At 42.6% G+C, this 72089-nt stretch overlaps 1 protein-coding gene, 7 non-coding genes and 1 pseudogene across 8 annotated transcripts; 7 read left to right on the top strand and 2 right to left on the bottom strand.

Moving 5' to 3' along the window:
• Positions 1–18999: 18999 nt before the first annotated feature.
• Positions 19000–29225, bottom strand: LOC134328458 (late histone H2B.L4-like). Its single transcript, XM_063009552.1, has 3 exons — positions 29203–29225; positions 24108–24425; positions 19000–19184 (listed from the first exon to the last, which is right to left on the bottom strand). Exons 1-3 carry the CDS (start codon positions 29223–29225, stop codon positions 19088–19090), a joined length of 438 nt encoding a protein of 145 aa, XP_062865622.1. The 3' UTR covers positions 19000–19087.
• Positions 29226–36647: 7422 nt separating this feature from the next.
• LOC134329708 (U1 spliceosomal RNA) lies at positions 36648–36810 on the top strand. Its single transcript, XR_010014932.1, has one exon. It is a non-coding gene; the product is annotated as a U1 spliceosomal RNA (small nuclear RNA).
• A 3898-nt stretch (positions 36811–40708) lies between these two features.
• trnac-gca (transfer RNA cysteine (anticodon GCA)) lies at positions 40709–40780 on the bottom strand. The gene has a single exon. It is a non-coding gene; the product is annotated as a tRNA-Cys (tRNA).
• Positions 40781–41366: 586 nt separating this feature from the next.
• trnac-gca (transfer RNA cysteine (anticodon GCA)) lies at positions 41367–41438 on the top strand. The gene has a single exon. It is a non-coding gene; the product is annotated as a tRNA-Cys (tRNA).
• A 1754-nt stretch (positions 41439–43192) lies between these two features.
• Positions 43193–43264, top strand: trnac-gca (transfer RNA cysteine (anticodon GCA)). Its single transcript has one exon. It is a non-coding gene; the product is annotated as a tRNA-Cys (tRNA).
• A 145-nt stretch (positions 43265–43409) lies between these two features.
• On the top strand, positions 43410–43481 carry trnac-gca (transfer RNA cysteine (anticodon GCA)). Its single transcript has one exon. It is a non-coding gene; the product is annotated as a tRNA-Cys (tRNA).
• A 150-nt stretch (positions 43482–43631) lies between these two features.
• Positions 43632–43703, top strand: trnac-gca (transfer RNA cysteine (anticodon GCA)). Its single transcript has one exon. It is a non-coding gene; the product is annotated as a tRNA-Cys (tRNA).
• Positions 43704–43833: 130 nt separating this feature from the next.
• Positions 43834–43905, top strand: trnac-gca (transfer RNA cysteine (anticodon GCA)). The gene has a single exon. It is a non-coding gene; the product is annotated as a tRNA-Cys (tRNA).
• A 23611-nt stretch (positions 43906–67516) lies between these two features.
• LOC134329636 (5S ribosomal RNA) lies at positions 67517–67625 on the top strand (annotated as a pseudogene).
• Positions 67626–72089: the final 4464 nt, after the last annotated feature.

The raw sequence follows: 72089 nt of genomic DNA, 5'->3' as shown, positions 1-72089 counted from the left end.
AGTGGTTATAGGTTATTATGATTTATCTTTGACTTGAATGTACAGCCCAAATCAGAAAAAGTTGGGGCAGTATAGAAAATGCAAATAAAAAAAGCATTGCATTTTCTCTTATTCCATTGCAGATATGAACCCAAGATAATTCATGTTTTGTCTGGTCAACTTTATTTCAACATGCATTTCAGGCCTACAACCATGGGCGGATCTACCGGGGTGGCATAGGGTGGCACATGCCACCCTAAAAGAAAGCCTTGCCACCCCTGCTGCCACCCCAGTTGGCAGCAACGAATTAAAAGAAAAGTTATGGCCAATTTGACATTTACGAGCGCGAATCTCCAATGTCCGACTGCAGTGAACGCAGCACAAGATAACGTCAGAGAGGCGCAGCGCGTCAAAGCGGCGCGAAACGTCAGATTGGCGCGAAAGAAACGTCAGATTGGCGCGAAGCGAGGGAGCCAGGAGTCGCGAGGAAAGGAGACACGGGAGGAAAAAGGTAAAAACTGAGTAACTATCTATCAAGAAATTAAATTATAATGAAAGCGCAGTGCTAGTATAGTTGCGATGCTGATTTTGAGATGTTAAAAATCAGGTTGAAGAACGTTATTTCGCTAACTATACACAGACATCCCAAGTTGCAAAAACTAATTTCAGGGAGGTACCCCCGGACCACGACCCTGACCCCCCAAGCCCAAAACAAAAACAGCTAAAAAACTTTTCGCACACACCAAAGGATATGGGTGATAACAGAACTTTTAGGAGCTGCTAACTGAGCTACTAAGTTAACTGTTCATGTCACAAACACATTAATGTGTACTACATAGTGCACTAGATAGTGTGAAAGATTGTAAATCAGATAACGGATTTATGTTCCCTACATAGTGCACTAGACAGTATATTAGACAATTGATTTATGTTCCCTACACAGTGCACTAGACAGTATATTAGACAATTGATTTATGTTCCCTACATAGTGCACTAGACAGTATATTAGACAATTGATTTATGTTCCCTACATAGTGCACTAGACAGTATATTAGACAATTGATTTATGTTCCCTACACAGTGCACTAGACAGTATATTAGACAATTGATTTATGTTCCCTACATAGTGCACTAGACAGTATATTAGACAATTTATTTATGTTCCCTACATAGTGCACTAGACAGTATATTAGACAATTGATTTATGTTCCCTACACAGTGCACTAGACAGTATATTAGACAATTGATTTATGTTCCCTACACAGTGCACTAGACAGTATATTAGACAATTGATTTATGTTCCCTACACAGTGCACTAGACAGTATATTAGACAATTGATTTATGTTCCCTACACAGTGCACTAGACAGTATATTAGACAATTGATTTATGTTCCCTACACAGTGCACTAGACAGTATATTAGACAATTGATTTATGTTCCCTACATAGTGCACTAGACAGTATATTAGACAATTGATTTATGTTCCCTACATAGTGCACTAGACAGTATATTAGACAATTGATTTATGTTCCCTACACAGTGCACTAGACAGTATATTAGACAATTGATTTATGTTCCCTACATAGTGCACTAGACAGTATATTAGACAATTGATTTATGTTTCCTACATAGTGCACTAGACAGTATATTAGACAATTGATTTATGTTCCCTACATAGTGCACTAGACAGTATATTAGACAATTGATTTATGTTCCCTACACAGTGCACTAGACAGTATATTAGACAATTGATTTATGTTCCCTACATAGTGCACTAGATTGTATATCAGATAACAGATTTAATACGCGATGGGAAAAAAGGTCTGTGTCGCCTGCATGCATGTGTGTGTGTGTGTGTGTGTGTGTGTTGCTCTTGGCCGCTCGTTCTAGATTCCGGGAGATTTTATCTGACTTGGGGGCATCAGGGAGCCGCTATGTATATGCGGGAGACTCCCGAAACTTTCGGGAGATTTGGGATGTCTGTAAACATGTAATGTTAGCTAGGTCTGACGTTAGTTCTGTGTAAAGTAGGCTATAAAAGCTAATATTGATTCAACGTCTGTCAAGGAAAACATTGTAAAGTTACTTTGAATCTTACAGAAATGAAGAGGAAGGGTAGCATACATAGCTTTTTCTCACCAAAGAGAGAGGCGACAGAAATAGAAAATGAACAACTGAGCAAGGTAAACAGTGAAGATGAGGTGGAAGGAGAGAGAGAAGAGAAGGATGAGGTGGAAGGAGAGAGAGGAGGGCAACAGAAACGTGACAGAGATAGAATAGGCCAAGGCAACCAGGGACAGGAGGAGGTAGGAGAACACCATAGCGGTGAAGATATGGAGGAGGGAGAAAGCGAGAGACAAGATAACACACAGGGCTCAGACAGTGAAAGGGAAAGGAGAGTGCCTGAGCCATCACCAACGATCTCCAGTCGAGCTGGTCCACATGGTATGGAAAGTGTTGCTGCATAGTTTACTAAGTTACATATGAATAAGAACAACAAATGACAAAAACGGACATTTTGCTGTAAGGTGTATTTAAGAGACATTGCTTAGACTTCTTCAAATAAATATAAATATTCATGTTTGCTTAAATATTAATAATTGGGGAAACTTGTAAGTGTGAAAGTGTGATGAGATGGGGACAGAGTTTTAATATTTTGTGTACAATGTATTTTAGATCTATTGCTAAGGTTAAATTCCAAAATTACACAAATAAACCTAAAAATACTCTCCAGGCTAAAATGTTAGTGTGTGCTAACACAGTCTGATGGTTATAACTAATCAATGACAGTTCCAAATTGATTATGTTTTTACTAGTTGTTATATTGTATTATTAGTTCAGATGTAATGCAGTTTGAATCTTTCCTCCCCTCCATCTTCTAGACGTATCCAAGTCCAGGTGTGAGGTGCCAGTGCAGCCAATGCGAGAGAGTTTCCCTAAGACCCTCCAGGGAGGAGCCAGGAGAAGCTTCCGCAGCGACTGGTACAAATCTCATCCCTGTTTAGAATACTCGCAATCCAAAGATGCAGCTTACTGTTTTGCTTGTAGGCATTTTTCCCTCCCCGATGCTCCAAGGACTGTTTTCACCTCATTCGAGGGTTATCGTAACTGGAAAAAGGCTACAATGAAAGACAGTGGTTTCTGTTCTCATGCCAGATCTGAAGGCCATGTAAATGCAATGTTTGCATGGACAGAGAACAAGAAAATTATTGGATGGAAATATCTCAATGTTTGGACTAATGGATGAGCAAAAAAAGAAGCAGGTGGCTGAAAATCAATACTACATTAAAACATTAGCTGAAATTTTAGTTCTAACAGCCACAGAAAACATAGCACAGCGGGGTCCAGGGAGTCTCTCGACTCAGAAAAAAAGGGTGTTTTTCTGTCTATGTTAGACTTGCTGGGTAACCATAACCCCATCATTAAAAAAAGACTTGAACAACAAGTTAAAAATGCAAAATACACCAGTAAAACAATACAGAATTAAATACTTGAGTGCTTGGCTGCATTGGTCAAAGAGGAAATCATCCAGGAAGTTAAAACGAGCTAGCAGTTTTCAGTTATTGTTGATGAAACTAAAGATGTTAAGAAAAAAGAGCAAATATAATTTGTTCTGAGATATTTTTACAACGGTGTGGTTCATGAGAGCTTTCTGGAGTTTGAAGTGGCAGAACACCTGGATGCTGCCAGCTTAAGTGACAAGATTATATGCTTCCTTGAGAATCATGGGCTGGAGTACAAGAAAAACCTTGTAGGCCAGGGCTATGATGGCGCGGCAGTGATGCGCGGGGCACATGCAGGTGTTCAAGCAAAAAGAAAAGAAGTAGCCAAACATGCCTTCTATGTTCACTGTAGTGCACACTGCTTGAACTTAGTTATAGTAGACGCTGTAAAAAGTGTGGCAGATGCAGGAAACTTCTTCTCATTATTGGAACGACTGTATGTATTCATGTCTGGGTCTTATGTACAGTGTATCACAAAAGTGAGTACACCCCTCACATTTCTGCAGATATTTAAGTATATCTTTTCATGGGACAACACTGACAAAATGACACTTTGACACAATGAAAAGTAGTCTGTGTGCAGCTTATATAACAGTGTAAATTTATTCTTCCCTCAAAATAACTCAATATACAGCCATTAATGTCTAAACCACCGGCAACAAAAGTGAGTACACCCCTTAGTGAAAGTTCCTAAAGTGTCAATATTTTGTGTGGCCACCATTATTTCCCAGAACTGCCTTAACTCTCCTGGGCATGGAGTTTACCAGAGCTTCACAGGTTGCCACTGGAATGCTTTTCCACTCCTCCATGACGACATCACGGAGCTGGCGGATATTCGAGACTTTGTGCTCCTCCACCTTCCGCTTGAGGATGCCCCAAAGATGTTCTATTGGGTTTAGGTCTGGAGACATGCTTGGCCAGTCCATCACCTTTACCCTCAGCCTCTTCAATAAAGCAGTGGTCGTCTTAGAGGTGTGTTTGGGGTCATTATCATGCTGGAACACTGCCCTGCGACCTAGTTTCCGGAGGGAGGGGATCATGCTCTGCTTCAGTATTTCACAGTACATATTGGAGTTCATGTGTCCCTCAATGAAATGTAACTCCCCAACACCTGCTGCACTCATGCAGCCCCAGACCATGGCATTCCCACCTCCATGCTTGACTGTAGGCATGACACACTTATCTTTGTACTCCTCACCTGATTGCCGCCACACATGCTTGAGACCATCTGAACCAAACAAATTAATCTTGGTCTCATCAGACCATAGGACATGGTTCCAGTAATCCATGTCCTTTGTTGACATGTCTTCAGCAAACTGTTTGCGGGCTTTCTTGTGTAGAGACCTCAGAAGAGGCTTCCTTCTGGGGTGACAGCCATGCAGACCAATTTGATGTAGTGTGCGGCGTATGGTCTGAGCACTGACAGGCTGACCCCCCACCTTTTCAATCTCTGCAGCAATGCTGACAGCACTCCTGCGCCTATCTTTCAGAGACACCAGTTGGATGTGACGCTGAGCACGTGCACTCAGCTTCTTTGGACGACCAACGCGAGGTCTGTTCTGAGTGGACCCTGCTCTTTTAAAACGCTGGATGATCTTGGCCACTGTGCTGCAGCTCAGTTTCAGGGTGTTGGCAATCTTCTTGTAGCCTTGGCCATCTTCATGTAGCGCAACAATTCGTCTTTTAAGATCCTCAGAGAGTTCTTTGCCATGAGGTGTCATGTTGGAACTTTCAGTGACCAGTATGAGAGAGTGTGAGAGCTGTACTACACACCTGCTCCCTATGCACACCTGAGACCTAGTAAAACTAACAAATCACATGACATTTTGGAGGGAAAAGGACAAGCAGTGCTCAATTTGGACATTGAGGGGTGTAGTCTCTTAGGGGTGTACTCACTTTTGTTGCCGGTGGTTTAGACATTAATGGCTGTATATTGAGTTATTTTGAGGGAAGAATAAATTTACACTGTTATATAAGCTGCACACAGACTACTTTTCATTGTGTCAAAGTGTCATTTTGTCAGTGTTGTCCCATGAAAAGATATACTTAAATATCTGCAGAAATGTGAGGGGTGTACTCACTTTTGTGATACACTGTACATAACAAATGGCTGGAAGTGCAGCGGGAGATGTTTGATGGTGCACCAAGGGAACTCCAACAGCTAAGTGATACATGTTGGGCCTGTAGGCACATAGCATGTCGCAATGTTATGGACAGGTTGCCTGCAATAGTACAGGTGCTTGAAGAGATCGCATCTGAGAACCATCCACAAAGAGCTGTTGAAGCAAGAGGGATATTGGCTCAAATTGATCTGAATTTTGCTGGATCTCTTGTTCTGTTCAAAAAGGTCCTGAGTGACTCCAAATTTTTATCAGACATGCTCCAGTCTAAAACAGTGGACTATGCCAAGGCTGTTGAACTTATTGAAGCACTTAAAGAGACACTGGTCCAGTACCGTAGTCAAACCTCTTTTGAGGAAATGTGGAGTAAAACACTAGATTTATGTCAGCGAAGTAACATTGATACAACTCAGCGAAAACCAAAGAGGCCAAGACAGACAACAAAGGTGCTTCAGGATACTGTCATCCACTCCACCTTGGGACAGCATGTAGTTCCAGATAGCAAACACACCTTTTGTGTCTCTGTGTACTATCCAGTTCTGGATAACATGATTGGAGAAATAGGAAGAAGATTTTCTAACACAAATTGTAAAATTATGCAGGGTGTCCAGGCACTAAATCCGTCAAGTCCAACTTTTTTGAGGGAGGAGGCTGTTCTGTTATTGGCTGAAGCTTATGATTCAAATATTGAGGATCTCAAACACGAGTTACATCAGACAAAAAGAGTACTAGACAGAAAAAAGGGGGAAAAGGAGAGTCCTACCACTTTAATGGAGTTCACTCAGTTTTTGGACCCATACCAGGATGTTTTTTATGAGTTGTTCAGGTTGTGTAAAATAGCAGTTGTTTTACCTGTGAGCAGTGCATCCTGTGAACGAAGTTTTTCATCTCTCAGGCTCATAAAGACTTATTTGCGGTCTACTATGACAGAAAAGAGACTATCAAGTTTGGCTGTACTCAGCATTGAATCAAAACGCACAAAAGCATTAGACCTAGATAAATTTGTTAAGCGTTTTGCTGAGCAACATGGAAATCGCCGCATTCAGCTGTTATAGTGTTGTTGTTATTGTTGTTATTGTTGTTGTTTTTAATGTCTCTTTTGTATATTCAGTATAAATCTGTTCAAGCTACTAAGGGACAAATGGGGAGAATGTGTGTTTCGAGTAAAAAATAAAAGCAATGTCCAGTACCTTGTTTGAGTGCCATGACCCATTTATTTCCACAGTGTATTTATGCTCACCTTAGTACAGCTCAGTCCATAGATCTTCATGGGTAAGTTTTTCTTTGGATAGTTTCTTCTTGTACAAATGCTGGCTGCAACGCTGCCACTCTGACCCTTTTGAAGTGTGTACATACTATTTCTCATCAAACTGTGATTAAATTCAGTATAAATACGTTTGCCATATGTTGCCACCCCTCAAAAATTCTGCCCCCCTCTCGCCACCCCATAAATATTTTTCTAGATCCGCCCCTGTATGTGGGTGTGCACATGTATGCACAGACAGGCACTTACACACCTCTTTGCACGGTACACTTTATAATTTATACTTTGCGTCTGTCTGTCTGTCTGTCTGTCTGTCTGTCTGTCTACCTACCTACCTACCTACCTATCTATCTATCTATCTATCTATCTATCTCTCTATCTATCTATCTATCTATCTATCTCTCTATCTCTCTATCTCTCTATCTATCTATCTATCTATCTATGAAAATACTATGTGCACTAGTAAAAACATATTAATTGTTTGTTGTTGGTATAATCCACGGGAACTAAGATGTAGAACTAAGATAATATTTTTTAAACATTATTTTCTTGGTACCAAGGATTAATAAATCAATTGTTCATCAATTAGATATTTCACTGCCATTATGAAAAAGATAAAAGAAAGAAATAAAGATTCTTTTCATGAGATTCGAACCCCCCACTCCCGCAAACGCGTTACAATGCCTTCAGCAGTTTATCCTCTTGAGCCACAATGGACTGATACAGAGATGGGAATTTAAATTTGTATATAATTCGAATTATTTTACTTATAATAATTATAATATATTAGTATTAATTATTTTTACGCTTATTTCAATAATAATGTCATTTCTATGAATGTTTTTGTTGGTGGTGGTGGCGGTGATATGAATATATTGTTAGGGTGCCTGCGAGGTCTGGTGAACAGACCACCAGTTCCCAGCCTCGCAGGCGTTACAGAACAAAGGGCAGCGTGGCCTCAAATAGGAGGCCAGCTGATTAGGGCGAACGACCTGCAGGTGCGAGCCTCCTATTTAAGGGGGTGTCGCCACACTGCAGGTGTCGCACCTTTTGTTCTCTTTTTTGTCCATGGCTGCATCGCATCAGTCCTTTTCTTTCATAGGGTTAGTTCGGTTCCCCAGGCACTGTATAGTGGTTGGGTGTGTAGGTCGTAAGGCCGAGGTATTTTTAGGGCTTAGATCTCTTTAATAAGAAAAGCTGGTGCGATTCCGTGCAGCCCTCGCGCTGCGGTTTGTTTTGATTTCGCTACTTCCCCCGCTTGCATGGTTAGCAGCGGGCTAATGCTAGCGCATTAGTCATACGACCGCAGTCTTGTTAAGGCGCTGTCAGATTCCCGGGTTCATTGGCGCCGGTTTGGCTGAGTGGTGTAAGCTCAGCACTGGCAGTGGAGCAATCCCGGTTCGAATCCACGTCTCTCTTCTTTATCCCTTTTTCAAATCGGCTTCCTCCCAGCAATCCCGTGCTGGTGACAGTGCCGGTCTGGTTTCTCTAAAAAGCCCGCTTTTATGGGGCTTTGTGTTGCTCACGGATTAATATCCGGAGATCCCCTTCTCATTATACTCCTTATAACCCTAAGGAGCTGTTGTGCTTTCAGCCGCGCCGTAGCGCTGTTGGATAGGCGGTTGGTCCGCGAGTGAGCGACCCGGGTTCGCGCCTCGCGTCCGCCAATTTGTTCCTTTGTGTTTTCTTTTTCTTTTTCAGTTGCCAGTGACGTCGGAGGCTCGATCGGGATTCCCCGATTTGTTTTCTGTTCTCCTTTTCCCTTTTTGTTTTGACGGTATTTTATTATTTATTGTTAAATAAAAAGAAACCTTTTACTCTGCATCTTTAGGTCCGACCTCTCTCTACATAACAGAAAGGTGCGACCATAGATGGACCCAGCAGAGTTTCCTCCCGTGGCTGACGTCCTTCGTCACCAGGGGGTCGCACTGGGGAGACACGAGCTGGCGCTGTCGGAGCTGACACAGCGAGTGATTGAAATCGCCCAGCTGTTGCCGACTCCGGCAGTCGGTTCGAGTAACCCCAGTCACCCTTCCGTCCCTCCAGCGCCTCCTGTAGGAGTCGAAACCTCCATTCCGCCCCCCGAGCGTTTTTCAGGGGAGGCGAAGAAATGTCGAGGCTTCCTCCTACAATGCTCCCTCACGTTCGAGCTACAGCCCTCCCGCTTCCCTTCGGAGCGTTCCAAGGTGGCATTTATTATATCTTTGCTTACCGGCAAGGCTTTGGAATGGGCTACCGCCCTGTGGGAGCAGAACGCCTCAGAGTGTTCTTCGGAGTCTTCTTTTAAGGAGGCTCTGAGGGACACTTTCTTTCATCCCACAGGGGGGAGGGAAGCGGGCCCACGCTTGCTCGAGCTGTCCCAAGGGGGGCGCTCAGTCGCCGATTACGTCATCGAGTTTCGCACGCTGGCGGCTGAGTGCGGTTGGGACGAGGGGGCATTAGTGGCCATTTTCCACCGTGGTCTAGGAGAGAGAATTAAAGATGAGCTGGCCACTCGAGAACTTCCCACTTCTCTCAAGGCCTTCTATCTCCTAGCCACCTCTATCGACACCCGACTCCGACAACGAACCCGGGAGCGAGGGTCTCACCCACCCTATTGTTGGCCCCAAGGCCAGCCCCGGCCCGTGTCGGGAGATCAGGACCCAGAGCCCATGCAGCTGGGATCGACTCGGGGGGTCGCCCCACGACCATCCGACTCCGCCTCGAGGGCCCGATCTCGGTTAAACGAGTAGGCCGCTCTCGTGGCAGGGAGTCGAGGGCGAGCCGTTCCACCATCCCTGAGCAGGGTCTCTTCCTAAGCGCGTCGTTGCGCTGGGAATCTGGGAACACTGACCTCCAAGTCTGTGTCGATTCCGGTGCGGTGGAAAATTCGATCGCCATTTGGTACACGGGTTGGGGATTGACCTTCAACCATTACGAGTCCCCATAACGGTTCACGCCGTGGACGACCGGGCGGTGGCCGGAAGTCCAATCACGCATCAAACGTCTCCTCTCACGATGCGTTTGGGGAGTCATGAGGAGCGGATCACATTTTTAGTGACCCAAGTTCCACAACTCCAAGTGGTACTGGGGCACTCGTGGTTGAAGAGACACAATCCCCAAATTGACTGGCAAACCGGGTCAATCTTTGCCTGGGGAACTCGGTGCCAAGATGCATGCCTGCTGCCAGCAAGCATGTCATCGGCGCCACCATCGCTCGATGCAATGACCCCTGATTTGGCCCGGGTACCCCCCGTGTACCATGACCTACAAGAGGTGTTTAGCAAGTCCCGGGCGCGAGACTTGCCCCCACACAGACCTTTTGATTGTGCGATCAACTTGCTTCCTGGCACTTCTCCTCCTAGGGGGCGCCTCTTCTCCCTGTCGGGACCGGAGAGGATCGCCATGGAGGAGTATGTCAAGGAGGCACTCGATCAGGGGTTCATCCGACCATCGTCCTCCCCAGCTGGGGCAGGATTCTTCTTTGTGGGTAAGAAGGATGGAACCTTGCGCCCCTGTATCGATTATCGAGGTCTGAACGCAATAACGGTTAAGGATCGTTATCCGCTGCCGCTGATGGCCACGGCTTTTGAAGCCCTTCAGCGAGCTTCAATTTTTACGAAGCTCGATTTGCGCAGCGCGTATAACTTGATCCGTATCCGGCGAGGGGATGAATGGAAGACTGCGTTCATTACGCCCACGGGACACTATGAGTATCTAGTGATGCCCTTTGGGTTAATGAATGCCCCCGCGGTTTTCCAACGCTTTATCAATGAGGCTTTGCGGGAAGCCCTTGACCGATACGTCTATGTCTACTTAGACGATATCTTAATTTTTAGCCGGTCCATCGAAGAACACGTGAGGCACGTCCGTCGGGTTCTTCAGCTTTTGCTCGACCATCATTTGTTCGTCAAGCTGGAGAAGTCCGTTTTCCATACCCCATCAGTTTCTTTTTTGGGGTTTATAATCTCACAGGGTGCCCTCCGAATGGATCCGGCTAAAACCAAGTCTGTGGAGGACTGGCCAACTCCTTGTTCCGTACGCCTAGTGCAAAGATTTCTGGGTTTTGCTAACTTTTTCAGGCGGTTCATTCGGAACTTCAGTTCGGTCGCCGCTCCTTTGACGGCCCTTACGGGTAAGGGTCCGTTTAAATGGACGGTGCAGGCCCAACAAGCCTTCAATAGGCTTAAGGCTCTCTTAACAACTGCTCCTGTATTGCAGTTGCCCGATCCAGAGGAAGCTTTCATAGTGGAAGTGGACGCCTCTGATGTCGGGGTTGGGGCGGTATTGTCCCAGAGAGTGGGTCCGGAAAAGAAGCTCCACCCATGTGCTTTCTTTTCGCACCGTCTAACTCCTGCCGAGCGTAACTACCCGGTAGGAGATAAGGAGCTTTTGGCCATCAAGCTGGCGCTTGATGAGTGGCGACATTGGCTCGAGGGGGCAAAACATCCCTTCCTTGTTTGGACAGACCACAAGAATTTGTCGTTTATCCAACAGGCGAAGCGGATGAATTCCCGTCAGGCTCGGTGGTCACTTTTTTTTGGTCGGTTTCATTTCACCCTGTCTTATAGACCAGGGTCGAAAAACGTCAAACCTGATGCCTTGTCCAGGCAGTGGGAACCGACCAGACCTGAGACTGAGCCTGATCCTATCATCCCCCAGAGCCAAATTGCTGCCCCGGTAACGTGGGGTATATTTAAGACAGTTCGGGACGCTCAAGCGGTTGAGCCCGACCCAGGTGGAGGTCCACCTGACCGGCTGTTTGTACCATCAACAGTCCGTCGTCAGGTGTTTGAATGGGCTCACGCGTCCTCATTTGCGGCTCACCCAGGAGTTTCTAAGACCCTGGTGTTGTTGCGCCGAAGGTTTTGGTGGCCGGGGATGGAGAGTCAGGTCAAGGACTTTGTCCGTGCCTGCGCTGTCTGTGCAACTAACAAAAGCACAAGAGAGCGTCCTCGTGGACTTCTCCACCCGTTGCCAGTACCTTCAAGACCGTGGTCCCACCTGGCACTGGATTTTGTCACGGGGTTGCCTAAATCCAGGGGATTCACGGTGGTACTGGTGGTTGTTGACCGGTTCACTAAATCTTGCCTTTTCGTTCCGATGCCCAAGCTCCCGTCCGCCATGGCCACCGCACAGGCGGTTCTGCAACATGTGGTGAGAGCACATGGGGTCCCGTCTGACATTGTGTCGGATCGGGGTCCGCAGTTCATTAGCCAGTGCTGGCGAGCCTTTTGCCAACTTCTTGGCGCGACGGCCAGCTTATCCTCGGGATATCACCCCGAGTCCAACGGGCAATCGGAACGGGTAATTCAGGATCTGGGCAAGATGCTTCGGTGCCTCACTGCAGGAAATCCAGCCACTTGGGCGGATAAGTTGATGTGGGCTGAATTTGCCCACAATACCCTGCACCATGCCGCATTGGGTATGTCACCATTTGAGGCACAGTTCGGCTATCCCCCTCCGCTGTTTCCTGAGCAGGAACAAGAGGTTGCGGTGCCGACTGTGCAGCAACACATCCGTCGCTGCCGCGCCACCTGGAGGAAAGCAAGACAGGCCCTTTTGGCCTCTCAGCGCTCCATGAAGCGCAATGCTGACCGTAGGCGGCAGCCGGCTCTAACTTTCCGACCAGGCCAACGTGTCCTCTTATCGACGAGGGATCTCCCCGTCAAAGGTACCACTCACAAGCTGGCACCGAGGTACATTGGTCCGTTCAAGGTAGTTAGACGGATAAACCCGGTGACATATAGGTTGGAGCTGCCTCCCAGGATGAAGGCGCATCCAACCTTCCATGTCTCCCAACTCCGCCCATTCGTGGGCGGGGGAGCTTTACCCCCCCCACAACCTCCCGCCCCTCGTATCATCCAGGGTGCCCCTGCATTTACGGTTCGCCGCCTCCTGGATAGCAGGAAAGTGCAGGGTAGCACCCAATACCTGGTGGATTGGGAAGGTTACGGCCCCGAGGAACGTTCATGGGTACCGGCTCGACGCATCCTGGACCCTGAACTGATCCGTGAGTACCGAAGGAACCGGTCCGCGGAACTTGGGACCTCGGGAGCTGTCCCTAGAGGGGGGGGTCCTGTTAGGGTGCCTGCGAGGTCTGGTGAACAGACCACCAGTTCCCAGCCTCGCAGGCGTTACAGAACAAAGGGCAGCGTGGCCTCAAATAGGAGGCCAGCTGATTAGGGCGAACGACCTGCAGGTGCGAGCCTCCTATTTAAGGGGGTGTCGCCACACTGCAGGTGTCGCACCTTTTGTTCTCTTTTTTGTCCATGGCTGCATCGCATCAGTCCTTTTCTTTCATAGGGTTAGTTCGGTTCCCCAGGCACTGTATAGTGGTTGGGTGTGTAGGTCGTAAGGCCGAGGTATTTTTAGGGCTTAGATCTCTTTAATAAGAAAAGCTGGTGCGATTCCGTGCAGCCCTCGCGCTGCGGTTTGTTTTGATTTCGCTACTTCCCCCGCTTGCATGGTTAGCAGCGGGCTAATGCTAGCGCATTAGTCATACGACCGCAGTCTTGTTAAGGCGCTGTCAGATTCCCGGGTTCATTGGCGCCGGTTTGGCTGAGTGGTGTAAGCTCAGCACTGGCAGTGGAGCAATCCCGGTTCGAATCCACGTCTCTCTTCTTTATCCCTTTTTCAAATCGGCTTCCTCCCAGCAATCCCGTGCTGGTGACAGTGCCGGTCTGGTTTCTCTAAAAAGCCCGCTTTTATGGGGCTTTGTGTTGCTCACGGATTAATATCCGGAGATCCCCTTCTCATTATACTCCTTATAACCCTAAGGAGCTGTTGTGCTTTCAGCCGCGCCGTAGCGCTGTTGGATAGGCGGTTGGTCCGCGAGTGAGCGACCCGGGTTCGCGCCTCGCGTCCGCCAATTTGTTCCTTTGTGTTTTCTTTTTCTTTTTCAGTTGCCAGTGACGTCGGAGGCTCGATCGGGATTCCCCGATTTGTTTTCTGTTCTCCTTTTCCCTTTTTGTTTTGACGGTATTTTATTATTTATTGTTAAATAAAAAGAAACCTTTTACTCTGCATCTTTGGGTCCGACCTCTCTCTACATAACATATATATTATTAGATTAAATAATAGTGACGTTATTTCGGTCACAGCGCTCATATTTTGGTCTAAAATTACAAACTTTGTGAGTTTCTCCACGTTTCTCGCTGTGAAAATCAAAGCGAACACGTCGGGAAACATTGTAGTTCAGACAACGGTGGTTTAAACCAACGTGGTTCGAACTACTGTTGTAATAACATGTTACGACAGTTTCGGGAAACGGTCGTAATTCGGATGTTTGTTAGTTTAACGATGCATCGTACTATGGTAGTTCAATGCTAACCTCCGTGGTTGTTCGGGAAACGCACCCCTGTTTAGTGTGAAGTAAAACACAGCTACCAAGCAGGACTAGATCGTGTCCAAGGTGCTTAACTGTCATGTAGCAGAAATTGAAAAAAAAAAAAATATATAACAATTTAGAATAATAATGATAATAATAAGAAGAATATTTTAATACACTAACATTCATTTCAGTCATTCCTACATATTTGTGCTGTAAGATCTACAGAACATCCCCGTGTCAGCTTTAAGTTCACATATACTGACACATTTCTAAAACAACACATGGCTCCAACATTCACATTCTACTGATCTTTCTAACACTCAGAAAACAGATTCAAGTCTATTTTAGTTATTTATCTGATACATCTCTTTTATAAAGATGCACTTTTTAATGTTTAACTCAGAAATAGCTTTAACACAGCTAACACCGACACATAAAATGTCTTATTTCACTTATTTGGCTTTTATTGATACACAGCTAAGATCACTTTCACATTAATCAAGATGTGTCTGACTTTGAAATATGTTTATGAAACATTATGCTTTAGCAGAATATGACTTATAACGTCCCATTTCTCACAATACAGTGAAATATACAAAAACATTTTTAACACAGATGTCACATATAAAGACTTTATAAATCAGTATTGTTCAGCACAGAAGAATCTGAAAACTTATTTACTCAATTTTATTTATTTTTTTGTTTAATGTATTCATTGTGTATGTAGTTAATCACTCATTCATGACCCTAACACCCAATTTAACATAACATTAATGGCTCTAGCAGTCCAGGTGAGACATATCCACCTATTTTACTTACATTTTTAACTCTCTCTCTCACACACACACCTGCAAAAGCTAGCAACAAACACAAGCGTTGTCCATTTATATATTACACATTCCTAAACACAATTTTACCTTCATGTTTTATTCACCCTACACCTCCTCCTACACCGCTGCAGGTGTTTTAGATGTATTTTTTTAATCCTAATGTGTCTCTAATGCTACTTTCACAAGCACTGACAGGTTTCTAAAGTTATTTGTTTGTTTTATTTCAATTTCACTACAATTTTACTGATTTGACCTAATATGAGTTTATCATACACTGCTCTATTCTCCCACTCTGTCTTATATCCTAGTATGGGTTATTTTTGGGCTACATTGTCATGTCTCTAATGGCTATTTGTCCCACCTAATTGTACAATATAAAAAAATGCAACAAATATGGCGATTATAGTATATTGTATACTTTAGTTCAAGAAAAAAAAACCATCAAATCGATTGTGGACCAATTTACTGAGGAAAAACTACAGTGGCCAAGAAGTGCAAAACAAATTAACATTTTAGAAAACAAATTTACAACAAAAAAAAATTTTTTTTAAGAGCTGAAACACTTTTACCAATACCGAAACAAATTTACAAACGGCCGATCTGACGGAATGGGTAGGTACATACATATACATACTTATATATGTAAGAATGCATAGAAATGGGGCCACTTAATGCTGTTTAATGATAATAGTTGGCCATTACACTGTCAGCTTAAACAAAACTTAAATCCTAACAATAATAACGGGACGATGTTTTAAGTGTATCCAGAGCGGTAGAGAGAACAGAGTGGTGTCACTCCCGTAGAGAACCGTTGTAATGTTTTTTTTTTTACTACTTTTACTGGAGTAATATTTTACCTTGGATATCTCTACTTAAACTCGACTACATTCTGTACCTTCTCCAGCACTTACATTAGACAAAATAAACTTGTGCATATTCATAATGAATTCATTAATGTATTACATGTAGGAATCAAGGTTATAATAGTTTTGGATTTTTCTTTATAGTTTAGTTGTATTTCATTGTGACTTTATTTTCTCTAATTTAGTTAGTTTTAATAAGTTTTTAAAGTGGGTTTAATGCCTAGTTTTAGTTTAGTTTTTATTAGTTCTAGTATTAGTTTTAGTTTTTTTTCATACTTTGGGTCATTTTTCAGGTGCAGGATTCAAAAAGGTCAGAGTAAGTATTGTGTAATAAAAACTCAACAAAAGATACCATTTAAAAATGTTTTTCAAATACTGTTGAACAACCAACTGTCCACAAAAACTGTAACAGTCCACAAGATATCAGCCGTAAGTGCAAAATGTGTATAATACTGCTGCTGAAATGTAGTTGTTGACAGTTACCATCTTTCAGCCAGTTATTTAAAATGAGCTGGTAAAACATGAACTGGTAAAAGTGAGGATCTTTACCTGTCCATAACCCTGCCACTGAAAACAGGCGCTCATAATATGAACCATTTCTAGATGCAACACCAGTGGAGTAACTAGGAGCTCAAGGGCCCCAGTGCAAAAAAAAAAAAAATGTTGAACCTTCAACAAATTGCATATGCTGATAGCTGATCAGAATGAATCAGACCGCATAAGATACCGTACGGTGCCGGCAGCTCACCTAAAACTGCTCAGTGGAAAACATCGATAATAACCCTGGTAGGAATCAATTATTAATAACTCATGAAATAATTAAAAACTCATGAAATAAGAGATGAATTAATGCTATTTCATGAACCTGCACTATAATGTTTCTGGTACGTTAGTGTGTTTATGAATCTGTTCATTCAGTGCAGACAAACCTTATGAATCGAGCCACATGGCTTAGTGTTTAGCCAAAAGGATTATTATTATTAATCCTCAGGAAAGTGAAGAAAGATTAGTTCATGCAAAAAAAAAAAAAATAATAAATAAACTCTTTAATCTCTGTACTGTATATTGTCTCTACTACTTAATGATATCACATTATGTAATGTATGCTAATATAATGTACTGTGTGCTGTACGGTGGCCGAGAAGTGCAAAACAAATTTACATTTCAGAAAACAAAATTACAAAAAAACAAAAACAAATTTACAACAAAAGCAAAAACAAATTTACAAGTGTTTGGGTACCCAGTGTTTGTAAATTTGTTTTGGCATATGTAAAAGTGTTTCAGCACTTGTAAATTTATTTTCGGCATATGTAATTTTGTTTTCTAAAATGTATATTTGTTTTGCACTTCCCGGCCGCACATTTCTGACGGAAAAGGCAGGGACAATAAACCGGAAGTGCGTGTTGCTTACCTGCTGTCAATCAAACTGTTTCTCAGCGATAAAGTGAACGGAGTTTGTGATGGTGACGATAAACTGTTGTGCCTGTCTCTTTATTAATAATTCCAGTTCCACACGGTTATATTAACTTTATAACTTTATCTTTATTAACTCCCGCTACACTCATTTACTCATGCACGTAACATACACCGGTGCGAAGCCAACTAGCGGTAAACCACACACACACTGTTTCTCATGCAGGTATATCAAAATAAGAGTCCCATTCAAAGTATATAACCAAATATTACATCTCCCTTCAACAATTTAAGTGTTGCGATAACACATAAAAAAAATATATATATATATAAACAACATATGAACATACTCAGAAGAATATTGCAACAGTAGTGAACTGCACATCTGAACATAAATAGCAGATTATTTATTATTATTTTTCATAAGTCAAGAATCTGCCTTGGTTTAATGACACGTCCACATCTTGTTCTGAGCTGGGGCTCAGCAGGATCTGGTTCACATTCTTGAGTGTGTTGAGGTAGTTGTACTGTTGATGTGTCTTCTCCAGGGGTTGTGTTGTTCCTGTTGACCTCGGGCTGCTGCAAGGTGGATGTAGATGGGTTGTCTTGAGCTATGAGAAGGTGTCGCCTATTCCGCCTGAAGGTTTGTCCATCGCTGGTTTTGATATGGTAGCTGCGTGGGGTCTCTGCTGGTCGTGTGACTATGGCTGGTTGCCATCGACCATCTACCTGCTGGAAACGTATTGGTGCTCCAAGTGGCAGTGTTGATAAAGGTCTGGCAGCTTTGTTGTAGTGTTGCCTTTGGCGACGCTGACATTCTTTTCTTTTGGCTTGTACAGTTTTCTGAGAGATTGTCTGAGGTCGGAGCTGTTTTGTTGTTGTGGGCAGGATGGAGCGCAGCCTACGACTCATAAGAATTTGGGCTGGTGATTTCAGTCCGTCTACAGGAGTGTTCCTATATTCTAATAGACTGAGATAGGGATCTTTTCCATCCTCTTTGGCCTTCGTGAGAATTCGCTTTACAGTCTGGACAGTCTTTTCAGCTAAACCGTTGCTCTGGGGATAACGTGGGCTTGAAGTGACGTGCTGAAAACCCCAGATCTCTGCAAACTGACGAAATTCTCTGGAATTGTAACATGGCCCATTGTCACTTACAACTTTTTCTGGAATGCCGTGTCTGGCAAATGTGCCTTTCATCTTATGAATGACAGCAGCTGTAGTGATGTTGTGCAGGCGTTCAATTTCAAAGTACCGGCTCAGGTAGTCACATATGATGATGTAGTTCTCTGAGTTCCAAGTGAACAAGTCAGTTGCTACAGTTTGCCATGGGTTCTCAGGGACTGCATGTGAGAGCATTGGTTCTTTCTGATTAGAATTGCGGTGTGTTTGGCATATGTCGCACTTCATTACCGTTTCTTCTATCTGTTGACTCATACCTGGCCAAAACATAATGTCTCTAGCCCTGTGTTTGCTCTTCTCTACACCAAAATGTCCGGTGTGTATGCGTTGTAGCATTTCTTTTCTGAGCTTGTGAGGGATTATTATTTTCTCACCTTTCAGGAGGATTCCATCAGCCTCTGTGATTTCATCACGGTGGTTCCAGTAGTCACTGATGAGTGGGGAACATTTTTTTCTCATTTCTGGCCAACCTGAACGAATGACATGTCTGAGGGAAGACAATTGCTCGTCCTCAGTCGTGGCTATCTTAAGGTCACCTAGCCTGTTTGTACTTACTGGCATTGTGCTGATGACAGTGTGTATTTGAGTCTCCATGTCCTCAGTTAGTGAACTGTCCTCATCATTCATGGATTTCCTTGACAGTGTGTCAGCAACCGGAATGTCTTTTCCTGGTTTGTGGATGAGAGTGATGCTGTATTTCTGCAGCGCGAGCAGCATGCGCTGTAGGCGTGGCGGTGCAAGAGCCAACGGCTTACGAAGTATTGACTCAAGTGGCTTATGATCTGATTCAACAGTTACATGTCGTCCGTATATGTATTCATGGAATCTTTTACATCCATACAGAACAGCATAAAGCTCCTTCTCTATTTGGGCATAGTTTTGCTCAGTACTGTTGAGAAGTTTTGATGCGTATGCAACTGGACGACCTTTTTGCATGATTGTTGCACCCAGACCATGTTTTGATGCATCCACTTGTAGTGTCACTTCCTTTTTTGGGTCAAAGTAGGCTAGCACTGGCCCTGGTTCAGCTGTTATTGTCTCCTTCATCTTTTCAAATGCTCTTTCGTGTGTTGTGTCCCAACTGAACTCTGTGTCTTGTCGGAGGAGGTGTCTGAGTGGTGCGCTCACCTCAGCCAGATTAGGGGCAAACTTAGCAAGATAATTTACCATGCCAAGAATTGTCTCCAGTTCTGCTTCATTTTCTAATGGCGGCATGTCACGGATTGCTTTCACCTTTAGGGGGTCTGGTTCTAGTCCATTAGCTGTGAGCTTGTGTCCGAAGTAGCTGACTTCCTTGACACAGATGCGACACTTGTCTGGGTTGAGTTTCAGACCTCTTTCTCTGGTCCGACAGAGCATAGCTTTTAAGTTGCGGTCATGCTCCTCTTTTGTTTTCCCAAACACAATGATGTCGTCCACTATACCAGCCACACCCTCCAGGCCCTCATATGTTTCATCGATTCTCCTCTGGAATTCATCCTGGGCAGACACGATGCCAAAAGGGAGCCTGAGGAAGCGATATCTACCAAATATGGTGTTGAAGGTAGTGAGTAGGGACGACTCCTCACTGAGCTTAATGGCCCAATAACCAGATCTAGCATCTAATATGCTAAAATACCTTGCTCCAGCCAACTTGTACGTTATGTCGTCAAGCGTTGGGAGGGGGTAATGTGGCCTCATTATTGCTTTGTTCAGGGGTCTTGGGTCCAGGCATACACGGAGCTTGTTTGTTTTTGGTTTTTCACATATTACAAGTGCATTTACCCATTCAGTCGGCTCAGTTACCCTGCATATTATGCCATCTTTTTCCATGTTCTCTAACTCTACTTTAAGACGATCTCTGAGGGCAAAAGGTACTCTCCTTGGGGGACAAACTACTGGTGCTACGCTGGGGTCTATTCTGAAACTGCACTCACCCTGAAATACACCAATTCCTTTAAAAACATCTGAGTACTCACTCAATATGTCGGTTGGCTTGTTCATGGGCTCTTTGTTGCTTGTAGCAGAAATCGCATAGACCACCTTTATGAGTCCAAGGGCTTTGCATGCTTTGTAGCCTAGGATGGGTGGGCTGTTGCAGTCTACAACATAAAACTTCTGTGTTGTTGATCTGTCTTTGTATCTGCTTACAAGGGTGCAGTAACCAATCACTTTCAGTGGATGCCCTCCATAGCCATACAGCTTGTGTTTGTCTTTTTTCAGTGTGCTGGACATTAGCTTATTAAAGTCTTTTGTGGGTATCACGTTTGTTTGTGCACCAGTGTCCAATTTAAATGTCAGTTTTGCATTACCTGGTCCCAGTTCTATGTCTGCATATGCACTGTCCTCGTCCTCCTCTTCTGCTGCTGTAACGGTGTCTACAAACAGCTCAGAGTCAAGATCTTCCTGAGTTTCTTTTACAGAATGCACTTCTTTGTGCCATCTTCTAGGTGGAGTATAGGAATTGGATCTGCATGCTTTTGCAAAATGGTTATATTTTTTGCACTTTAAACACTGCTTCCCCTTTGCTGGACACTCTGTCTGTTTGTTGTGGTGGCCTCCACACCTACCACAGGCTTTATTGGGCACTTTCTGGCTTTCATCTGGTCTGTTGGCTTGTTTAGCAAAGCTATGTTTACCAGTTTTTCGGTGTATTGCATGCACCTCGTGGCTGTCACTAGCCATGGCTTTTAGCTGGAGCTGAGCTAGCTCGTAGGAACGGCCTATGTCGATAGCTTTATCTAGTGTTAGGTCGGGTCCTTGGCTCAGTAGCTTTTCTCTGACTTTGGGAGAGTTTGTGGCAAAAACAATACGGTCCCGGACCATTTCATCACTGTTAGCATAATCACAGTCTTTAACGAGTAGTTTCAGCTCTGTGACAAAATGCTCGAATGACTCACCGCTCCCCTGTATCTTCTCGTGGAACTTGTATCTGGCAAAGATAGGGTTAGCTTTTGGCGTGAGGTATGCTGTGAAGCCATCATAGTATGTTTTTAGCCGTTTAGCATCATCCTCTGTCACGGTCCATGTGTTGCTTATGTCCCGTCCTTTGTCCCCAATCCACAGCAGGAGAAAACTGCATTTCTGTTCCTCTGTTTTTTGGTTGAGCGGTCCTGAAAACATGAGCTCTGCATGTTGTTTAAAACGGCGCCATGCGTCGGGCAGGTTGGACGATTGCCAGTCCATCTGTGGGGTCGGAACACCGAAAGCCTCCATCTTTTTCTTTCTTTAACAGATTAAGCCTTTTAATGTTCTTTATGTGGGTCCGCGGGTTACTCTGACACCATGTTGTGCCTGTCTCTTTATTAATAATTCCAGTTCCACACGGTTATATTAACTTTATAACTTTATCTTTATTAACTCCCGCTACACTCATTTACTCATGCACGTAACATACACCGGTGCGAAGCCAACTAGCGGTAAACCACACTCACACTGTTTCTCATGCAGGTATATCAAAATAAGAGTCCCATTCAAAGTATATAACCAAATATTACATAAACAAGGTTTTGTCTAGTTTGTGGAAATCATTTTATCCAGTTGACCCGCTATTGTTTTTCTTGTGGAAAGTTTTGTGCAGATGTTTAGACGTGGCGTGTGCATCTCTATTTACCGTCCGCTCTTCTAAACATCTAAGGAATTCCCACAAGAACAACAAAAGCGAAATAATGAAAATAATTAACACAAAATGGACAAAACATTGTTTATTAGGGACGGAACATTTGATACCGAGGCTTTAAAACTTGTTTCACTTTTGTAACACTGGACTCAGTGTATCGGAGCTTATATTAAAGCAGCAGGAATGTGCGGATTGATTCAAAGCTTTGGTGCTGTGTTTTATCTCACTCACTATATAAGAGACAACCAAACCAGGGTTACCCACCGTCCTGTAAATACAGAATCCTTCTTTATTTGGAGACTAAACGCCGTGTTCAGTACTGAACTGATACAGGACGCTTTGTTCTGTATTTTTATCAGTGGGAGACTGTGGGAATTATATTAAGTAGTGTTCACTTTTATTCTTAGTAACGGTGTGTGTGCGCTGGTTATAGCAGCAGGGGGGGACCTTACACAGTCATGAGAACAAAGGTTTTATTTATGGTGTTTAACATTTATTATTTTCATTCTTTATAATAATAAGTCAGAACCATATTTTAGGCAAAACAACGCACTCCGCCCACTGTGCTACTCATACAGCGGTGTATTAAACAGGTTATGTCGCGTTACTAAGAATAAAAGTGAACACTACTTAATATAATGAATTAAGCAGCAGTTTCCTTCTGTTTTATACACCACACCGTCTCCCACTGATAAAAATACGGAACAAAGCGTCCTGTATCAGTTCAGTACTGAACGCGGCGTTTAGTCTCCAAATAAAGAAGGATTCTGTATTTACAGGACGGTGGGTAACCCTGGTTTGGTTGTCTCTTATATAGTGAGTGAGATAAAACACAGCACCAAAGCTTTGAATCAATCCGCACATTCCTGCTGCTTTAATATAAGCTCCGATACACTGAGTCCAGTGTTACAAAAGTGAAACAAGCTTTAAAGCCTCGGTATCAAATGTTCCGTCCCTAATAAACAATGTTTTGTCCATTTTGTGTTAATTATTTTCATTATTTCGCTTTTGTTGTTCTTGTGGGAATTCCTTAGATGTTTAGAAGAGCGGACGGTAAATAGAGATGCACACGCCACGTCTAAACATCTGCACAAAACTTTCCACAAGAAAAACAATAGCGGGTCAACTGGATAAAATGATTTCCACAAACTAGACAAAACCTTGTTTATCGTCACCATCACAAACTCCGTTCACTTTATCGCTGAGAAACAGTTTGATTGACAGCAGGTAAGCAACACGCACTTCCGGTTTATTGTCCCTGCCTTTTCCGTCAGAAATGTGCGGCCGGGAAGTGCAAAACAAATATACATTTTAGAAAACAAAATTACATATGCCGAAAATAAATTTACAAGTGCTGAAACACTTTTACATATGCCAAAACAAATTTACAAACACTGGGTACCCAAACACTTGTAAATTTGTTTTTGCTTTTGTTGTAAATTTGTTTTTGTTTTTTTGTAATTTTGTTTTCTGAAATGTAAATTTGTTTTGCACTTCTCGGCCACCGTAGTGCTGACAAGAACGACCTATTAACATTATAAACATCAATCTTCCACTTTATATACCAGATTGACATTAAAGCAGATGCAGTAAATGTGAAGGCAGTTGAAAATACCCAGAAATTTTACAAATTATTATTTAGCATTTAATATTTCATTCACTGCTGCCTGTCCCACATGAGAACATGACAGCGCCGGGTTTGTTTGGCGAGATCAAGGAGTGTCGCAACTCTCTCTCTACGGCTCTGAGTGTATTATAATATCTTTTTTAAGAGTACAGTGATATTTTATTATGTAATCTCCTAAACTCACCACATAGTGGCAGTCGTGGACAACCCGTGAAAAACAGCAGGCCCCAAAAATAGGCAATCACACTAATAAATAAATAAATAAAAGGTCAAGTATTACAAACATGTGAAGCTACCTAGATAAAGTGTGTATAACATATTCAGATCTAATATTTAAAAAGAAGAAATCTCTTAACTTGATAAGATGGGTGGCTCTTAAAAGAGCCGTTGGTTTGCCAGAGCGACTAAGGCGCTTTACTTGGAGCTGGTGTACTTGGTGACGGCCTTGGTACCCTCGGACACGGCGTGCTTGGCCAGCTCACCGGGAAGCAGCAGGCGCACGGCGGTCTGGATCTCTCTGGAGGTAATGGTGGAGCGCTTGTTGTAGTGAGCCAGACGAGAGGACTCACCAGCGATACGCTCGAAAATGTCGTTGACGAAGGAGTTCATGATGCCCATAGCCTTGGAGGAGATCCCGGTATCAGGGTGGACCTGCTTCATAACCTTGTACACGTAGATAGCGTAGCTCTCCTTCCTGGACTTTCTGCGCTTCTTGCCTCCTTTGCCGGCAGGGTTTCTATTGGACAGGAAACATACCGTTCCACGCCCCTTTCAATAGAATCTGTTCTTTGTTGTCTGTTCCCGCTTAATCTCGATAAGGTCGATAGATGTTTTAAAACCGAATATAAAAGAATAAATAGCAATATTTTATTAAATGTTAAGTGATAGATAGATAGATAGATAGATAGATAGATAGATAGATAGATAGATAGATAGATAGATAGATAGATAGATAGATAGATAGATTTAGATTAGATTAGATTAGATTAGATTAGATTAGATTAGATTAGATTAGATTAGATTGGATGGATGGATGGATGGATGGATGGATGGATGGATATTGTTTGTTTTTTAAGCGAAGCATTCAGGCACAATGTTTTACTGTATTTTACACAAAGATCGTGTTAATGATTGTAGTGTAATCTACAGTATGGCTGTACATTGGTAGTATGCAAACACGCTGTATGAAGGCTAAACGAGAGATCTGATAGTAAACGTAATACTAAAACTACTAATAAAAATACCAAGCTTTTAGGGCTACACAAGTGAATTGATAAAAAACAGAATGCATCAGTGAATGTGTTATTTTTACTTATAATGCTTTCAAGCTTTTGGGGCTAAACGAGTGCTTTGCAAATTTACACATCAGTAAACATAAAAACAATATTAATAATAAAGCAGGACTTTCTCTTCTGTAGAAAATATGTGTGGCTCTTAAAAGAGCCGTTGTGTTAGCGTGGAGGTCTGAACGTTTAACCCCCGAATCCGTACAGGGTGCGTCCCTGGCGTTTCAGAGCGTACACCACGTCCATTGCGGTGACGGTCTTTCTCTTGGCGTGCTCGGTGTAGGTGACGACATCACGGATGACGTTCTCAAGAAACACCTTGAGCACACCGCGGGTCTCCTCGTAGATCAAGCCGGAAATACGCTTCACACCGCCACGGCGAGCCAAACGGCGGATGGCGGGTTTAGTAATACCCTGGATGTTATCACGGAGAACTTTGCGGTGACTGTAAAGGATCCTTAAAGAGTGTTTTGTTTTTACTAATTTATGTTCTTAAGTGTTCAGTTCAGTTTCAGATTTTGGGTTTATGTAAAAAGGTAAAGACTTTTATTTTGGTAAATGCTGCTGTTGCATTCATGCTGTTGTTTCACTCATGCGGTTTCTGTTTACGCGCAAAAGAGAAACAGTTGGAGGGAAAAGACGGTGGTAGACAGATAGCTGCTGGAAGGTTCTCAAACGGTAAAATAGCACCTAGTTGAATGGCGAACAAGGTATATATATATTTTTATTGTTTATATAGAGTACAAGGTGCTTCATGTCATAAACTCATTTTGAAATATAAATATATATATAAGCAAACATATTTTCTGTTTATCTATTTGATGGGTTAAGGGCATTTGAGTGGAACTGCTTTATGGGTTTTTCATTTATGAGAAAGTAAACTGATTGTGAACTGAGTTTTACACTAAAACATGCTGTTATATGTGTATTGTTTCTGTATAGACAGTAATTGTGAACTATTTATTTTGTTTTGTTTAACTTAGCTCTTACGGTGAATTCTGGAATTAAAGACAATAAAATCTCCATGAATCATCAGTTTTCGAGTTTTGACCATTAATCAGCTGGGTTCGCTACAGTAAGAGCTTGACCCTCATCAATTCTGACGGCTGCTGCACACAAGGCTGGGGTTAGCGACGAAAGGTTTCCAATGGTGGCACTTCATTTCGCTTTGCTGACTTCCAATCCTCCCACGGCTTAACGCAAGGTCTTCAGTGGTGACTTTGCGCCCCCTACAGGAAGCAGGCGTATGGATCTGGTGTGATGGTCAAATACTGTATGTCACGGCTATGAATGGTTGTAATGAACAAAATCGTGAGTATTATCTACAAGGTGAGAGCTAAATAGTAAATCTTCTCAAGTCACAGTGACTTTGCCCAACTATTTTTTGTGACTTTGGTAAAACAGAAGTTGTGCACGTATTGGTAAATGGACACATACAAATCCAACTATTTTTGTGACTTTGAAAAAACGGACACATTTACAAATCCTAACTCACAATTCATGGATAATAATTTCATGGACACTTAATAGTGCAGTTTAATGTGGTCTATCTATTTCTGTAATGGTTAATTGCTTACAGTTCTTTATACTGTCCTGACTGTGTATTGATCATTGCTTTATGCACTACTGTACTTTCATTTAGCTAAACTGTGACACATATTAGAGGTAAAATGACAGAGCCAGTTACTCCTTGTCTGAACTCTGAACAGCTTGAGAAGCAAACCGCCAGTCTCCAACAGGACTTTGAAAATGAATCTGAAATTGCAGAAAATCAAAAACTAGAAAGTCATTTTCAAGAATCTCAAAAAGAATCCGGTTTACCTCGCCGCTCAGAACGAACACACAAACCCACAGAGAAAATGCTCTCCCTTCAAAAAGAGGAAGCTCACAAAAGGGAAAGGAAATTTGTTTCCATGTATAACCAATGGAAAACTCAGGCCAGAGATGCACGCCAGCAGCTCAAATCGGACATTTCAGATAGCCAGTTGACTGTCATAGTCGACAATCTAGAGAAGGCACGAAATGATGTTACGTTCATCTATGATGAAATTAGGCATCACATGGCACCTCCCCCTGAAATACGGCGACAAGTTGATGCATGTATGTCAGTAACAACAGATATTACCAAAATCATATATGAAAGGATATCAGGTGTAAATGGAGAGTTTGATGCCGATAGGGAAATAAGTCGTCTTCACACACTGCTTGATTGTGACCATGCTCGTTCCATTTATGGATCTACTGTCTCACGAGTGAGCCACAAGTCCAGCACTCATTCTAGTCATTATTCCAGTCATTATTCTGTGACTTCATGCTTGGCAGCTAAGTGTGCAGATGCTGCAGCAGATGTGGCAGCTAAGGAAGCTATGTATGAAGTGTTACTGGAAGAAAATAGACAAAAGGAAAAGATCCAACATTTGGAAGAACAACATAAACAGGCTCTTGAAGCTCAAAAACGTGAACTAGAACGGTTACAGGCAGAGAAGGATCTAAAGGCAGCTCAAGCTAGGCTAGGGGTCTACAGCCAAGAAATAGTATGCAAAACTAGTAACTCATTCATCGCATGTGAACCAAAGAAAGAACAAGACATGAATCAACCCTCCTTCCAACAGTCATCCAATGTCGTAGCTACAGCACCACAGACAGACATGTCTCCCCTTGCTCAGGCCTTTCAAGACAGCATGGCCCTCAATAGGCTTCCAGTGCCAGAACCTTTTGTCTTCAGTGGTGATCCAATTCAGTTCGTTGAGTGGAAAAACTCTTTTATGTCGCTTATTGATCGAAAGAGTGTTTCCTTTGCTGACTAGCTGTACTATCTAAAAAAGTATGTAGGTGGTCCAGCTCGTAAGACCCTAGATGGTGTCTTTTACAGAAATGATACTGAAGCTTATCAAGATGCTTGGAACAAATTGGACCATCGATACGGCCAGCCATTTGTCATACAAAGGGCATTTAGAGAAAGGCTTGCAAACTGGCCAAGAATTCAACACAAGGATGCCATTGGACTGCAGGAGTTTTCTGACTTTCTAAATGCCTGTTTGGATTCCATGCCTCATGTTAAGGGTCTCCAAATATTAAATGATTGTGAAGAAAATCAGAAGCTTGTGCAGAAACTGCCAGACTGGGCAGCTTCCCGTTGGAATAGACAAGTTACACATTCGCTGAATAAAAGTCAAGAGTTTCCTACCTTTCAGGAATTTGCTAGCTTTGTGTCTATGGAAGCAGAGGTTGCCTGTAATCCAATAACCTCTTTTTATGCTCTCCATTCTTCAAAACCTGCTCCAGAGGAAATAACCCTAAGGAATGTCAAAAGAAACAAGGCCAGTGTTTTCAGCACTCAAACAAATACAGACAATCAGAGGTTAGCAAAGCCACCCATTAAACAAATATGCATGCTCTGTCAAGACAGCAAACATCAGCTTCACAATTGCTCTGTATTCACAACAAAGCCTCTAGAAGAGCGTCGGAAATTTGTCCAGGAGAAGAAACTCTGTTATGGTTGTTTAAAGCCTGGGCATAGTGCAAGAGACTGCCGCCATCGTCTCCTATGCAGCACCTGCAAAGGAAGGCACCCCACATGTCTTCATGCCAATACCTATGTGAAAACTGAGACATTAGCATCCCCTATGGCCCCAGCACAAGCTAATACCAGAGAGGCAGTGAACGCCGTTGCTCTCAATGTGGCTAGAGAAGAGCAGTCTATCAGCACTTCAATGATTGTGCCTGTATGGGTCTCGTCAAAGAACAGTCCAAATTCTGAAAAACTTGTCTATGCTCTACTTGACACACAGAGTGATACTACGTTCATCGACCAAGAGGTGAGCAATGGCCTACAAGTAGACACTCATCCAGTGAGGCTGAAATTAACCACCATGATTGGTAAGGACACAGTTCTAAAGAGTGAAAGGGTGTCAGGGCTTCACGTTAGAGGTTACAATTCTGCTGCTCACATTGACCTGCCTCCTGTGTACACCAAGAATTGCATACCAGTAAATCGGGCCCATATCCCTACCAGCGACACAGCCAAGAGCTGGAAACATCTTGAAGCCATTGTAGATGAAATCCCACCACTGAAAGATTGTGAAGTTGGCCTTTTAATAGGCTATAACTGCTCAAGGGCCTTGGCACCAAGGAAAGTAATTGTAGGTGGGCCAGAAGAACCATATGCCGTGCAAACTGATTTAGGGTGGAGCATTGTGGGATGTACATTGCCACATCTTGACTTACCTAAAGCCAATAGTATGTGTCATCGTGTGGCTGTCAGGGAGCTTCCCCCAGTCACCCCAGCAGATGCAGTTCGAATTTTGGAGTCTGACTTTAAGGACATCAATGATGCAAGCAGGAGAGTGTCTCAGGAAGATATTCTTTTCCTGAACAAACTAAAGGAGGGCATAAGGAAAAATGTTCAAGGTCATTATGAGATGCCCTTGCCCTTTAAGGAAAGACCGATTCTGCCTTGCAATAGACAGCTTGCTATGATAAGACTAAATCATCTCAAAAGAAAGCTGTTAAGAGACGAGACACATAAGAAACATTATGTCATGTTCATGAATGAGGTCATCGAGAGAGGAGATGCAGAAGAAGTAAAAAATGAAGGAATAGAAGGTGAGAAATGGTACATTCCTCATCATGGGGTTTACCACCCAAAGAAACCAGACAAATTGCGTGTGGTATTTGATTGCTCAGCACGGTATGAAGGTACAAGCCTCAATGATCATCTTCTTTCCGGACCAGATTTAATTAATAACTTGATTGGCATTCTTATTCGCTTCCGCCAACACCCTATTGCACTAATGTGCGATGTTGAAAAAATGTTTCATCAATTTCATGTGGACCAATCTGACAGAGACTACCTGCGATTCCTGTGGTGGAAAAATGGAGAGCTCAGTGCACAGCCCTGTGAGTTCCACATGAATGTCCATCTCTTTGGTGCCACGTCCTCCCCTGGGTGTGCAAACTATGGGATGAAGCATTTAGCCAGTGAGAATAGTGACTTGTACCCCCTAGGTGCAAACTTTGTGATGAAGGACTTTTATGTTGATGATGGGATCACTTCTGTAGACAGTACAGAAAATGCTATCAGGCTTGCAAGAGAGGCACGAGAACTCTGTGCTCTGGCTGGCTTAAGACTGCATAAGTTTGTATCAAATAGCGAATCTGTTCTGGAAAGCATACCATCATCAGAACATGCTAAGGATGTGAAAGAGCTGGATCTGGCTTTCGGTGACTTGCCTTTGGAAAGAGCCTTAGGTATTCAATGGCACACACAGTCTGATTGTTTCAAGTTCAAGATCAAGTTCAAAACCCAGCCAGCCACTCGTCGTGGAATACTGTCAACAGTTGCTTCCTTGTATGACCCTTTAGGGTTTGTGGCGCCCTTAGTGCTCAACGGAAAACGGATTCTGCAAGAGATGTGCAGACAGGGCACAGGCTGGGATGATCCTCTGAAAGATGAGCTTCAGCCAAGGTGGGAACGCTGGAAAGGTGATCTGAACAACTTGGATAAGATTGACATACCCCGTAGCTATGCACCCGCTAGCTTTGGAAAAATTGTCAGAGTAGAGTTGCATCATTTCTCGGATGCAAGTTGCAGTGGCTATGGTCAGTGCTCATACCTAAGACTCAGTAATGAAGACAATGATGTTCACTGTGCCTTAGTCATCGGAAAGTCAAGAGTGACTCCCACGAAACTTACAACGATTCCTAGGTTAGAGCTGACAGCCGCAGTTGTATCTGTAAAGGTCAGCAACGTGCTGAAAGAGGAGCTTGGATATGCTAATGTTCAAGAATTCTTCTGGACTGACTCCAAGGTAGTGCTAGGGTATATAAATAATGAAGCACGGCGATTCCATACATTTGTAGCTAACAGGGTGCAAAAGATTCACCTCAGCACAACCCCTCAGCAATGGAGATATGTCCCTACTACTGAAAACCCGGCAGACCATGCTTCAAGGGGGTTAACTGTCAGTGAACTGCTGTCCTCCAACTGGTTCACAGGACCCAGGTTTTTGTGGGAGAAAAACATGCTCCTTCCATCAGATGTAATCCCAGAGCTACCCATCGGAGACCCAGAAATCAAAGTGGTTCATACCCTGAACACGGAAGCTGCAGAGCACCTAAGCCTGATAGATCGTTTGTCCAACTTCTCCTCTTGGTCGAAAGCTGTACAAGCAGTTGCACGAATCCTCAGACGAACAAACAAAGACAAATCTAACAGCTTAACTACTGTGACTGAACGTGAAAATGCACAACGTGTCATAATCAAGGCTCTGCAGGGACAAGTCTATCAAAGTGAGCTTAAGAGAATAAGCAAAGGAACCTCTCTGCCATCTCATCGTGAATTGCACTCTCTTAATGCCTTCATAGATAAGGATGGTGTGCTCAAGGTGGGAGGGAGACTTCGTGAATCATCCCTTCCTAATTCATTCAAACACCCTGCAATTCTTCCTAAAAACCACTCCATCACAAAAATGATAATTTCTCACTACCATGAAAAGGTCCACCATCAAGGCAAAGGTTTTACAATAAATGAGATTAGATCCAATGGCTTTTGGATTCCAGGCATCAATAGGACTGTAGCATCCTTTGTTCACAAGTGCATTACCTGTAGGAAGCAAAGAAGACCTATAGAGGAGCAGAAAATGGCTGATCTTCCGCCAGAGCGGTTGGAACCATCACCACCGTTTACTTACTGTGGAATGGACTGTTTTGGTCCCTTTCTGACAAAGCAAGGTCGGAGCATCCACAAAAGGTATGGTCTCCTATTTACCTGTTTCTGCTCACGTGCTGTTCACCTAGAAATGCTTACAGACATGTCAACAGACGCTTTTATCAATGGTCTGCGCTGTTTTATTGCCATAAGAGGAACAGTACGTCAGATCAAGTCTGATCAAGGAAGCAATTTCGTGGGGGCCAAAAATGAACTGAAGAAAGCTCTAAATGAAATTGACACAGAAAGACTGGCTGCCTTTCTTGCACAGGAGCAGTGTGACTTCTCTATGAATGCACCCCACTCAAGTCATGTTGGTGGAGTATGGGAGCGGCAGATCAGGACGATAAGAGCTGTCCTGAATAATACACTTTCACTCTCCTCAGGTAGACTAGATGACTCTTCTTTACGGGCATTCCTCTATGAGGCAATGGCAATTGTAAACAATCGCCCCTTAACTGTTGACAACCTCAGTGATCCAAATAGCTTGGAGCCCCTCACTCCTAATCACTTGCTTACCTTAAAGCGCACTACACCTCTGCCTCCACCAGGCACATTCGTCAAGGAAGATGTGTATGCACGGAAAAGGTGGCGACATGTTCAGTACCTGACGGAGCAGTTTTGGTGTCGCTGGCGAAAAGAATATCTTGCAAACATTGCAACTAGGCAGCGCTGGCATGTACCAAGAAGGAATTTGCAGATTGGTGACATAGTGTTGGTGAAAGATGACAACTTGCCAAGAAATGAGTGGCGACTGGGTAGGATCTTGGAAACCACTATTGACAAAGATGGGCTAGTAAGGAGAGTTAAAATACAACTTGGTGATCGGACATTAAGTAAAGACGGTGAGCGCCTCAGCACGCCATCTATAGTTGAGCGCCCCATTCAGAAGCTTGTACTTTTATTGGAGACTAAATAAGGTTCTTTTCTCTCTCACACACTCTCAACATTACTAAGCATAAAGTCTAGGCCTAACAGTTTTGTGTAAGATGTAAACAAGGGTGACTTACATTTTATATCACATGTATACTCATTACTGTTCATATGGCTCCTTATAAGACTTCTATAGAAATCACTCATGACTGTGAAATGGTTTAAAGTATATTGTATTTGTGATTTGGTGGGAGTGTAAAGGATCCTTAAAGAGTGTTTTGTTTTTACTAATTTATGTTCTTAAGTGTTCAGTTCAGTTTCAGATTTTGGGTTTATGTAAAAAGGTAAAGACTTTTATTTTGGTAAATGCTGCTGTTGCATTCATGCTGTTGTTTCACTCATGCGGTTTCTGTTTACGCGCAAAAGAGAAACAGTTGGAGGGAAAAGACGGTGGTAGACAGATAGCTGCTGGAAGGTTCTCAAACGGTAAAATAGCACCTAGTTGAATGGCGAACAAGGTATATATATATTTTTATTGTTTATATAGAGTACAAGGTGCTTCATGTCATAAACTCATTTTGAAATATAAATATATATATAAGCAAACATATTTTCTGTTTATCTATTTGATGGGTTAAGGGCATTTGAGTGGAACTGCTTTATGGGTTTTTCATTTATGAGAAAGTAAACTGATTGTGAACTGAGTTTTACACTAAAACATGCTGTTATATGTGTATTGTTTCTGTATAGACAGTAATTGTGAACTATTTATTTTGTTTTGTTTAACTTAGCTCTTACGGTGAATTCTGGAATTAAAGACAATAAAATCTCCATGAATCATCAGTTTTCGAGTTTTGACCATTAATCAGCTGGGTTCGCTACAGTGACGCTTAGCGCCTCCTTTTCCAAGACCTTTGCCGCCCTTTCCTTTTTTAAATAGCTTTATTTAACAAAATTAAATCACATTACAAATATATACAGATCAATACATCATCAAAATAATTACATCAGTTCAAAATGTTTATTACAAATCCAGAATAGAATAATACAGAAAAAATATATATATTCAGAGCTTGTTCTTTTTCTTTTCCCTTTTTATACTCTATTTTTTTTAAAGTGAAAAAAATAATAATAATAATAATAAATTACAATCTTAATATTGACCAAGGAAGTAGAGTTTTTTTTGTGCGCAAGTCTTCATTTTTTAGTCTTCTAAGATGGCATACAATTTGTTTAAAAACAATATCTGGGGGTATATTGCATTGCTCGATAATCATTTTACACCTAGTTTTCCAGATTTTTGTATTAACAATACAGACAACTAACCAATAAAGGTCATTTATTCTTTGAGAAGTATTTTCGAAGATTCCAAACATAATTGTTTTTTTATTTATTTCGAAATCTAAGTTTAAAGTTTTAATTTTGTTCCAAATATCAATTGATCTACTGCAATTTATTAGTAGATGCTCGATGGTTTCATCTTGTAAACAGCCCTGTATAGGGCATAATTTTGTTGTTACAAAGCAACTCCATTTAACGATAACTCTTACTGGAAGTCTTCCAACCGTTATTAACCATATTGTATCACGTATGTTTTCAGAGATGTTTTTAGAGGAGACATTTTTTCTTACTTTTGTCGATTCCTCTTCGGTTAGTTGACTGTATTGTATCTTTTCACCATAATAATGATTATTAATTATATTATAAATATCTTTATTGGTTTGATTTAGCCAGTCTATATTTAAATGATCATGTTTAAACATAAAATCTCCATAAAGGAGTTGGTAGTGTGGTATATTTAATCTCTTTTTAACTTTTTAGTTTTGACCAATATTCTTTTTTTCCAACCCAAATTGCACCTCTATTCATGGCTTGTGTTACATTTTTACAGAAAGCTATTTTTAATTTATTACCCATATCAACAGCTCCCAAGCCCCCATGTTTTTTTGGTTTGTATAATAGTGCCCTTTTTGTTACCTCTCTATTAGTTCCCCATATATATTTTATACATTGCTTGTTTAATCTTGTAATATATTTATCATCGGGTGGTATGTAGCTAGAAATAATAATTTAGACAAGATAAAAGTTTTTATAATTTGAATCCGTGTCATATAATTGGTAGCTTTATATTTTTCTAGTTCCTCTTTTATTAATTGTTCCTTTTTCTCCCAATTTAGTTCTCTAGTTTTACTACGAGCTCTTGCTTTGCCACCACAGAAATCAAGGGAAAGCGCAAACGCGGTCCCTCATGATCAGGAATTAGCGGTCAGAATGAAATCAGAATGAAAATCATACAGAACAAGAAACTCAGTGAATACGATCGGCGTAAATCTACAAGCTCTTTCTTTGCTAGCACAGAAATCAGTGGAGAGCGAATGTGCTCCCTCATTATCAGAAATTGGCGGTCTCTTTTACATTTGTATAAACAAGCTTTTCATGTAAATGCTGCCTAACCAAAAACAGCTCCAGACTGTAAAAAATGAATCAGTGGTCCAGTAGATTTTATACAAATGTTTTGTGTTAAATGTATTTATTGGAATTGAGTTCTTGAATTTAAGACTATTATTTGAGTTAATTTTACTTATTCAAAAATGCTATAAAATCTACTTATTTTATTCGTGTGAAAATAAAAATATTAAGCTATATAAATAAGTTGCTTTCAATTTACAAGCACTTGTGGGCCTGCTGGGTTTTTTGTTCTTTTTTTGAATACACCTCATCTAACCCGCAACGGTTGTGAAGAACCTCCACAACGGAATCCAGATTGCACAGTTTGTGAGCAAATTAACTAAGGTAAGTAATTCTGTTCTATTAATCTGTATAGTTACCACAGTTTATTACTGTAAACTTAGAATTAGTTTTAAGTTGAACGTGAAAGGTGGTTCATTTTAGGTGGTTCATTTTTCAGCCTTTTTTGTAACCTGGCAAATATCTCTGTTGGCTGAGGTAAGTTAGCTAGCTAATAAAAACTTTTCTAATTTTAATGCATTGAGGAAACAACTTTAACCCAGTGTTGAGAGCAAAGTTAAAACTCGATAACACACAGATGGTTAGATGAATGAAGTTTTATCTGAAGCTGGAAAAAAGTTTAGTATTCATCTGTAAACATGCTAAGCTTGTTAGAGAAAACATAGTTAACTTAATTTAAACCTCATGTCAGGGTAGTTAACTTGGTTAACCACAACATAACGAGTCATTTTTTTTGCAAACCTCAATTATCTTAATATTCAGTCATTTGTGAGACATATTTTAATTATTCCAATTTGGTACATTTTATCCTAATAAAGATAAAACTATAAAAATGTAATTAAAATGAAACTTGTTAATGTAACAATTAGTCCAAAGATGTAATGTTTATTAACTGCGTGTTTTGACAAGACAAATTAAAGTATTAACAAATTACCTTTGACACTTTTCATAGTATAATAATTGATGTTGCAGCAGTGTTAATTTTGACAGCAAATTTTGATTTAGTTTTAGTCATAGTCTTTTGACTAAAATGTAATTTAGTTTTAGTCATAATTTAGTCATCTGAATTGTTTTAGTTTTAGTCTAGTTTTAGTCGACTAATTATCATAAGAATTTAGTCGACTAAATCTACAGTCGATTCAGTCGACTAAAATATTTACGTTTTTACATTTTAAGCATTTAGCAGACGCCTTTATCCAAAGCGACTTACAGTACAGTAAACAATCTGAGCAATTGAGGGTTAAGGGCCTTGCTCAAGGGCCCAACAGCAGCAACCTGGTAGTGGTGAGGCTTGAACCAGCAACCTTTTGATTACTAGTCCAGTACCCTAACCACTAGACTACAGCTTGCCCTTAAATACATATAAAGGGTGTAAAATGTATCAGTTCCCTTGAATTATTTAAGTAATTATGTACACAAAATGAAACATTTTTAACAAGTTATGAAATATTATTAATGTTTAAATGTGCAATACACACAAAAACAGATGTAACTTATTTCAAACGTCAAACGTTTGTGTTCGGTGAGGTTTGTGCTTGTGTGATTAGTAGTCGAGTGGAGTCACCGTGAGTTTGAACGGTGTGTGATTCGGTGTCTCTGTTCGGCGGTGCCTCTGGACCTCATACTTACCTGGCAGGGACAAGACCATGATCAAGAAGGTGTTTCACCCAGGGCGAGGCTCAGCCATTGCACTCCAGTTGTGCTGACCGCTGCGAATTCCCCAAATGTGGGAATCTCGACTGTATAATTTCTGATAGTGGGGGACTGCGTTCTGCTCTCCCCTGATTTCTGTGGTGGTAAAGAAAGAGCTTGTACATTTTAGTTGACCGTGTTCATTTAGTTTCTTGTTCTGTACGATTTAGGGAGGCACGGTGGCTTAGTGGATAGCACTGTCGCCTCTAAGCAAGAAGGTCCTGTGTTCGAACCCAAGGTGGGGCGGTCCGGGTCTTTTCTGTGTGGAGTTTGCATGTTCTCCCCGTGTCTGCGTGCTTTCCCCGGAAGCTCCGGTTTCCTCCCACAGTACTGTGGAGCTTTGTACCGTATTTTCTGTTGGATTGCCTGTATTACCCTGCACTGTAAGCCCGGATAAGTTCAATCTATTTAAAAAATTTGAGGAAACCGGTTGCCTTAAAAAAAGTTAAGTAATGTATAATGAAAACTTGAGTAAGCATAACTTAAAACATTAAGTTATTACAGCTAAAAAGGCAAGTTGATTAAACTTTGTTTTTTTGGTTATACCAACTGCTTTTCCCGATAATTCTACTTATTATCTTGAGCTCAATGGACAAAAATATTGATTTCTTCTTAGTTTTCATGTTAATTACATTTTAAATATCAATTACAAATGTTTATAGAAAAACAGACAAAATTATAAAATTGTTGTTCTTTATTTCACTTCAGAAGTATTTACTTAAAATACAACGTCAAGAAAACATTTTTAAAACTATACAAACTGTATATAAAGTTTTGATGAAACACAAACAGCTCCTCACAGTAACCATGAATCTGTACTCAGTTTCACACAGCAAGCTGATTTCTTAATGTTTGGCTGCAGCTCTCTAAAACAAAACAAAGAAACAGAAGTATTAATATCAACATTAATACCATTCATTTAAGGATTAAAATAAAGCAAGCCAGCACACTCTTTGCTTCGTATGAAGGCTAGCATGCTAGCATGTAGCCTAAACACAGCAAATAAAGCAGCGCTGTTTGATTATTTATTTAGTGTCAACATTAAGATCATTTATTTGAAACAAAATTTTAAGTAAAGTACAACACTTACCAAAATTGGACGGAAGATGAAAAAGTCCCATCAGACTGGTGTACATGCTACTCAAAAATAGCATAACGAGGAAGAAAATGTTTGTCCATTTAGTTTAACAAAGGTTCCACTTCACAAAAGACAAGTTTACTTTTGCAAAAAGCCTTAAATGAAAAGTAAAAAGTAATTTGCAACAACAGGTTACAAAAGTTAAAACAAATGGCTACCTGAACACAAGAAAATCATTTTTGCCTGATTCACCAACAGCAAGCTGAAAAAAGGCGGACTTACACGTAAATGGTGGGCGTTTTTCTGTTTAATTACCTTAACTTAACTTTTTTAAGTTAATCTGATAGAAACGTAATTTTTTTTGTTTAGTAAACTTAAATCTTTTAGCACATTTAAATGTGTACTCAAATGAGTACATTGTACTTGCATTTTTTAGTAGAGCAAAAAAACTTAAATAATTTATGTAAGTTGTACTAAAAATGTTTGATTAGATGTAAAGCCCTGGCTAACAGTGTGACCATTGTCACTGGATAAGGGCTTTAGACTTGGAGGCTTAGACAAAATCTTCTTGGCTTGGTCAGTAGGGCTCGAGAGTTCGTCACTTGTTGTGGTGGTAGTGGAGGAGGAGGACGAGTCTGTTTCATCTGAGCTGGTAGTTGTGTCGGTGTCCGATGCTTTGTCTTCAGGTTCGATGTTCTTTTCTTTTTGATCCTCTTTGTTGGTTTCAGTTGTGGTTGTTAAAGTCTCTTGTGTGCTGACGTCTGGTAGCAGGTTTGTTTCTGGAGAAGATAGAAGGTTGACCTCTTCCACAGGTTGATTTTGTATACTTTGCAGACCTTTGATTTTATTGCTGTAGGAAAAGGGGCAATTAAAAAATATATGTCCTTCCTTGTTACATAAATTGCAGATTTCCATGCTGTTGCAGTCTTTCCCTTTATGTCCATGCTGTCCACACTTCCAGCACTTAAGTATTTCGCAGTCTTTAACATGATGCGATGCTGACGAACAGATGTAGCAGCTTTTGCTTTGTCCGGGATATGTTATACTGCCATTGTAAGGTCCCATAGAGATGGTGTTTGGAATAGTCATTATATTGCCATCAGGAGTTTTTTTAATCCTAATTTTATACTTGCGAACTCCATACCAGATTCCATATTGATCGACAGGCTTGTGAACTTGTAAAATATCACCGAACCTCTATATACTGTATATATTGCTCAACATCGCCATCAGCAACACGACCAGGCCAAAACTTGACAACTATGAATTTTATATCATTTGGAACAGAAGAGATCAGCTCCCAGTTCTTCCAGAAACCATTGGCAGTGGTACTGTTGAAAATCTGCGTAAAACATTGAAGGGTCTGAAGTTGGTGGAAACATATTTTGAAGTGTCTTTGATTTGGAGATGCTATAAATGAATATACGTCCGCAGCATTGATCCAGTTACTAAGTAGGAGCTGAGCTCCCACCTCAGTGCAGTTAGGAGCTTCATTCTCGCCGGCATATCTCAGTCGAACCCAGTGGCGGGGCTTCCAGTAAAAAAACAGCAGGAGACCGCAACAAATTAAAAAAGAAATGAATGTCAAGACAAAGCTAGAGTGTATACTTTTAAAGCACTGGTTAAGTAAATACAGTTACAAGGCTATGTTAAGAGCACATGTGGGTAGACAGACCTCTGTTATTTTGGCCTTGTGTTTATTTGTGGCCACCAGATTTCTTGTGACCATGGTAAAAAGAAAAAAAAAGAGACGTTGCCCTTTTGTGGCACTTTCGGAGAATTGTTATAAAAAAATATGATATGGTAAAATGAGATATTGTGACCATGGTAAAAAAAAATCTTTGTATTGTCGCCCTGTTGTAGCACTTTGGAGAATTGTAAAAAATATTGATATGATATTGTTACATGCCTGAGGGACACGTGTTTTTTTCTGTTTTCATGTATTTGTGTTTGGTTGTTCTCTCTTTGTCTTTCTGCCCTTTTGCAGGAAAAGTGGCTGCTGATTGGTTGCAGCGTTTTATCCACTGCAACCAATGAGGAATATGGTGAAGTGACTGGGGATCAGCAGTACAAGTGGCTGCTGATTGATTGCTGCGTTTTAACCACTTCAACCAAAGAGATGCATGGTGGAGTGACTAAGCATCAGCAGTACAAGTGGCTGCTGATTGGTTTCAGTGTTTACATCATTGCAACCAATGAAGTAGAGCCAATCTAGTAAAAAAAAAAACAGCAGAAGAAAACCACAAGAATGTCAGGACAAAGATAAAGTGTATACTTCTAAAGCACTGGTTAAGTAAATACAGCTACAAGGTTATGTTAAGAGCACATGCAGGTAGACAGACCACTGTAATTTTGGCCTTGTCTTAATTTGTGGCCACCAGTTTTCTTGTGATCATCGTAAAAAAAAAAGAGATGTCGCCTTCCTGTGGCACTTTTGGAGAATTGGTATAAAAACTAATATGATATGGTAATATGAGATCTTGTGACCATGTTGGTAAAAAATTCTTGTAATGTCGCCCTGTTGTGGCACTGTTGGAGAATTGTTATAAAAAGTAATATGATATGGTAATAAAAGATCTTATGTCAATGTAAAAAAAAAAAAAATGTTAATGTTAATTAAAAGTGTTTTCAGCTGCACAATTGGTTAGACAGACGCTGGCTAGCTGACCCCATGCTTACCAAACGACGACTGCTAGGAGGAATACTGCCCGAACAGGTACAGGATTATTTTTAAGACATATTGTCATATGTAATAAAAGTGCAACAATATTAGATATGAAGACAAAATATTTATTGTTATAGTGAATTAATGATTGTCATTAAGTCTGACAAGTTAAGTCTGATTATACAGAAAAATTGTACTGCCCTTTAGTTAAGCATGGCACCAAAAGTTTAAAACTAAGGAAATCCTGAGGGGGCACCCAGATTTGAACTGGGGACCTCTTGATCTGCAGTCAAATGCTCTACCACTGAGCTATACCCCCACTTATAGAGGCCCTTTTTTCATTAAATCTCAAAATACAACCAGGAATAGTAGCAACACAACTGATAAATTGGTTAGGTTTTATTGACATTAGATTACTAAATCTACATCACTCCAAGAATGATCAGTAAATTTTTACCAACTTTGATAAAGAGGGGGCACCCAGATTTGAACTAGGGACCTCTTGATCTGCAGTCAAATGCTCTACCACCAAGCCATTAGTTAAATGTGGCACCAAAAGTTTAAAACTATAAAGGGCCAATTATTTTTTTTAAACTTTCGTGTCATGTTTAATTAAAGCGCACAATGACTTTTCTGTTAAACCAGTCAATTTATTGGTCGGATTTTGAGATCTAATGATACTTGACTTTGCCATGTGGAGGTATAGCTCAATGATAGCGCATTTGACTGCAGATCAAGAGGTCCCCAGTTCAAATCTGAGTGCCCCTTTAAGATTTATTTAATCTTATAAAATTTGTGCCACATTTAACTATAGGCAACACAGTGACTCTGGTTAACCAACCACTTGCATTGCTGCTATTCTTGGTCGGATTTTGAGATTTAATGAAAATATATACCCTACGTGTGGGGGTATAGCTCAGTGGTAGAGCATTTGACTGCAGATCAAGAGGTCCTCAGTTCAAATCTGGGTGCCCCCTCAAGACCACTTTAGTTTAAAATTTTTGGTGCCACGTTTAACTAATGGGCAGTATAATTTTTTTTCTGTTTAAGCAGCCAATTTGTCAGTTGATTTGCTACTATAATTGGTCGGATTTTGAGATCTAATGGAAATATATACAGTGGGGCCAAAAAGTATTTAGTCAGCCACTGATTGTGCCAGTTCTCCTACTTAGAAAGATGAGAGAGGTCTGTAATTTTCATCATAGGTACACTTCAACTATCAGAGACAAAATGAGAAAAAAAATCCAGGAAATCACATTGTAGGATTTTTAAAGAATTTATTTGTAAATTATGGTGGAAAATAAGTATTTGGTCAATAACAAAAGTTCAACTCAATACTTTGTAACATGACCTTTGTTGGCAATGACAGAGGTCAAACGTTTCCTGTAAGTCTTCACCAGGTTTGCACACACTGTAGCTGGTATTTTGGCCCATTCCTTCATGCAGATCTCCTCTAGAGCAGTGATGTTTTGGGGCTGTCGCTGGGCAACACAGACTTTCAACTCCCTCCACAAATGTTCTATGGGGTTGAGGTCTGGAGACTGGCTAGGCCACTCCAGGACCTTGAAATGCTTTTTACGGAGCCACTTCTTCGTTGCCCGAGCGGTGTGTTTGGGATCATTGTCATGCTGGAAGACCCGGCCACGTTCCATCTTCAATGCTCTCACTGATGGAAGGAGGTTTTGGCTTAAAATCTCACGATACATGGCCCCGTTCATTCTTCCCTTAAAACGGATCAGTCGTCCTGTCCCCTTTGCAGAAAAACAGCCCCAAAGCATGATGTTTCCACCCCCATGCTTCACAGTAGATATGGTGTTCTTGGGATGCAACTCAGCATTCTTCTTCCTCCAAACATGACGAGTTGAGTTTTTACCAAAAAGTTCCATTTTTGTCTCATCTGACCACATGATATTCTCCCAATCCTCTTCTGGATCATCTATATGCTCTCTGGCAAACTTCAGACGGGCCTGGACATGTACTGGCTTAAGCAGGGGGACACGCCTGGCACTGCAGGATTTGAGTCCCTCTCGGCGTAGTGTGTTACTGATGGTAGCCTTTGTTACTTTGGTCCCAGCTCTCTGCAGGTCATTCATCAGGTCCCTCTGTGTAGTTCTGGGATTTTTGCTCAACGTTCTCATGATCATTTTGACCCCACGGGATGAGATCTTGACCCCAAGGGAGATTATCAATGGTCTTGTATGTCTTCCATTTTCTTACAATTGCTCCCACAGTTAATTTATTCACACCAACCTGCTTGCCTATTGTAGATTCACTCTTCCCAGCCTGGTGCAGGTCTACAATTTTCTTCCTGGTGTCCTTCGACAGCTCTTTGGTCTTGGCCATGGTTGAGTTTGGAGTCTGACTGTTTGAGGCTGTAAACAGGTGTCTCTTATACAGATAACGAGGTCAAACAGGTGCCATTAATACAGGTAATGAGTGGAGGACAGAGGACAGTGGAGGAGCTTCTTAAAGAAAAAGTTACAGGTCTGTGAGAGCCAGAAATCTTGCTTGTTTGTGGGTGACCAAATACTTATTTTCCACCATAATTTACAAATAAATTCTTTAAAAATCCTACAATGTTATTTCCTGGATTTTTTTTTCTCATTTTGTCTCTGATAGTTGAAGTGTACCTATGATGAAAATTACAGACCTCTCTCATCTTTCTAAGTAGGAGAACTTTCACAATCAGTGGCTGACTAAATACTTTTTGACCCCACTGTACCCTATATGTGGGGGTATAGCTCAGTGGTAGAGCATTTGACTGCAGATTAAGAGGTCTTTAGTTCAAATCTGGTTGCCCCCTTAAGATTTCTTTAACCTTAAACTTTCGGTGCCACGTTTAACTAAAGGCAATTCGGTTCCTCCAGTTAAACAGCCAGTTTGTCAGATGCAGTGTACCAGTCCTGGTCGGATTTTGTGATCCAATAAAAATTTGGTCGTTTATGATGAGGGGTATAGCTCAGTGGTAGAGCATTTGACTGCAGATCAAGCGGTCCCCAGTTCAAGTCTGGGTGCTTCCTTAAAATTTCCCTGTTTTTAAAACTTTGGTGCCACATTTAATTTTAGAGCACCATGACTTTTCTATTTAACCAGCCAATTTGTTGCATTGCTACTATTATTGGTGGTATTGGTGGGATTTTGAGATCTAATGGGATTTGACCCCTATGGGTGGGGGTATAGCTCAGTGGTAGAGTATTTTACTGCAGATCAAGAGGTCTCCAGTTCAAATCTGGGTGCCCCCTCAGGGATTTATTTAACCTTAAACTTTTGGTGCCACATTTAATATAGGCAACACAGTTCCTCTGGTTAACCAGCCAATTTATCAGTTGCATTGTTTTTGTGATCTAATTAAAACTTGGTCCTTTACAGGTAGGGGATATAGCTCAGTAGTAGAGCATTTGACTGCAGCTTAAGAGGTCCCCAGTTCAAATCTGGGTGCCCCCTCAAGATGTCCCTATTTTTAAAACTTTGGTACCACGTTTAATTAAAGCGCACCAAGACTTTTCTATTTAACCAACCATTTTGTCAGTTGCATTGCTACTATTATTGGTCAGATTTTGAGATCAGGGTTCATACACCTTTACCAAGGTCAAATTCAAGCACTTTCAAGGTCCATTTTCAAGCTTTTCCAGCACCATACAGCTGTGGTAAATTACATACTTATACAAATACATACACTATATTGCCAAAAGTATTCACTCACCCATTCAAATCATTGAGTTCTGTATAAACAGAAGCTGTCATTTTGAAAAAAATATGAAGATTGTTTTTTAAAGCCTGTAAACCACTTTAACAACCTATTTTCTTCCTTCCATGATTTGTGCCAATTCATGATTCTAATCAGCTGTTAACATTATCTATTTGAAATCATGTCATTATTTCGTTTTTTTTACCTTGTTACTAGCCCAGTTCCAACTTTTTTAGAATGTGTTGTAAGCTTAAAATGCATTTATGTGTATGTTAAGAATTGAAGTTGACCAGACAGAGTTCATATAAGATGAAATAAGAGTTGATGTAAATGTAAGAAACATTGCATCTATTTTATTTGCATTTTCTATATTGTCCCTTCTTTGAGTTGGGTAGTACATTCAAGTCATAGATATATCCAAATAACCTATAACCACTGAATTTTGGCAGGATTAATTTGAAGCAAAAGGTGTGGCAGTTTAAGCACTTTAATGATCTATATCGGTATTCTTACTTTAATAAAACACCATTTCTAACTTGTATGTCAACTTGACGCAGCAGCTGAAAATCATCCATGAAAAGTTGGAAAATAGGAAAAGCAAATAAATACCTTTTTTAACTTTTTTAACCACAGATCTAATTAAGAAGCGTAGATTCGTCAAACCTGTGTGCCGTTTGTCACTCATCTTACATCATTTAGCTAAAAAAAATATTTTGTAGTAACGAGTAACAAATTTGTAGTGCAAACAACATTTTTACATAATCCATCTTCACACGGGCATGTACTCCTTCAAGAATTCTTTAAATGTTACTTTAAAAAAATAAAACAGACCTGGTATTATAAAAAATGCTGAACTATATTTTGTTAGAATTTCATATCACATGTACACTGGGGCGGCACGGTGGCTTAGTAAGTAGCACTGTCGCCTCACAGCAAGAAGGTCCTGGGTTCAAACCCCAGGTGGGGCGGTGTGGAGTTTGCATGTTCTCCCCGTGTCTGCGTGGGTTTTCTCCGGTTTCCTCCGGTGCAAGTGAGGTGAATTGAAGATACAAAATTTTCCAGGACTGTGTTTGATATAACCCTGTGAATCAAATAAAACTTGTGTGATGAGTAACTACCGTTCCTGTCATGAATGTAACCAATGTGTAAAAACATGACGTTAAAATCCTAATAAACAAACATGTACACTGTCAATTTGATATTTTCTTCCACAAAGTAATTTTGGTTAACCAAACTAGATTTATTTTTATGGTAATTTTTTCTGTAGTTCAGCTTCTGTAGTCCAGTGTGGAAGTCTCTAATCTGCAGCATTTCTCTTCCACTGATAAAAACACGGAACAAACCGCGTCCTGTATCAGTTCAGTACGGAACACCACGTTTAGTTTCCAAATAAGGAACAATTCCGTATTTTACGGGACGGTTGGCAATTCTAATCATAGTAAAAGTACACATTTTCTGTACAAAATGTAGTGGAGTGAAAGTAAAAGTTGCCGAAATACTCCAAAAAACTACCTAAGTACTGTAACGAAGTAATATTACTTCGTTACTATACACCACTGCTATTTACAATAATTTATACAACAGTTAGTTCCGACCGTTGAGAAGCCTTCTAACCGTGCTGATATTCGTGATAACAGCACGGGCTTTTCACACCACAACTGTATTACTCCGCTGACGTGTTGCCAGTAATGACAAGCTTCATGCACACAAATGCGTACGCAGGCGACACAGCTCCCGATCGCGTTTTAAATCCGTTATCTGATATACAATCTAGCGCAGTGTGTAGGGAACAACCAATTGTCTAATTCACTATCTAGTGCACTATGTAGGGAACATAACCAATTGTCTAATTCACAATAAATTTGTGATCTGATACACAATCTAGTGCACTATGTAGGGAACTTTAATGTCTTTGTAACGCGAACAGTTAGCTTAATATCCCAGTTAGCAGCTCCTAAAAGTTCTGTTATCACCCATATCCTTTGGTGTGTGCGAGAGGTTTTTTATATTTATTTTTTCCCTTCGGAGGTTCTTGCCTTTTTCTTCTTGTTGCTTTGTGGGGTGTGTCAGTACCAGTACCAGGGTGTGTCATGGTATGGAGTGTGTCAGTACCAGTACCAGGGTGTGTCATGGTATGGGGTGTGTCAGTACCAGTACCAGGATGTGTCATGGTATGGGGTGTGTCAGTACCAGGGTGTGTCATGGAATGTGGGTGTGTCAGTAGCAGTACCAGGGTGTTTCATGGTATGTGGGTGTGTCAGTAGCAGTACCAGGGTGTGTCATGGTATGGGGTGTGTCAGTACCAGTACAAGGGTGTGTCATGGTATGGGGTGTGTCAGTACCAGTACCAGGGTGTGTCATGGTATGGGGTGTGTCAGTACCAGTACCAGGGTGTGTCATGGTATGGGGTGTGTCAGTACCAGTACCAGGGTGTGTCATAGTATGGGGTGTGTCAGTACCAGGGTGTGTCATGGAATGTGGGTGTGTCAGTAGCAGTACCAGGGTGTGTCATGGTATGTGGGTGTGTCAGTAGCAGTACCAGGGTGTGTCATGGTATGGGGGTGTGTCAGTACGAGTACCAGGGTGTGTCATGGTATGTGGGTGTGTCAGTAGCAGTACCAGGGTGTGTCATGGTATGGGGGTGTGTCAGTACCAGTACCAGGGTGTGTCATGGTATGGGGTGTGTCAGTACCAGTACCAGGGTGTGTCATGGTATGGGGGTGTGTCATGGTATGGGGGTGTGTCAGTACGAGTACCAGGGTGTGTCATGGTATGTGGGTGTGTCAGTAGCAGTACCAGGGTGTGTCATGGTATGGGGGTGTGTCAGTACAAGTACCAGGGTGTGTCATGGTATGGGGGTGTGTCAGTAGCAGTACCAGGGTTTGACATGGTATGGGGTGTGTCAGTACCAGTGTGTGTCATGGTATGGGGGTGTGTCAGTACCAGTACCAGGGTGTGTCATGGTATGGGGTGTGTCAGTACCAGGGTGTGTCATGGTATGGGGGTGTGTCAGTACAAGGGTGTGTCATGGTATGGGGGTGTGTCAGTACCAGGGTGTGTCATGGTATGGGGGTGTGTCAGTAGCAGTACCAGGGTTTGTCATGGTATGGGGTGTGTCAGTACCAGGGTGTGTTATGGTATGGGGGTGTGTCATTACCAGTACCAGGGTGTGTCATGGTATGGGGATGTGTCAGTACCAGGGTTTGTCATGGTATGGGGTGTGTCAGTACCAGGGTGTGTTATGGTATGGGGTGTGTCAGTACCAGGGTGTGTCATGGTATGGTGGTGTGTCAATACCAGGGTGTGTCATGTTTGGGGGTGTGCCAGAACCAGTACCAGGGTGTGTCATGGTATGGGTTTTGTCAGTACCAGGGTGTGTCATGGTATGGGTTGTGTCAGTACCAGGGTGTGTCATGGTATGGGGTGTGACAGTACCAGGGTGTGTCATGGTATGGGGTGTGTCAGTACAAGTACCAGGGTGTGTCATGGTATGGGGTGTGTCAGTACCAGGGTGTGTCATGGTATGGGGTGTGTCAGTACAAGCACCAGGGTGTGTCATGGTATGGGGTGTGTCAGTACAAGTACCAGGGTGTGTCATGGTATGGGGTGTGTCAGTACCAGTACCAGGGTGTGTCATGGTATGGGGTGTGTCAGTACAAGTACCAGGGTGTGTCATGGTATGGGGTGTGTCAGTACCAGTACCAGGGTGTGTCATGGTATGGGGGTGTGTAAGTACCAGTATGTGTCATGGTATTGGTGTGTCAGTACCAGGGTGTGTCATGGTATGGGGTGTGTCAGTACCAGGGTGTGTCATGGTATGGGGTGTGTCAGTACCAGTACCAGGGTGTGTCATGGTATGGGGTGTGTCAGTACCAGGGTGTGTTATGGTATGGGGGTATGTCAGTACCAGGGTGTGTCATGGTATGGGGAGTACCAGTACCAGGGTGTGTCATGGTATGGGGTGTGTCAGTACCAGGGTGTGTCATGGTATGGGGGTGTGTCAGTACCAGGGTGTGTCATGGTATGGGGGTGTGTCATTAACAGTACCAGGGTGTGTCATGGTATGGGGGTGTGTCAGTACCAGGGTGTGTAATGGTATGGGGGTGTGTCAGTACCAGGGTGTGTCATGGTATGGGGGTGTGTAAGTACCAGGGTGTGTTATGGTATGGGGGTGTGTCAGTACCAGGGTATGTCATGGTATGGGGTGTGTCAGTACCAGTACCAGGGTGTGTCATTGTATGGGGGTGTGTCAGTACCAGGGTGTGTCATGGTATGGGGTGTGTCAGTACCAGGGTGTGTCATGGTATGGGAGTGTATCAGTACCAGTACCAGGGTGTGTCATTGTATGGGGGTGTGTCAGTACCAGGGTGTGTCATGGTATGGGGTGTGTCAGTACCAGGGTGTGTCATGGAACTGGGGTGTATCAGTACCAGGGTGTGTCATGGAATGGGGAGTACCAGTACCAGGGTGTGTCATGGTATGGGGTGTGTCAGTACCAGGGTGTGTCATGGTATGGGGGTGAGTCAGTACCAGTACCAGGGTGTGTCATTGTATGGGGGTGTGTCAGTACCAGGGTGTGTCATGGTATGGGGGGTGTCAGTACCAGGGTGTGTCATGGTATGGGGAGTACCAGTACCAGGGTGTGTCATGGTATGGGGTGTGTCAGTACCAGGGTGTGTCAAGGTATTGGGGTGTATCAGTACCAGTACCAGGGTGTGTCATTGTATGGGGGTGTGTCAGTACCAGGGTGTGTCATGGTATGGGGGTGTATCAGTACCAGTACCAGGATGTGTCATGGTATGGGGTGTGTCAGTACCAGGGTGTGTCATGGAATGTGGGTGTGTCAGTAGCAGTCCCAGGGTGTGTCATGGTATGTGGGTGTGTCAGTAGCAGTACCACGGTGTGTCATGGTATGGGGTGTGTCAGTACCAGTACCAGGGTGTGTCATGGTATGGGGTGTGTCAGTACCAGTACCAGGGTGTGTCAGTACCAGGGTGTGTCATGGAATGTGAGTGTGTCAGTAGCAGTACCAGGGTGTGTCATGGTATGGGGTGTGTCAGTACCAGGGTGTGTCATGGTATGGGGGTGTGTCAGTTTCAGGGTGTGTCATGGTATGGGGGTGTGTCAGTACCAGGGTGTGTCATGGTATGGGGGTGTGTCAGTAGCAGTACCAGGGTTTGTCATGGTATGGGGTGTGTCAATACCAGGGTGTGTTATGGTATGGGGGTGTGTCATTACCAGTACCAGGGTGTGTCATGGTATGGGGATGTGTCAGTACCAGGGTTTGTCATGGTATGGGGTGTGTCAGTACCAGGGTGTGTTATGGTATGGGGTGTGTCAGTACCAGGGTGTGTCATGGTATGGTGGTGTGTCAATACCAGGGTGTGTCATGTATGGGGGTGTGCCAGAACCAGTACCAGGGTGTGTCATGGTATGGGTTTTGTCAGTACCAGGGTGTGTCATGGTATGGGTTGTGTCAGTACCAGGGTGTGTCATGGTATGGGGTGTGACAGTACCAGGGTGTGTCATGGTATGGGGTGTGTCAGTACAAGTACCAGGGTGTGTCATGGTATGGGGTGTGTCAGTACCAGGGTGTGTCATGGTATGGGGTGTGTCAGTACAAGCACCAGGGTGTGTCATGGTATGGGGTGTGTCAGTACAAGTACCAGGGTGTGTCATGGTATGGGGTGTGTCAGTACCAGTACCAGGGTGTGTCATGGTATGGGGTGTGTCAGTACAAGTACCAGGGTGTGTCATGGTATGGGGTGTGTCAGTACCAGTACCAGGGTGTGTCATGGTATGGGGGTGTGTAAGTACCAGTATGTGTCATGGTATGGGGTGTGTCAGTACCAGGGTGTGTCATGGTATGGGGTGTGTTAGTACCAGGGTGTGTCATGGTATGGGGTGTGTCAGTACCAGTACCAGGGTGTGTCATGGTATGGGGTGTGTCAGTACCAGGGTGTGTTATGGTATGGGGGTATGTCAGTACCAGGGTGTGTCATGGGATGGGGAGTACCAGTACCAGGGTGTGTCATGGTATGGGGTTTGTCAGTACCAGGGTGTGTCATGGTATGGGGGTGTGTCAGTACCAGGGTGTGTCATGGTATGGGGGTGTGTCATTAACAGTACCAGGGTGTGTCATGGTATGGGGGTGTGTCAGTACCAGGGTGTGTAATGGTATGGGGGGGTGTCAGTACCAGGGTGTGTCATGGTATGGGGGTGTGTAAGTACCAGGGTGTGTTATGGTATGGGGGTGTGTCAGTACCAGGGTATGTCATGGTATGGGGTGTGTCAGTACCAGTACCAGGGTGTGTCATTGTATGGGGGGGTGTCAGTACCAGGGTGTGTCATGGTATGGGGTGTGTCAGTACCAGGGTGTGTCATGGTATGGGGGTGTATCAGTACCAGTACCAGGGTGTGTCATTGTATGGGGGTGTGTCAGTACCAGGGTGTGTCATGGTATGGGGTGTGTCAGTACCAGGGTGTGTCATGGTACTGGGGTGTATCAGTACCAGGGTGTGTCATGGTATGGGGAGTACCAGTACCAGGGTGTGTCATGGTATGGGGTGTGTCAGTACCAGGGTGTGTCATGGTATGGGGGTGAGTCAGTACCAGTACCAGGGTGTGTCATTGTATGGGGGTGTGTCAGTACCAGGGTGTGTCATGGTATGGGGGGTGTCAGTACCAGGGTGTGTCATGGTATGGGGAGTACCAGTACCAGGGTGTGTCATGGTATGGGGTGTGTCAGTACCAGGGTGTGTCAAGGTATGGGGGTGTATCAGTACCAGTACCAGGGTGTGTCATTGTATGGGGGTGTGTCAGTACCAGGGTGAGTCATGGTATGGGGGTGTATCAGTACCAGTACCAGGATGTGTCATGGTATGGGGTGTGTCAGTACCAGGGTGTGTCATGGAATGTGGGTGTGTCAGTAGCAGTCCCAGGGTGTGTCATGGTATGTGGGTGTGTCAGTAGCAGTACCAGGGTGTGTCATGGTATGGGGTGTGTCAGTACCAGTACCAGGGTGTGTCATGGTATGGGGTGTGTCAGTACCAGTACCAGGGTGTGTCATGGTATGGGGTGTGTCAGTACCAGGGTGTGTCATGGAATGTGGGTGTGTCAGTAGCAGTACCAGGGTGTGTCATGGTATGGGGTGTGTCAGTACCAGGGTGTGTCATGGTATAGGGGTGTGTCAGTACCAGGGTGTGTCATGGTATGGGGGTGTGTCAGTACCAGGGTGTGTCATGGTATGGGGGTGTGTCAGTAGCAGTACCAGGGTTTGTCATGGTATGGGGTGTGTCAGTACCAGGGTGTGTTATGGTATGGGGGTGTGTCATTACCAGTCCCAGGGTGTGTCATGGTATGGGTATGTGTCAGTACCAGGGTTTGTCATGGTATGGGGTGTGTCAGTACCAGGGTGTGTTATGGTATGGGGTGTGTCAGTACCAGGGTGTGTCATGGTATGGTGGTGTGTCAATACCAGGGTGTGTCATGTATGGGGGTGTGCCAGAACCAGTACCAGGGTGTGTCATGGTATGGGTTGTGTCAGTACCAGGGTGTGTCATGGTATGGGTTGTGTCAGTACCAGGGTTTGTCATGGTATGGGGTGTGTCAGTACCAGTACCAGGGTGTGTCATGGTATGGGGTGTGTCAGTACCAGGGTGTGTTATGATATGGGGGTATGTCAGTACCAAGGTGTGTCATGGTATGGGGAGTACCAGTACCAGGGTGTGTCATGGTATGGGGTGTGTCAGTACCAGGGTGTGTCATGGTATGGGGGTGTGTCAGTACTAGGGTGTGTCATGGTATGGGGGTGTGTCAGTAACAGTACCAGGGTGTGTCATGGTATGGGGTGTGTCAGTACAAGTACCAGGGTGTGTCATGGTATGGGGTGTGTCAGTACCAGTACCAGGGTGTGTCATGGTATGGGGATGTGTAAGTACCAGTATGTGTCATGGTATGGGGTGTGTCAGTACCAGGGTGTGTCATGGTATGGGGTGTGTCAGTACCAGGGTGTGTCATGGTATGGGGTGTGTCAGTACCAGTACCAGGGTGTGTCATGGTATGGGGTGTGTCAGTACCAGGGTGTGTTATGGTATGGGGGTATGTCAGTACCAGGGTGTGTCATGGTATGGGGAGTACCAGTACCAGGGTGTGTCATGGTATGGGTTGTGTCAGTACCAGGGTGTGTCATGGTATGGGGGTGTGTCAGTACTAGGGTGTGTCATGGTATGGGGGTGTGTCAGTAAAAGTACCAGGGTGTGTCATCGTATGGGATGTGTCAGTACCAGGGTGTGTCATGGTATGGGGGTGTGTCAGTACCAGGGTGTGTAATGGTATGGGGTTGTGTCAGTACCAGGGTGTGTCATGGTATGGGGTGTGTCAGTACCAGTACCAGGGTGTGTCATTGTATGGGGGTGTGTCAGTACCAGGGTGTGTCATGGTATGGGGTGTGTCAGTACCAGTACCAGGGTGTGTCATGGTATGGGGGTGTATCAGTACCAGTACCAGGATGTGTCATTGTATGGGGGTGTGTCAGTACCAGGGTGTGTCATGGTATGGGGTGTGTCAGTACCAGGGTGTGTCATGGTACTGGGGTGTATCAGTACCAGGGTGTGTCATGGTATGGGGAGTACCAGTACCAGGGTGTGTCATGGTATGGGGTGTGTCAGTACCAGGGTGTGTCATATTATGGCGGTGAGTCAGTACCAGTACCAGGGTGTGTCATTGTATGGGGGTGTGTCAGTACCTGGGTGTGTCATGGTATTGGGGGTGTCAGTACCAGGGTGTGTCATGGTATGGGGGTGTATCAGTACCAGGGTGTGTCATGGTATGGGGAGTACCAGTACCAGGGTGTGTCATGGTATGGGGTGTGTCAGTACCAGGGTGTGTCATGGTATGGGGGTGTATCAGTACCAGTACCAGGGTGTGTCATTGTATGGGGGTGTGTCAGTACCAGGGTGTGTCATGGTATGGGGGTGTATCAGTACCAGTACCAGGATGTGTCATGGTATGGGATGTGTCAGTACCAGGGTGTGTCATGGAATGTGGGTGTGTCAGTAGCAGTCCCAGGGTGTGTCATGGTATGTGGGTGTGTCAGTAGCAGTACCAGGGTGTGTCATGGTATGGGGTGTGTCAGTACCAGTACCAGGGTGTGTCATGGTATGGGGTGTGTCAGTACCAGTACCAGGGTGTGTCATGGTATTGGGTGTGTCAGTACCAGGGTGTGTCATGGAATGTGGGTTTGTCAGTAGCAGTACCAGGGTGTGTCATGGTATGTGGGTGTGTCAGTAGCAGTACCAGGGTGTGTCATGGTATGGGGGTGTGTCAGTACGAGTACCAGGGTGTGTCATGGTATGTGGGTGTGTCAGTAGCAGTACCAGGGTGTGTCATGGTATGGGGGTGTGTCAGTACCAGTCCCAGGGTGTGTCATGGTATGCGGTGTGTCAGTACCAGTACCAGGGTGTGTCATTGTATGGGGTGTGTCAGTACCAGTACCAGGGTGTGTCATGGTATGGGGTGTGTCAGTACCAGTACCAGGGTGTGTCATGGTATGAGGTGTGTCAGTACCAGGGTGTGTCATGGAATGTGGGTGTGTCAGTAGCAGTACCAGGGTGTGTCATGGTATGTGGGTGTGTCATGGTGTGTGGGTGTGTCAGTAGCAGTACCAGGGTGTGTCATGGTATGGGGGTGTGTCAGTACGAGTACCAGGGTGTGTCATGGTATGTGGGTGTGTCAGTAGCAGTACCAGGGTGTGTCATGGTATGGGGGTGTGTCAGTACCAGTACCAGGGTTTGTCATGGTATGGGGTGCGTCAGTACCAGTACCAGGGTGTGTCATGGTATGGGGTGTGTCAGTACCAGGGTGTGTCATGGTATGTGGGTGTGTCAGTAGCAGTACCAGGGTGTGTCATGGTATGGGGGTGTGTCAGTACGAGTACCAGGGTGTGTCATGGTATGTGGGTGTGTCAGTAGCAGTACCAGGGTGTGTCATGGTATGGGGGTGTGTCAGTACAAGTACCAGGGTGTGTCATGGTATGGGGGTGTGTCAGTAGCAGTACCAGGGTTTGTCATGGTATGGGGTGTGTCAGTACCAGGGTGTGTTATGGTATGGGGGTGTGTCAGTACCAGTACCAGGGTGTGTCATGGTATGGGGTGTGTCAGTACCAGGGTGTGTCATGGTATGGAGATGTGTCAGTACCAGGGTTTGTCATGGTATGGGGTGTGTCAGTACGAGGGTGTGTTATGGTATGGGGGTGTGTCAGTACCAGTACCAGGGTGTGTCATGGTATGGGGTGTGTCAGTACCAGGGTGTGTCATGGTATGGGGTGTGTCAGTACCAGGGTGTGTCATGTTATGGTGGTGTGTCAATACCAGGGTGTGTCATGGTATGGGGTGTGTCAGTACCAGGGTGTGTCATGGTATGGGGGTGTGTCAGTACCAGGGTGTGTCATGGGATGGGGGTGTGTCAGTACCAGGGTGTGTCATGGAATGGGGGTGTGTCAGTAACAGGGTGTGTCATGGTATGTGGGTGTGTCAGTACCAGGGTGTGTCATGGTATCGGGGTGTGTCAGTACCAGGATGTGTCATGGTATGGGTTGTGTCAGTACCAGTATCAGGGTGTGTCATGGTAGGGGGTGTGTCAGTACCAGGGTGTGTCATGGTATGGGTTGTGTCAGTACCAGGGTGTGTCATGGTATGGGGGTGTGTCAGTACCAGGGTGTGTCAGTACCGGTATCAGAGTGTGTCATGTATGGGGGTGTGCCAGAACCAGTACCAGGGTGTGTCATGGTATGGGTTGTGTCAGCACCAGGGTGTGTCATGGTATAAGTTGTGTCAGTACCAGGGTGTGTCATGGTATGGGGTGTGACAGTACCAGGGTAAGTCATGGTATGGGGTGTGTCAGTACAAGTACCAGGGTGTGTCATGGTATGGGGTGTGTCAGTACGAGTATCAGGGTGTTTCATGGTATGGGGTGTGTCAGTACAAGTACCAGGGTGTGTCATGGTATGGGGTGTGTCAGTACCAGTACCAGGGTGTGTCATGGTATGGGGGTGTGTAAGTACCAGGGTGTGTCATGGTATGGGTTGTGTCAGTACCAGGGTGTGTCATGGTATGGGGTGTGTCAGTACCAGGGTGTGTCATGGTATGGGGTGTGTCAGTACCAGTACCAGGGTGTGTCATGGTATGGGGCGTGTCAGTACCAGGGTGTGTTATGGTATGGGGGTATGTCAGTACCAGGGTGTGTCATGGTATGGGGAGTACCAGTACCAGGGTGTGTCAGTACCAGGGTGTGTCATGGTATGGGGGTGTGTCAGTACCAGGGTGTGTCATGGTATGGGGGTGTGTCAGTAACAGTACCAGGGTGTGTCATGGTATGGGGTGTGTCAGTACCAGGGTGTGTCATGGCATGGGGGTGTGTCAGTACCAGGGTGTGTCATGGTATGGGGGTGTGTCAGTACCAGGGTGTGTCATGGTATGGGGGTGTGTCAGTACCAGGGTGTGTCATGGTATGGGGGGGTGTCAGTACCAGGGTGTGTTATGGTATGGGGGTGTGTCAGTACCAGGGTGTGTCATGGTATGGGGTGTGTCAGTACCAGGGTGTGTCATGGTATGGGGGTGTATCAGTACCAGTGCCAGGGTGTGTCATTGTATGGGGGTGTGTCAGTACCAGGGTGTGTTATGGTATGGGGTGTGTCAGTACCAGGGTGTGTCATGGTATGGGGGTGTATCAGTACCAGGGTGTGTCATGGTATGGGGAGTACCAGTACCAGGGTGTGTCATGGTATGGGGTGTGTCAGTACCAGGGTGTGTCATGGTATGGTGGTGTGTCAGTACCAGTACCAGGGTGTGTCATTGTATGGGGGGTGTCAGTACCAGGGTGTGTCATGGTATGGGGGTGTATCAGTACCAGGGTGTGTCATGGTATGGGGAGTACCAGTACCAGGGTGTGTCATGGTATGGGGTGTGTCAGTACCAGGGTGTGTCATGGTATGGGGGTGTATCAGTACCAGTACCAGGGTGTCATGGTATGGGGGTGTATCAGTACCAGTACCAGGGTGTGTCATGGTATGGGGGTGTATCAGTACCAGTACCAGGGTGTGTCATGGTATGGGGTGTGTCAGTACCAGTACCAGGGTGTGTCATGGTATGGGTGTGTGTCAGTACCAGGGTGTGTCATGGTATGGGTGTGTGTCAGTACCAGGGTGTGTCATGGTATGGGTGTGTGTCAGTACCAGGGTGTGTCATGGTATGGGGTGTGTCAGTACCAGTACCAGGGTGTGTCATGGTATGGGTGTGTGTCAGTACCAGGGTGTGTCATGGTATGGGGTGTGATTCACTGGGTGGAATTAACAAACCACTCTGGACAGGTTGCCAGACACACCTAAACAAACACACTTATACCTAGGGTACCCTGTTACCCAGAGGACATGGGGAGAACATGCAAATTCCACCCGGTAATTGAACCCAGGACCCTCAAGAAGCCGTCCCACAGTGGAAATCAAGTCAGTATATGTGCAGTCACATGAATCCAGTCATGCCCATATATGGTAAAGGTAAATTCACTCTGCTCCCTCGGAACGCTGTGACATCACAATGTGGACCTGTGCTCTTCAGGAGCAGCATTTAGATTTTCTCCTTATTTACAATGGCTGCTTCTCTGAGACAGAGGTTTCTGCATGTGCTGTGTGGCGGGGCGCCTCCCCGGGCGTCCTCCGGGGGCGTCCCGGGTCACGGGGGCAGCGCGGAGGCTAAGGAAGTGCTCCTGATGGAGGGGTTTCTGTTTAAGAGAACCAGGAGTGTGTTTAAAACCTGGAACAGGTCTGTACACTGATGCTTAGTGTATATATTGTGTATATATACTCAATATTATTTATACAAACACCCTATTATATTTATACTCAATATTATATACAGTGTATCACAAAAGTGAGTACACCCCTCACATTTCTGCAGATATTTAAGTATATCTTTTCATGGGACAACACTGACAAAATGACACTTTGACACAATGAAAAGTAGTCTGTGTGCAGCTTATATAACAGTGTAAATTTATTCTTCCCTCAAAATAACTCAATATACAGCCATTAATTTCTAAACCACCGGCAACAAAAGTGAGTACACCCCTTAGTGAAAGTTCCTGAAGTGTCAATATTTTGTGTGGCCACCATTATTTCCCAGAACTGCCTTAACTCTCCTGGGCATGGAGTTTACCAGAGCTTCACAGGTTGCCACTGGAATGCTTATCCACTCCTCCATGACGACATCACGGAGCTGGCGGATATTCGAGACTTTGCACTCCTCCACCTTCCGCTTGAGGATGCCCCAAAGATGTTCTATTGGGTTTAGGTCTGGAGACATGCTTGGCCAGTCCATCACCTTTACCCTCAGCCTCTTCAATAAAGCAGTGGTCGTCTTAGAGGTGTGTTTGGGGTCATTATCATGCTGGAACACTGCCCTGCGACCTAGTTTCCGGAGGGAGGGGATCATGCTCTGCTTCAGTATTTCACAGTACATATTGGAGTTCATGTGTCCCTCAATGAAATGTAACTCCCCAACACCTGCTGCACCCATGCAGCCCCAGACCATGGCATTCCCACCACCACGCTTGACTGTAGGCATGACACACTTATCTTTGTACTCCTCACCTGATTGCCGCCACACATGCTTGAGACCATCCGAACCAAACAAATTAATCTTGGTCTCATCAGACCATAGGACATGGTTCCAGTAATCCATGTCCTTTGTTGACATGTCTTCAGCAAACTGTTTGCGGGCTTTCTTGTGTAGAGACTTCAGAAGAGGCTTCCTTCTGGGGTGACAGCCATGCAGACCAATTTGATGTAGTGTGCGGCGTATGGTCTGAGCACTGACAGGCTGACCCCCCACCTTTTCAATCTCTGCAGCAATGCTGACAGCACTCCTGCGCCTATCTTTCAAAGACAGCAGTTGGATGTGACGCTGAGCACGTGCACTCAGCTTCTTTGGACGACCAACACGAGGTCTGTTCTGAGTGGACCCTGCTCTTTTAAAACGCTGGATGATCTTGGCCACTGTGCTGCAGCTCAGTTTCAGGGTGTTGGCAATCTTCTTGTAGCCTTGGCCATCTTCATGTAGCGCAACAATTCGTCTTTTAAGATCCTCAGAGAGTTCTTTGCCATGAGGTGCCATGTTGGAACTTTCAGTGACCAGTATGAGAGAGTGTGAGAGCTGTACTACTAAATTGAACACACCTGCTCCCTATGCACACCTGAGACCTAGTAACACTAACGAGTCACATGACATTTTGGAGGGAAAATGACAAGCAGTGCTCAATTTGGACATTTAGGGGTGTAGTCTCTTAGGGGTGTACTCACTTTTGTTGCCGGTGGTTTAGACATTAATGGCTGTATATTGAGTTATTTTGAGGGAAGAATAAATTTACACTGTTATATAGGCTGCACACAGACTACTTTTCATTGTGTCAAAGTGTCATTTTGTCAGTGTTGTCCCATGAAAAGATATACTTAAATATCTGCAGAAATGTGAGGGGTGTACTCACTTTTGTGATACACTGTATATACACACTCAATATTATATATACACTCAATATTCTACATTTATATGATGTTTTAGTTTTTATCTTTTTATTAGGTTTATAAGGTGATACAACAGTAGTTTAAAAAAAAAGAGGATCAAAAGACAGATCTAGGGACAAGAAAGAAACCATACATAGAGAAATTGTTACATACATACGTGTATATACATACTGCTGATTATAGTTCTTTTATCCAGGAAAGAAGGACAAATACTGATTAGTTAAGAGAAAAGATTTATTAAGCATCAAATATACAGATTGGTAAAAGTAATTCTGGGCCCAGGGCACTTCACACACATGGCAGCTGTATGTAGAAGTCCCGTCCTCTGTGGGTGTGTGGTTCCTTCTTAAAGGGCTGACTCCTCCCTCTCTAACACTAGTCAACCAAAGCTTTCCCACGATTTCGCTGAGCAAGGGTATTTTCTTTGCACACGCAGCAGAAGTACAAGACTTGTGGTGTTTTCCTGTTCAGTCAGCTCTCACACTGTCTGTGTAGCTAGGACAGGAAACATCTGTACACATTGTTCCATTGTGATCCTTATTTTGCAGCTCACTTCTCAAGAGATAAGATCACTTTAAGTTTGTCTTTCCTTGGTATAGAACGTACAGAACAATAGGCTATTGTATTTCGGTTTCCTCTTTGAAAAACACATACATTCACATTTTAAATGGAAACTCAGCATTTACAAGGCCTCTTACAAAACAGATGAAACATTTGTAATCTGATACAATTAATACAGAACATTAATACTCAATTATACCCAACAATACCTATATCCGTATATTCACCAAACTTTCAACCACCATCCCCACCCCACTTTTAACACTATGATCCACCCACCCCTTCCCATTTATTTCCTTCCCCTTTACCCCCTCCCCTTTGTCTACCACACAGTCCGGCCTATTTTTGTGCATTTTCCGCCTGAAAGACATACCTAGTTTCTAAGGCTTCTCATTCAGAAAGTTTATAAGATAACTCAAAAATTATACTTCAGTGTTATAGAAAACCCTTTAAAGTATCAGAAAAACACAGCCAAATGCCATGATGTTATGTTACAATGATCAAATGATGACAAAACCCCCCCAAAATGTAGGCGCTTTTTTTAATCCAAAGTTTCAGTGAGTATAAGTAGGACTGCAGGTCTGCAGACCACCTACACAACACCATAGAGTTGTAGCCAAAGGGGTTTTCTGTCACAGGCCCAGATTTTAGACCTCTAACTCATTCTGATTTTGAGTTATTGCATCTGGAGTGGCATCACACTTTATTGCTCTCCAAAGCTTTCCATAGCTTTCTAATTCAGAATAAACAGATTATACTGCAGATAAAATGTGTAAAATGCATTATTTATACTTTATAAAGTCATTATTTATAACATTTGAGTGTTTTTTGGAGTGATGAACTCTCACAGGCAGTCAGTCACCGCTCCCTTCCCCCAGCGCGCACACACATATAAAAACCGCTACTTTTGTAACAAGATACAGGCAGCCGGTTGAACTTTTCACGAACTGAGTCGTTTAAATTGATTCACACTGTATTATCAGCCCTAAGAGGGAAGTTTGACTCACTTTACTGACTCAGAAGCCCAGGTTTCAGCGTGCGTAATCTGTATCCATGGTGACGGCTGGTGAAATATAGCTGTTTAGACTAATCCGAGAGGCTAAATGCAAAAAGCGGGGCGGGATATAAGCTGGTCCTCCAATCAAAAGCAAAATATGCTAATATTTTTGCATTTCTCTAATGAAAAACAAGTATTAGGTGGTGAGATGGATACTGTCTCTACATTGGCTGTAAAGGTATTGCGCAATCTAACAGCCAAACTCTGAGCGCTATCAGTTAGAGGGAGGTTTTGTGATTACTGTGAGTGCTTTCTCATTACAATACGAGCTGATATTCGCGTGATATTGACTTTATAAAGTTATACAACATGCTTGCAACAATACAAAATGGCCGCCGGTGTTTGTAAACATTTACAAAAAGTGGATTTTATCTGGAATGGAAGGACTAATGAACATAAATTTGGACTCAGATTGAAGATAAAAGATCCAGGTATGTGCTGGTTTAGCTCTCATGCTTTTGTTTGATATACATTTGTCGCGGTGGTGTTGTTTACCGAGTGCTTTGATGCATTGCATGCTATGCATTGATGGCAGAGCTTTATCAGATATGAATCATTTCTGGGATATTTTTTATGCTGATTTATTTGAAGTAAAACAAACAGCAGAAATGTGATGGTGAAGTTGTGCTGGCTTGTTTGGTATAAATGTTGTCGGTATGAAAGTAAGTACCGCAGTATAATATTACAAAATATAAACGCTGTACTTCTGGCAGAAATTTTTCAGACCTACAATTCTTTTGTGTTTTTAAAAGAACTTATAAACAAAATAAGCTCAATGTTTACGTTGCTAAAAACTAGAGATTTTAAGCTATCAGAAGGTTCCTTGTTTACCAACAATGATATTTTGACGGTGTGACAGTATACAGAGAAACACAAACATAAAAATTCATAGCCCGTTCACGGGCTAAAGACCACCATGGGTAGCGTAATTAAATAAATAGGTAGATAGTTAAAAAAATAAATAAATAAATAAATAGGTAATTAACTAGATAATAAATTAAGAAAAATTAAGAAAAAAAAAAAAAAAAAAAGTTAATAAGTAAATAAGCCCTCTCTATTCTCTATCCAGACTCCTTATTCCTTACACGTCAGGGACTAATTTGTCGACTTTTTCCTCAATAAAATCGAGAATGGGACCCCACGTTCTATAAAAAAGGTCCAAGGACCCTTTCAAGGAAAATCTTAGCTTCTCAAGCTTTACACAATTTAGAAGTTCCTGAACCCATCTATCAAACGTTGGGGGCGAGGCATGTTTCCATTTCAGTAGTATTATGTGTCTTGCCAACAATGTAGAAAAAGCAATGACTTTCTGTGCAGTGATAGACATGGATACTTCATAGGGAATACCAAACAAACCGGTTATAGGGTTGGGGTCCAGGTCGCTCCCCAGAGCCTGTTTAAAAAATTCAAAAATCTTGGACCAGAAATTCCATAGTTTAGGACATGCAAAAATTTGATCAATGTCAGATTCGGGAGGCCGGTTGGGAAAGTGAGGGAAAAGCTTTTGCACGTAGTGTCTGATCTGAAAAAAACGAAAAAGATGTGTATTGGGTAGGTTGTACTTAGCTGACAGATTAGAAAAAGACATGAATATATTATCCTCATATAGGTCACTAATCCCGATAAGGCCTTTTGTGGAACAAACACGAAAAACTGGGTCAGAACGCGAGGGGGGAAACATAGGGTAATCCAAAATGGGTATATTAACAGAGGCATTGTGTAACCCAAACTGCCTCCTGAACTGGGACCAGATCTTAATTGTGTGTGTCACTACCGGATTGAGAAATTTATTATTAGGTAAAGGAAGTTTCACACTGATCAAGGCATGAAGTGAGCATTGTGAGGTGTCAGTCTCAATATGTGTCCAGGGGGGGTCGCTGTCTGACAGTTCATCATGAACCCAATATAGAAGCTTATGAATATTACAGGCCCAATAATAATGTTGAAAATTGGGCAGGGACAGGCCTCCATCTGATTTGGGAAGTTGGAGTATAGATTTTCTAAGGCGAGCCGTTTTATTCCTGCATAGAAACGATCCAATCAACCCATCCAAATTAATAAAGAAGGATTTTTTAATGAAGAAAGGAATATGTTGAAAGAGATAAATGAACCTGGGTAAGGTAACCATTTTAATCAGATTAACTCGGCCCATCAGAGATAGTGGGAGGGAGGACCATCTATTCAGGTCTGTCTTACATTGATCCATTAATGGCCCAAAATTTTTGTTAAAGAGTTCCATGAAAGAACTGGTAAAAACAATCCCCAAATATTTAAATCTGTCCTGCACAACTTTAAATGGAAATGCTGACTGTGGAATCAATGCTGCAGCTGGGTTGACAAAGAATAACTAACTTTTTTGAAGATTTAGCTTATATCCTGAAAGTTTCCCGAATTGTTCTAGAGTATCCAATATCGGTGGTAATGAAGAGATTGGGTTGGAAATATATAAAAGTAAATCGTCTGCATACAAAGAAAGTTTATGAATCTGTTTACCACGCTGTATGCCCTCAAACTGCTGGAGATTGCGAAGTAGTATAGCTAGAGGCTCAATGGCCATATTGAAAAGTAGTGGTGAAAGAGGGCAACCCTGACAGGTACCTCGTTCGAGTACAAATGGGGATGAGTAAGTGCCATTTATATATAAGGAAGCTGTTGGGGATGTGTATAGGAGTTGAACCCAGTGTATAAAATTAGGGTCAAAGCCGAATTTCTGTAAAGTAAAAAACACCCTGTCAAAGGCCTTCTCTGCATCCAAGGACACCACTATTTCCGGAATGGCCGACGGAGGGGAATATAATATATTAAGGAGTCTCCTGGTGTTAAAGAAGGAGTGCCTCCCCTGCATAAAACCTACTTGGTCTGGGTCAATTATTGTTGGCATAAGTGGTTGAAGGCGAAGAGCCAAGACTTTGGCCAGGACCTTGACATCTATATTTAGAAGAGAAATTGGTCTATAACTGCCACAGAGGGAAGGGTCTTTGTCTTTTTTTAGTAGAAGAGAAATAGAGGCTGTGGATAGCGTGGGGGGAAGTGCGCCAGTCGTAAAGAAGTCATTGTATACCCGCATCAGATATGGAGCTAGCAGATCTGAAAATGCTTTGTAAAATTCCACCGTAAATCCATCCGGTCCGGGGGATTTACCATTGTTTAAAGACTTTATTGCCTCTTGAATCTCTAAAACAGAGATAGGACACCCCAGATCTTTTGAGAGTAATTCATCTATTTTAGGATAAGTCAAAGAGTCAAAATAGTTATGGAGTGCTTGAGGAGTAGGGGGGCAAATCGAACTGTATAAACTGACATAATAGTCACGAAAGGTGTCTGTGATCTCGGCTTGGTCAGAGACTGTATCACCAGCTTGAGATTGGATCTTGGGGATCAGTCTACAGACACTTAATGTTCGAGCCTGTTGTGCCAATAGCTTCCCTGCCTTATCTCCTTGTTCAAAATATAACTGTTTAGTTCTCTTTAATAAAGTCTCTGTCGCACAAGTTGTCGGTAGCTCGTACTCTGAGTGTAACTGAAGTCGTTTTTTATACAATATGGGAGAATCGGTAGAGGCATATGTTTTATTGAGTTGGCGCAGTTCGTCTGTTATCTTCTTTAATCTGGCTTTCTCTGTCTTCCTAGTGTGGGAGGAATATGAAATGATTTGTCTGCGAATAAATGCTTTGAAGGCCTCCCACAAAGTGCTGCTACCTATCTCAGGAGTATCGTTAATTTCAAAATAAGAACTAATCTGTGTTTTCAAGAGGTCTTTGAATTTACTGTCTGAAAGGACCTGGGAATTGAATCTCCAAAGTCTTAGGGGTGATTTGTTAAGAGTTAAGCTAATATCGATTGAGGATGGGGCATGGTCAGAAATAACAATAGTGTGATATTCACATGACTTCACCTGCTGCATGAGACTGTTATCCAAGAGAAAAAAGTCTATCCTTGAAAAGGTGTGGTGAGCATGTGAAAAAAAGGAAAAAGTTTTGCTGTGTGGATTATGAAATCGCCATAGCTTGGCTGTGTATTTCAATACAGCTTTGGTTGATTTCGAAGGGGTGGTCTGCGTCGGTGTCGACCTATCCAAGTTTGTATCTAAAACCAAATTAAAATCCCCACCAATAATTACACGATGACTATCTACATTTGGGAGGTTGGAAAAAAACGTATTGAAGAATGAGGCATCGTCCCACGTAGCGTAGGGGCATATATTGAAGCTAATGTTACTGGTGTACCCTGTAATACTCCCGTGACTATTACGTATCGACCGTTAGGATCTACTACTAATTTTGACAGCTCAAACATAATACCTTTACGGATAATAATTGCAGCTCCCCTGGCCCTAACAGAGAATTTAGAATGCAAAAAATGGCCCATCCAGGCCCTTTTAATGCGGGTTGCTCCAAAACTACGCAGGTGGGTTTCCTGTAAAAAGAAAACATCCCCCTGGAGATCTCGCAAATGTGTTAATGTTTTATAAATGTTTACAGGATTGTTCATCCCCTTTGTGTTCCATGTGACAAAACGCACCACTTTTGCATTCTATAATAGTAAACCCTTTTCGAATACTGTAAACAAAGATACAAACTGTCATTAATAAGAAATTTCACAAGTATATAAGCATTACTAAAAAGAGAAAGTATTTAAGCCATACATTTTAAACAAAAAGTCATCTTCCCATGTACATACCATTGGCCTTCATATAATAACTGTCAAAATACACACCTGTAGACCCACCCTCTGTACAAATACAAATCAATACAACATGAACAGCAGCAATGAACATGATAATAAATTAAGCTTTCGATCCCTGAATGGATAAACACCATAACAAACATGACTGTGCCTATAGCGCAATAAAAGTCAATAATGTAAACTAGGCATTTAGTCTTTCAAACATCAGGGAGAAGCGCTTTGCAATACTTTAATGTCCAACCTGTTAATAATCATCAACATTGTTGGTCCATCATGAACCACTGGTGCACAGTCAGTTCGTTAATACTAATCAGGGGTGCTGTTAACACTTGCCAAGTAGTCTTTAGCTTCCTCGACCGATGTAAATCTTTTTCTGGTTCCATCTTTTGTGAGAATAGTGAGCTTCGCGGGAAATAACAGCGCAGGTTTAAGGCCTAGGTTGTAGTAAGCATTTAGCACATCCCGGTATTTAGCCCGTTGCTCTACCATCTCAGGAGCATAGTCCTCGAAAATAGCGATTGGGTTACCTCTGTACTGGAGTGTGCCGCGCTTCTTTCGGGCCTCGCGTATAATTCTCTCCTTGTGTTGAAAATAATGAAGCCGAACGATAACTGCTCTCGGTCTCTCGCCTGGCTTCGGCTTGGCAGCTAAAGTTCTGTGAGCCCGGTCAACCTTCGGTGGAGAAGGGAGAACATCGCCACCGAGAACCTCCGCCAACAACTCCGGAAAAAAAGCAGTGGGGCGAGGACCTTCAGTTGACTCTGGTAAGCCGAGGATTCTTATATTATTCCGTCGGCTTCGCGACTCAAGATCGATAACCTTGGCTGTCAGTCTGATGTTAGCGTCTGTAAGTTTACCGCATGTCACTTCAAGAGCGCGTATCCGTTTGTCAACCAGGTTCGCGTTGGCTTCCAATAAGGAGATTTTTTTATTATGTTCAGTAACCATGGACTGCATATGGTCCAGTTTGGTTTCCACCGAGGATATCCCAGCTTCTCATCGGAGAGTGTTTTATGATGTTCGTTGAGAAGATTCGTAAGGGTCGCCATGTTATCGTCCCCAGGCTCCGTGACTGGATCAGTTTTTGTACTTTGCTCTTTTTTACCGGCTTTTGTCGATTTGGAAGCCATAATTCGATGACAAGCGATCTCTTTAAAGTAAAATAAAAATAATTCGAGACAGAATAAAAAAAGGCTAAGGGTTATTAGAAGTTAAATTCTGAACACGGTGCGGGAGCGAGTCATAAGCACGTCTACTCCATTCTCCTGCTTAACCAGAAGTTGTATGTATCTATATTTTATTTTACTTATCAAGATAACCTACATAGGGAAGAGTCTATGTAAGTAGGTATACTAAGTGATGTTACAGAATACCCACAGTGCAGTGTGAGACAGCTCATGCAGTTAGCAATCAGAATGAGAAATAAAAACATGTGATTTTTTTTTCTTAAAAGAAAACAAATATCTTAGTTCCATGTAATTCGACTTAAAATGTAGTGACACATCAATGTGGAGCAACTACAGCCATCAAAACGATAAAGTAACTTTATTTATTGTTCTTTAAGAAAGCTTCCAAAACAGAGTTATAACACAGTATAAATTTGCTTTATGAGAACTCACTTACTTAGTTTGGCATTACTAGAACGTTTAAAAAGTGTAATTTGCAGACGGTCCCTTACAAAGACGAATATTTATTAAATATCCCAATCTAAAACCAAATCTAGCACAAGCTAAATGAAGAGTTGAATCTGGAGCCTCTGTTCTCTGTGGTTGATGCTGATATGGGGGTCGCATCACTTGGCTGATGATTCGGATATAAAGCTTCACCGCATTTCTTCCTCAGCGGCCGCGTTTAGACTCCTGTGGGTGGCTGTCGGGTTTAAATCCACATTTCTGACATGGATGTGGCGGAACGTTCCGGGAACAGCGCTGATTTTTTTAACGAAAATAGAACGTTACCATAACGTTATGGGATGGTTCCCTAAAAATAACCATAGGGGAACCAAAATCTAATGTTACGGGAACGTTCTGTGTTAGCTGGGCAGGTGGTTAAGTGCTGGCTTATTGCTGGCAGTCATGGCTGGGATCCGGGCAGCCATATACGGGCCACAATCTAACCGTCATTCATTTTGACACCGGGCCAGATCTGGCTGCCGGATGTGGGCCGACACAAAAAGTTCCGGCATGCCGGATATGGCCCAGAACTGGGCCATACATTTTTTGCTAGCTGGGGAGCCTTTATAAACTAATCAAGCTCGTCATATTTAAGGCGCTGTTTACTTCAACAAAAGTTTCAAGTGGAGGAGCAAAGCAATTCATTCATTTATAGACGGTGGTGTTTATGCTTTTACGCTGTAACCTATAAACAGTTTTTAATAATATATATGTTTAAAATAACACCACACACGACAACAAATAATCAAAACGTAGTGAAGTGAAAGGCTGAATGATGGACGACTATAAAAGCGAGGCCATTTGCAGCGTCTCTCGCTTACGGCCACACCACCCTGAGAACGCCCGATCTCGGAAGCTAAGCAGGGTCGGGCCTGGTTAGTACTTGGATGGGAGACCGCCTGGGAATACCAGGTGCTGGAAGCTTTTCCTCACACATCTTTACTTCAACCTCCTGCCAAAGGAGCCGAACATTTTCTTTTTTTCTTCATCATCAAAGCAATACGTGAAGAAAAAGGCCAGCTGACACTTTCATTCTGAGTAAAGTAAAACATTTATCCATACTAAAATTATTTTGTAAATATGACAAATAAAATTTATGAATAACTTTGTGTAACTGCCTTGGAAATGTAAACGTTTTACTGGATTGTATTTATTATTAACTTTACTGAAAAAAACAAATTAAAATCTTAAACATTTTAGTGACTTTTAAAGTGGAGTTCAAAATTATGTCCAGACATCATCCCCATCTAGTGGTGCTATAAATAAATTACATCTTGTAGATGAGGTAAAGATTTGTGACATTATTATTATTTATTTATTATTAGTGTTGTTGTATTTTCAATTATCTGTTGTTGTGTCTGTTTACGTAAAAGTCTCAGGTGGAGGACTAAAGTAATTCATTCATTTATAGGTGGTGTTTATGTTTTTACCCTTTAACTTATGAACAGTTTTCAAAAAAATATGTTTAAAATAACAGCAAACACGACAATAAATAATCAAAAATATAACAACAATAAAAAAATAATAAAAATGACACAAATCTATACTGTGATTTTCCCCACTGTGGGACTATTAAAGGTTTATTTTAACTTATAGGGCTGCAACGATTAGTCGACATAATCGATAATGCCGACCATAAAAATTTGTCGACGTGGAATTTCATTGTCGACGTGTCGTTATTATTACCAGCGTTATTTCGGACAGGTAAGTTTTTACACCGCTTTGTGCTTTAACCAACGTAGTTAATGTTTGTTAATGCTAGAGTACTTGTCGGAAAACTTGCTAAGAGTTCGCTATTTTTCAGGTTTGTTAGCTAGCTAACGCATTAAGTGCAATAGTTAATCAGTAATTTATATGAGTAACGTTATATAACTTAACATTATAGCCTAACGTTACCCTGTCTCGTTAATGAGAGCATTCATTCTAAATAATAAGCCTCCTCCACTTAATGATAGCTAGTTAGCTCAGCAGATAATTCAGTTAAGATATTTAACCTGTTATGGTTTAGTTGGCATAGCCAGTACACTATTTGTAATAAACTATGATACATAGCCTTCAGTTTGTGATAATTAATACAGCTTTCTCTTTTGCTCTTTCTATTAATAGCACTAAGCAATGGAGTGTGGATGAGAGGAGAAGAGGTTCATGCACCCTTCAAATGGCTGAGGTCTTCACAGACAGCATTCACATGTTTCTCCACGACATGTTATATATGTTTTTGACTTCCAGAGTGATAACTTCTAAAACATAACAGTTTCTAATGCTGTCCAAAGCTTTCTTATTTAATTGAAATTTTTTATTGTGATTGTGTATTAAAGTTTCAAATATATTTAATTAAACTATCAAGCTTAAGTTTCATATTCATGTTTCATGGGTCATTATTTTAATTTGATATTGATAACACAGTTTTGTTATGTTAAGGCAGAGATGGAGGGTATGACATAAATAATCGTTGACTAGTCGACTAATCGAAAAAATAAATAAATAAATAAATAAATAAATAAATAAATAAATCGTCAGATTAGTCGACTACTAAAATAATCGTTAGTTGCAGCCCTGTTAACTTACCTCATCTACAAGATGCTGTTCATGTCAGGATGCTGTTCATAGACTTTAGCTCAGCATTCAACACCATCATTCCTCAGCATCTAATTGGAAAGCTGAGCACGCTGGGCCTGAACACCTCTCTCTGCAACTGGATCCTGGATTTCTTGACTGAGAGACCTCAGTCCGTCCGGATCGGTAAGAACACCTCCAGCACCACCACACTGAGCACCGGCGCTCCCCAAGGCTGTGTGATCAGTCCACTGCTGTTTACTCTGCTTACGCACGACTGTACAGCAATGCACAGCTCGAATTCCATCGTTAAGTTTGCAGACGACACAACTGTGGTGGGACTCATCAGCAACAACGATGAGTCAGCGTACAGCGAGGAGATACAACATCTAACGGACTGGTGCCAAGTCAACAACCTGTCTCTGAATGTGGATAAAACCAAAGAGATGGTCATTGACTTTAGAAAGACACTAAGGGACCGCTCCCCACTGCACATCGACGGCTCATCTGTTGAGATCGTCAAGAGCACCAAATTTCTCGGTGTTCATCTGGAAGAGAATCTCACCTGGACCCTCAACACCAGTTCCATCACCAAGAAAGCCCAGCAGCGTCTCTACTTTTTGAGAAGACTGAGGAAAGCTCATCTGCCACCCCCCATTCTCACCACGTTCTACAGAGGAACAATCGAGAGCATCCTGAGCGGCTGCGTCACTGTCTGGTTCGGAAATTGTACTGCGTCGGACCGCAGTACTCTCCAGCGAGTGAGTACAGATGATGATTAAGTGAAGCCAATTTACCAGCAAGAACTCCTTGCAAAGTCCCGTTGTTGAGAAAAAGACGTGTCCTGAATGGGTTCAAATTTGCCAAGGAACACATTGACTGGTCCAAAGAGAAATGGCTCAACATTTTGTGGACTGGTGAAAGCAAAATTGTCCTTTTTGAGTCTAGTGGACATAGACAGTATGTCAGACGACCCCCGAGCACTGAATTCAAGCCAGAGTGCACTGTGAAGACAGTAAAACATGGTGGTACAAAATGATGATATGGGATGTTTCTCATACCATGGTGTTATGCCTATTTATCACATACAAGGGATCATGGATCAGTTTAAATATATCAGAATACTTGAGGAGATCATGTTGCCCTATGTTGAAGAAGAAATATCCTTAAAATGGGTGTTTTAACATGACAATGACCCAAAACATCTTGGTTACAGACAAACAAGATTAAGGTAATAGAGTGGCCAGCACAATCCCCTGACTTCAATCCCATAGAGAACTTGTGTTCTGACGTCTGAAGCACGTTTTTTGAGGCAAAACCCAAAACTGCAGAAGAACTGTGGAATGTAGTCTAATCATCCTGGACTGGAATACCTGTTCAGAGGTGCCAGAAGTTGGTTGACTCCATGCAATACAGATCTTGGAAACAATTGTTATGCCACTAAATATTAATTCAGTAATTTAAAGTAAAGTGAAATCCCAGAGTTTTTATAGAAAAATGCTGGCACTGCAGTTTTTTTTGAACAGCCTAATATTCATTCTTCTTAACTTTCTGTAAAGGATGAACACAAACTGGCTAAATTTTGTTAATGTTTTGATTTAGAATTGAAAGTGGAGTATTTTCAGTGCATTTGCATTTATGGAAATAAAAGTTATTCTAATGATTTTGTGCTTTATTCGCTTTTTTAATACTGCTATTTTTTTTGAACACCACTGTATATATATATATATATATATATATATATATACATACATATATATACAGTATATATATATATATATATATATATATATATATATAGCTGAGCAGCCCTTAATTTGCTGCACTTCACTATGTTTTTTCCCTCTACAATCAACTTTTTAATCAAAGTACGCTGTTCATCTGAACAATGTCTGGAACAACCCATTTTACCCAGTATTTCAAAAGGAAATGTGCTATGACCAAGCTGTGTATATAGGATGTTTTAGTAGATGTAGTAGTAGTAGTAGTATGTTTAGTAGTATTGTGTATGCGTAGTATGGTATTTATATTTACAATATTTTTCACTTTTATAATTATTATTCTTATATGTAATTATATGTTATTTTGTGTATATATATATATATATATATATATATATATATATATATATATATATATATATATATATACAGTGTATCACAAAAGTGAGTACACCCCTCACATTTCTGCAAATATTTCATTATATCTTTTCATGGGACAACACTATAGAAATAAAACTTGGATATAACTTAGAGTAGTCAGTGTACAACTTGTATAGCAGTGTAGATTTACTGTCTTCTGAAAATAACTCAACACACAGCCATTAATGTCTAAATGGCTGGCAACATAAGTGAGTACACCCCACAGTGAACATGTCCAAATTGTGCCCAAAGTGTCAATATTTTGTGTGACCACCATTATTATCCAGCACTGCCTTAACCCTCCTGGGCATGGAATTCACCAGAGCTGCACAGGTTGCTACTGGAATCCTCTTCCACTCCTCCATGATGACATCACAGAGCTGGTGGATGTTAGACACCTTGAACTCCTCCACCTTCCACTTGAGGATGCGCCACAGGTGCTCAATTGGGTTTAGTCCATCACCTTTACCTTCAGCTTCCTCAGCAAGGCAGTTGTCATCTTGGAGGTTGTGTTTGGGGTCGTTATCCTGTAGGAAAACTGCCATGAGGCCCAGTTTTCGAAGGGAGGGGATCATGCTCTGTTTCAGAATGTCACAGTACATGTTGGAATTCATGTTTCCCTCAATGAACTGCAGCTCCCCAGTGCCAGCAACACTCATGCAGCCCAAGACCATGATGCTACCACCACCAT

This window comes from Trichomycterus rosablanca, chromosome 15 (genome assembly GCF_030014385.1).
Source record: "Trichomycterus rosablanca isolate fTriRos1 chromosome 15, fTriRos1.hap1, whole genome shotgun sequence".
NCBI lineage: Eukaryota > Metazoa > Chordata > Actinopteri > Siluriformes > Trichomycteridae > Trichomycterus > Trichomycterus rosablanca.
The sequence above is the reverse complement of the archived record's forward strand: the minus strand, read 5'-3'. Positions and strand labels throughout refer to the sequence as shown.

Coding starts and splice junctions, on each gene's coding strand:
- LOC134328458 (XM_063009552.1), bottom strand. CDS start 29,225: ATGACACATACTATTGGCTTTAG. Junction 24,426..29,202: donor ACACATACTATTGGCTTTAG/GTAAGTCAAGAT, acceptor CCTGTCCAATAG/AAACCCTGCCGGCAAAGGAG. Junction 19,185..24,107: donor ACCAAGTACACCAGCTCCAA/GTAAAGCGCCTT, acceptor CCACGCCTACAG/CGCATGCTGCTCGCGCTGCA.